Raw genomic sequence first — 72,089 nt, forward strand, 5'->3', positions numbered from 1 at the left:
CTTAGGAGTTACGATATAGACTAATTGACTTATCATATGAAATATTTTATCACTACAGGAAAATTGAGGAATAGCAACGATATTACCAACAGCCAACTTATTTCCGTCGTTGTGTAGCACTTATTTCCGTCGTTCTGTAGCACTATAGCAACCGAAAAAAAAAATGTGGGTCATTGTAGAGTTTTTAAATCTTGCATAATTACTTCACACATTTTATTTCTCTTTCTATTCTCGTGTTTTATTTTCGAAATCTCACAACTCCGTCACTCATATCCATCGAGCAAGCTCGCCCTCTCTCTCGATCTAAAATCTCACAACTCCCTCACTTAGATGCGATTGAGCAAGCTCGCCCTCTCTCTCTCTCTTTCGATCCAATTCCTCTCAACTCCTCAATTAGATTGATCGAGCCATCTCTCTCTTTCGATCCAAAACCTCACAACTCACTTACTCAGATTGATTGAGAAAGCTCGCCCTCTTTCTCTCGATCACTTCTGGTTCTTCTTAAATGAATCAAACTACTTGAAATACAAGATTTCTCTGTATCTAGGTTTTTAGTATCAAGACGAGATCCGCTTAGTTGAGCTTCTTGCACCGACACGCAAGTTTTTTAAGATCTCATTGGTTGAGATTAGGATACCATAGCTCTGATCTCAACCACGTTTTGGAAGAAATCAGATTTCAGGTGAGTTCATGATTTAATTTCAGTTTAAAAAACTTAGATTTAGGGTTTCACTTTGATTTTTTTAGAATTAAACCTTAATTTCAGTTTAATCATCTGTTTCAGTCGATCTCTCTCTCTCGATCGAGTCTTCTGTCAAGATCCCCAATTGGATTAACCAAGTAAGTAATTCGTTGTGATAATGAGGTTCAATTTATTTATTTTTTAGGATTTGGACTAGTTTTGATTTTATTTATGAACTTGTTTTACTCAGTTTGATAAGCTCTTTGTGAAATCAACAATAAACAATCTGAGTGAAGGACAAGACATCTACACCTCATCATAGATCATTGGGTTCAAAACATGAATCCTATGCCACAATCTATTTCTTCATACTTCATACCCATTTTGATTAATTCTAGTGATTGTTATTATAAAATCTATAATAAAATGTAGTTACTATTTCATGATCTCAAATTAGTTATTTACAATTCTTGCCCTTTGCTCATTTTAATTACCAAAATGTGAACAATCACGTTTTCATTAAAAAAAATTCAGAAGTGATTATTTCGCAGGTTTAAAATGAAATTGTCACTTTAAACATGCGAAATAGTCACTTTAAAAACCTGCAAATTTGTAATGGATACTTATGTTTCAATTTTCTTATTGGTGTTATGAATAAAGACATATTATTACTATAACTTGGAAGCAACTGATTGAGTTAATGGAACTTCTTATGAAAGAATTAAGTTTCCTTCTTCATACAAAATTACATTGAACACTGCATTGTACACATTGGTTATTTTTATCTTCCCTCCTATTCAGTCTATTGTGATGTCATTTTTTTATATAAGTAATTCTTATTTTTTTAATGGTGGGATATTTTTATTTGCTAATGTAATCCATAAACAACTCCAGATTGACAGACAGTAAATGAAGGAGTGACTATGGGTAGTGACACATCTTCAGATTGACAAAGAAGTGATGCACACCTAGTTACTTGAGGCTTTTTGTCTTCAGTGGGATCATGATCCAACTTCTTCAGTTTCTAAGTGGAAGGAAGTAACAGTGATATCAAGTACCGAGGTTCTACTTTAGCCCCAACATTCTGATAAAGTTCGTAAGTTCAAGCTTTCTTCTATGTTCTATGTCATTCATTTTAGTAATTCGTGTCATCATTTTTAATGTTTGGGTATTGATTTTTTGGGACTCAATATGGTAATGTGAGGTAAAGATTGTTATGTTCTTTGATTTGATCTATTAGGTTTTGTGATGTAGAGAAATAGAAGGTTGCATGTTCTTTTATTTGAAGTATTGACATAGAACATGGCCAGTTAAGTCCACCAACGATCAATGCTATAGTCAAATCAAGGTAGTTTTCTAACACAAAAATTGTATAAGGCTAGATTCTATGGGCATTTATCACAAAATCTAATCAGTGACCAATAATCTACTTCGATAGATCCTATTCAGTTTACTATGACTAGTTCTAATTATTGCTTCATTTGGTTTGATGTTGAATTGTTGATCTGACACACTTTAAGTGACACACTTCATTTGGTCTGATCTTGAGCAATAGGATCAAAATCATCCTTCAAAATCTAGTGGTATACTTGCAAAATAAATGTACTCTGATAATCAACTTAGACATCAATATAACAAATTAATGAGGCAAAGTTCATTGAATTGCCTACTACTTTTGTACTATTGGGTAATTTAATTATAACATTCTTATTGTTTTTTCATTATTCCCCTGCCCAATAAGGATTTTGGTGCGACTTACATGTCATGATTGTGCAAGTCTGCACGGTCTGTCAATTGCTTTAACAGGTCAAAAATGTGCCGCCTCTATGAATCGCCTCCTCCACTTCATGAAAACCCTTGCAGAAATGGTGGGGGGATATGGCTCAACAATAGCTTGATCCTTGAAAATAGACCATTCCTATCAACCATGTTAATGCTACTGACCAAACTGATTGACTGGAAACATTTTATATTCTTTATTTCATCTTCGGAATTAGTTCACTGGATGTGGCATTAATCCTTTATAGAACTTACCTTTCTCATAGACTTCTTTAAATTCATCAAAGCCATCCTTCTTGATTACGATGATAATTTCTTTTCATTATGTAAGATCATCAAATTATCTTCCAATTGGAAGTTGGAAAACTGACTGATATAGTTTAATGTTGCATGGCTGCAATATATATATATATATATATAGGGAAATGTTCAGCACCCTAAGTTTTACCACACACTTTAACAAACGTTTTTTGTCCTACATGGGTTAGAAGTTTTGGAATGAGCTGATTTTTGGTGAGGATGATCTCTATGATTAGATGATCATCCTCCCCAAAAATCAGCCCATTCCGAAATGTTTAGCCCCATGTTTACACGTTGAGAAATCGTGGATCGTCCATTTTTTGTAAATCAATTTTGATGGGGTAAGAAGTTTTGGAATAAGCTGATTTTTGGTGAGGATGATCTCCTCACCATAGAGATCATCCTCACCAAAAATCAGCTCATTCCAAAACTTCTAACCCATGTAAGACAAAAAGCGTTGTTAAAGTGTGTGGTAAAACTTAGGGTGCTGAACATTTCCCATATATATATATATATATATATATATATACATCATGTTTACACGTTGAAAAATTGTGGACCGTCCATTTTTTGTAAACCATTTTTGATGGGGTTATAAGTTTTGGAATGAGCTGATTTTTGGTGAGGATGATCTCCTCACCATAGAGATCATCCTCACCAAAAATCAGCCCATTCCAAAACTTCTAACCCATGTAGGACAAAAAACGTTTGTTAAAGTGTGTGGTAAAACTTAGGGTGCTGAACGGGACATATATATATATATATATATATATATATATATATATATATATAATATATATATATATATATATATATATATATATATATATATATATAGGGAAATGTTCAGCACCCTAAGTTTTACCACACACTTTAACAAACGTTTTTTGTCCTACATGGGTTAGAAGTTTTGGAATGGGCTGATTTTTGGTGAGGATGATCTCTATGATTAGAAGATCATCCTCCCCAAAAATCAGCCCATTCTGAAATGTTTAGCCCCATGTTTACACGTTGAAAAATCGTGGACCGTCCATTTTTTGTAAATCAATTTTGATGGGGTTAGAAGTTTTGGAATGAGCTGATTTTTGGTGAGGATGATCTCCTCACCATAGAGATCATCCTCACCAAAAATCAGCTCATTCCGAAACTTCTAACCCATGTAAGACAAAACGCGTTTGTTAAAGTGTGTGGTAAAACTAAGGGTGGCGAACGGGACCCATATATATATATATATATATATATATATATATATAGGGTCAGGTTCAAAGGACAACCAATTCTACACACATATAGACAACGTGTTTTGTCTTATATGGGCAAAAATATTTGGAATGGACTGATTTTTTGTGAGGATGATCTCTGTGATGAGGAGATCATCCTTGCCAAAAATCAGCTCATTATGAAACTTCTAGACCGTCCAATTTTTGTTGAAAAATTATAGACCGTCCAATTTTTGTAAATCAATTTTGATGAGGTTACAAGTTTTGGAATGGGATGATTTTTTGCCAGGATGATCCCCTCATCACAGAGATCATCCTCACAAAAAATCAGTCCATTCCAAACATTTTTGCCCATATAAGACAAAACACGTTGTCTATATGTGTGTAGAAATGGTTGTCCTTTGAACCTGACCCATATATATATATATAAGGATATGTTAATAACTGTTTATTTGTGTCCTTTTATGTTTTGCTTTTTCACGGAGAACTCTACTGATGCTTTTGTCTTTTATATTATTAGCATGTGCACTGGCACACAACTTCCTCTAAAGTAAGCATACTTTAGGAAAATGTGATCATCTTATACAAATTGCTTGTCATTAACTTCTAGATGCTTTGGAATTCTTTCTACACCTGGCAGAATATTTGTTCATTAGCTGTTGGATTTGGAAATTATCACTAATAATAACATGTTTGCTCGAAGGATATGGTAGCATAGAGTCCCTTTTTTTGGGTTGCACTTCTTTCACTTCAGTATTTTGGTTATAATTGTGATTGGTAAAACATTTGCAGCCATTGGACTAATCCTGAAACTATTAATGACCCGGTCCTACTCAAACAAATGGAAGCAACGCTTGTTAATTCTATTAGACTGCTTCAAGAGCGGAATGTAAATTGTAGTCAATACTCGTTTATATAGGATTTAGATATTACTAGAGAAAACACTGTCGAAAAATATTAGGATGACAAGTGCCCTACCAAATGAAATCATTATGTTTTATAGAGCATCGGTAATCCCAGAAGTCCTAGGATTGATGCATGAATTAGAGAAGTCCTAGGATCGATGCATGAATTAGAGAAGTGGAAATTAAGTTATTTTATGGTTAAAAGAACCTAAGAATCTCAATATGTTTTAACTTTCTCCTTAATCATGTGGTCAATATTGGAGGATTTTGATTTCAAAAAAGAAGACTATGTGGAAGATGTTCTCACTGTCAATGGAGTTGGGTATTTGTAAGGAGAGGAATGGTCATATAGTTGAAAGACAAGTGTATCGCATCATGGTAGTTTAAAAGAAACTTTCATATGCCACTGGGTTGTCTTTCTTAAGAAGTTCAATGGTGTAAGTTTTGATGACTTTATGTAGTTTTGTTTCCATTACCAAAGGAGTTATTAACTTACTTTATACATTTTTATCTATTTTGAGCTAAAGAGGTTGCTTTTCTGTAGTTTTTGTGTTCTTGGGTTTCTTTGAAAATTAGTGCTTGCCCTGTTTCTCTCTTCTTTATATATATATATATATATATATATATATATATATATATATATATATATATATATATACTCACAAATAAAAAGGAAAAGAATTAATAGTGAGTCTTGTATTTTGTTGCAGAATCTCTCAACCAAACTTTTTGCTGCTTTACGAATGCTTCGAATTGCTCTTATGAAAGAACTTGGTGGGGAAGTCGAAGCATTCAAGATATTTCGGTGTGTGCAACTTTTCTCTCGGTATCTTCCACATTTTTTATTCCTGATCCCCTCGATCAATCTAAGTCCTGACAAGTTCCTCTCTTTTATTCATGGTCGAAGTCTTAATTTGTTTTATGGGAAGATGAGATCATATCGTACTCATAATTCATCATGGCTAGCTTGCATTATAATTTTTTATATTGCACTTTTGGAAGATAAGGCTTTGCTTATGATTGTAATTTTGGAAGATAAGTTAATTTCGTGTACAATTCCATGATGCAACCGAGGCATTCTGTGTAGGAAATCATACTTGGAGCTTTGCTGAAATCAGGTTCTCATTCCATTGATGTTAAACAGAAGGTAAAGCGCTAGTCCACAGATCCCTTCTATTCTCCCTTTTGTTTGTTAATTATACTTGGTTATGTTTTTTATCTTCGACTTAAATATTGGTGCATTGATTGTGGATTTTAGTGTGGATAAAGGGGAGCAAGCTGCAAGGTATTTATATATATGTGTGTGCACGCTTGTATGTGTGTGTGTGTGTGTGTGTTTGTGCGCGCGTGTGTATGTGTGAGTTGGAGTGTATGTGCACGTGCCTGTGCGTGAGTTAGATTCCAGTGACCATTTTATTATGTATGAGTTGGATTTTGTGAGAATTTGTATCACAATCTGGTAATAGTAGTAACACAATGAACTCTAGTACAGAGGGCATTTGAATCATCAATTTCAAAACATAGGGGTATCTCTAATATTCAGTAATACATGAGGGGGCTGGTGTAAAATTAATTTTTTTTTTCAAAAGCATTTATAGCGACGGCCAATAGTGACTGTCGCTATAAGTCCCGTACCTCGTCGTTGAATGTTTTGCGACGGTATATTGTCCCTATAGCGACAGTCACGACCATCGCTATAGCCCTATTTTACTGTAGTGTATGTTCATTAATTTTTCACTAAAATATATATTGCTTCCAAGAATCAAACCAAACCAGCCTTGGTTCGATTTCGTTTGCACACTAAAAAAAATGTGACCTTTAACGATAGATATTAGAACTGTAGCTAAAAGTCCACAAAAGCGACAAAAATACTCTCCATCGTTAAAAATTAACAAATTTGACAATTGTTAGTGACGGTCTTTGTTTTTTGTCACCAAAGTTTATTTAATAGTGATGGTTTATTTATTTTTGATGATATAAAATAGTTTAACGACAATTATGTCTATCTATAAATATACCTATTAGCTATTAGTGATGATTTTGTTAACTGTCATTACAATTTTTTATTTTTTTTAATATTTGAAAAAAATCTATTAGTGACACTTATTTTTATCTGTCACTATAAATATAAATTTTTTTTTTTTATTTTTAATATTAAAATTTATTTATTAAATATTTTTAATTTAAATAATATATTTTTAATTGACTCATTTGAGTTAAGTTGAAATTTATTGACCTAACTTGAATCGATTCGGCTTGCCTCAAGACGGTTGAGATGCATGACATAATGCATCCATTCTAAATTAATTTTTTGCTTAGAATCTCAAGAAAAAACAGTTATCTCTAGGGGTGCAACTTAATTCGGTTCAAACCGAGGACCGAACCAAACCGTAGAATTTGGATTAGTTTGGTTCGGTTAAGAATTATATCGGTTCGGTTTCGGGTCTTAAAAATGAAGAATCGATGAATTCAGTTCGGTTCTCGATTCAGATAGTATAAAAAGCGAACAAACCCAAAAACAGAATAAATATTTATTTAAAAATAAATTTTATATTTGATTTTTTATTTATACAAAACCTAAACCCATTCGTTCCTTCGGTTCCCTTCCATCTATTCTCTCTATCTCGTCTCTTGCTGCGAGCGTGCGACTACGGGCTCAACTCCGATGGCCGGTGGTAGCGGCATCCCTCCCTCTCTCTCTCTCTCTCTCTCTCTCTTGCAATCGTATGCGACAACGCGACTGTGCAACTGTGTGGGCGTGCGATTGTGGGCTGCATCTCAACTTCGACGATCGGGGTCTCAACTCTCTCTCTCTTTTATTATTTGCAGAAATGATTAACTTGTATGGCGTGCGGCTGCGGCCTGCATCTCAAATCTGGTGGCCGGGGTTAGGGAGTCGTATTTTTTTATGGGTTTTTATGTTAATGTGACCTGGGTTAAGGTTTGGAAGAATGCATTTTAATTAATATATTTTTGTGAATAATTTTGCATTTTGAAATTCTTTTTTAGTCATTTTAGGGTTTCAAAGGAAAGTTAATTATTATAATTCTCTGATAATTGTTATGGTTAGATTTTGAGGTTTTTTTTTTTGTTTTCAATCCATGGAACCGAACCAAATCAACCCGAATTAAGGTCGGTTTGGGTTGGTTCGGTTCTAGATTAATTCAGTTTGGTTTTGGTTCTCATATAATAAAATCGACTTTGATCGGTTCAATTCGGATTTTGCTCTAACCCGAACCAACCCGAACCAAGTTGCACCCCTAGTTATCTCTATTTTAGATGGATTTTATTGCCACACCAACGTTTGCTAACGCCACCCCTATTCACACTAGGAATTAGTACACATCTTGGGGTAGTGTTAGCAAACGTTGATGTGGTAATAGCAGTTCTAAAAGATTTTCCCATGTTTCAGTCTCTTTATATGGTGAAGTTGTTATCACCATGGTTTTTAAACTCGGAATTTGGTCTCGTCTCGTTCACCTTGGATACCGAGTTGACTCGGACGATACGTCTCGTCTCGTTGAGTCGTCTCGTTCAACATTGAAATAATGGTTTTTAATCATTTAAAAAATCTAAAAAAATCTGAAAAAATCAGGAAAAATTCATAATTGATTCCTATTAAAAAATGAACCCCTAAAAAAAAATATAAAATTAAAATATGGGAAAAAATAACTTATCTTTTTCATATTAACACACCCATAGTTATCCCTTCTCAAGTTTTGAATGTTAAATTTGAAAAATGCTTCATCTTTTCCTATGTTGTGTTTGCATTGTGTTTGGAGTCGTGCTAGAGTGACCTCAAGATTGAATCTCATATCACAAATCTTGACATGAAAGTGGATAGGAGTCATAGATGCTTTTTTATTTATTTATCTATGACACTTTTATGACTAGATGTGTTAATGTGAGGTCCAAGCTTGAGGTCACTTCAGCATTATTATTGTTTTTAAAATCAGAAAAATGGTGGTCCAATTGGATTCTCCTACCGGATTTCAATAAAACGGATCCACAATCCACATCTATTATTGGATTTGGATATGATTTACCCATAAACCAATCCAATATGATTTTTGGTTTAGATTTCTTATTGAATCGGAAGTCATTCTGCTAAGATTGCCAATGGATTGGATCAAACCCAACCCATCAAGGGCAAAAAGATTAAGGATACTGGTCCTTTAGATATTTATCAAAAAATAGATTTGATCCAAAACTGAACCAGTTATAATTTTCCATCCGTATCCATTTGCACCTAAATATAAATTTTACATTTAGTTTTGAAAATCTAAATTCAGTTAACTCGGACGAGATTTTGAAAATCTCGTTCGAGTCAACTCGTTTTTCTCGCGAGTTAATGAAAAAACTATAATGTCTCGGATATCTTGTTCCTCTCGTACGAGTTTTGCGAAAATATCGTCTGAGATGACTCGCATAACTCACGATACGCAGTCGTCTCATGACTCATTGTGAGTTGGTCTCGTTAGACTGTGATACCAAGTTAACTCGGGCGATACGTCTCGGTCTCGGACGAGTTTAAAAACCATGGTTATCACTCACGAAGATGCACTCTCACCTCCAACTCCGTTTAAACTTAATTTATCTCTTTTTGTCTCTCTCATCGATCGAGAACCAAATTAACAAAAACCTTGGAACGATGCTTGGCGAAAACCTTGGAACGATTCTCTACTAGTCATGGTTTTTAAAGTCGTCCGAGACCGAGACGTATCGTTCGAGTTAACTCGGTATCGCAGCCTAATGATATCAACTCATAATGAGTCATGAGACAACCGCGTATCGTGAGATATGCGAGTCGTCTCGGACAATATTTTGGCAAAACTCGTCCGAGACGAACGAGATATCCGAGACATTACAAATTTTACATTAACTCGCGAGACAAACGAGTTGTATCGGACGAGATTTTCAAAATCTCGTCCGAGTTAACCGAGACAACCGAGTTTTGCGAAAAAAAAAGTTACAAATGAAAATTTCTATTTTATGTTTAAGTGATATTATTACTTTCTTGTGATAAATACTTAAATGTATTTTTGATAATTTGTTTTATTTTTTTCTTTAGAAGCTTTTTGATGAAAATTTCATTAGAAATTTATACTAATCTTTAGGAAACATGTGTTTTATTTAATGGGTAGCGTTCAATGGCTAACTTTTTTGGAATGGGCTGATTTTTTGTGAGGATGATCTCCTCACCGTAGAGATCATCCTCACCAAAAATCAGCCCATTCCAAAACTTCTAATCCATGTTTACAAGTTGAAAAATCGTGGACCGTCCATTTTTTGTAAACTATTTTTTATGGGGTTAGAAGTTTTGGAATGGGCTGATTTTTGGTGATGATGATCTCCTCACCGTAGAGATCATCCTCACCAAAAATCAGCCCATTCCAAAACTTTTAACTCATGTTTTGAAAAATGTTTTGCCAAAAAAGTTAGCCATTGAACGGACCCTTATTTAATTACCTTGAATTTGATTGATAGGTATATTATGAATTTTTTTTTAATTTTATATTTTTTGGGGGGTTCATTTTTTAATAGGAATCAATTCTGAATTTTTTCTGAATTTTTCAGATTTTTTCAGATTTTTTAAATGGTTAAAAACCATTGTTTCAATGTTGAACGAGATGACTCGACGAGACGAGACGTATCGTCCGGTATCAGAGGTGAACGAGACGAGACCAAATACCGAGTTTAAAAACCATGCTACTAGTGAGCTTTCTTCAATTCTTTCTCCATTAGGTTAGTTTTTGAGGATTAGGTTTATAATATATTATTTGTTGTTTTCTTGAAGGTTTTTTTAATCTAAATGTAGTTAATGCAAAATTGTTCCTGTTTTGGAAATGGTTTCTAAGGAAATCAATCTAAATGTACATTGTTTAAACCTTAATCAATCTAGATTGATGTTATAGTTCTCTCTCTCTTTCATTTTGATTTCTTAGCTTTTTGTTTTTTTATCATCTTCCATGGATTTCCAATTAACTATTCTGAACTTCTAACCTGGGATTTGATGTATCGGCCTCTGCATTTTGTATTGGATGAAGTTTTTTTTTAAGTAAGTCTGATTTGATCATTGTTCTTAGATGGATGAACGAGATATCCGAGACATTACAAATTTTACATTAACTCGTGAGACAAACGAGTTGTATCGGACGAGATTTTCAAAATCTCGTCCGAGTTAACCGAGACAACCGAGTTTTGCGAAAAAAAAGTTACAAATGAAAATTTCTATTTTATGTTTACAAGCAATAGTTATTGAGTGATATTATTACTTTCTTGTGATAAATACTTAAATGTATTTTTGATAATTTGTTTTATTTTTTCTTTAGAAGCTTTTTGATGAAAATTTCATTAGAAATTTATACTAATCTTTAGGAAACATGTGTTTTATTTAATGGGTAGCGTTCAATGGCTAACTTTTTGGCAAAACATGAGTTAGAAGTTTTGGAATGGGCTGATTTTTGGTGAGGATGATCTCTACGGTGAGGAGATCATCCTCACAAAAAATCAGCCCATTCCAAAACTTCTAACCCATGTTTACAAGTTGAAAAATCGTGGACCGTCCATTTTTTGTAAACTATATTTTATGGGGTTATAAGTTTTGGAATAGGCTGATTTTTGGTGATGATGATCTCCTTACCGTAGAGATCATCCTCACCAAATATCAGCCCATTCCAAAACTTCTAACTCATGTTTTGAAAAATGTTTTGCCAGAAAGTTAGCCATCGAACGGGACCCTTATTTAATTACCTTGAATTTGATTGATAGGTATATTATGAATTTTTTTTTTAATTTTATATTTTTTGGGGGGTTCATTTTTTAATAGGAATCAATTCTGAATTTTTTCTGAATTTTTCAGATTTTTTAAATGGTTAAAAACCATTGTTTCAATGTTGAACGAGATGACTCGACGAGACGAGACGTATCGTCCGAGTCAACTCGGTATCGGAGGTGAACGAGACGAGACCAAATGCCGAGTTTAAAAACCATGCTACTAGTAAGCTTTCTTCAATTCTTTCTCCATTAGGTTAGTTTTTGAGGATTAGGTTTATAATATATTATTTGTTGTTTTCTTGAAGGTTTTTTTAATCTAAATGTAGTTAATGCAAAATTGTTCCTGTTTTGGAAATGGTTTCTAAGGAAATCAATCTAAATGTACATTGTTTAAACCTTAATCAATCTAGATTGTGTTATAGTTCTCTCTCTCTTTCATTTTGATTTCTTAGCTTTTGTTTTTTTATCATCTTCCATGGATTTCCAATTCACTATTCTGAACTTCTAACCTGGGATTTGACGTATCGGCCTCTGCATTTTGTAGTGGATGAAGTTTTTTTTTAAGTAAGTCTGATTTGATCATTGTTCTTAGATGGATGAACTAGAGAGGATTTGAATTGTTATGTATGTCTGGTTTAAGAAAATTATTTTTTTTTAATGCTAAGAGTTTGTGTTTTTCTCAGTCTCTGTTTTGAAACTCAAGAAGTTATTCGACTCTAATAATAAGAAAACATGATGTATGTTCCATTGAAACCAATCCAGATTACGTGGTGAATTTTTTTCGGATTAGGAATCTGAAATTCTTTTAAGTCTAATCCATGGAGATGAGTTGTTAGTTTAGTTCATCCTCAAAACAAAAGGAAAGAAGGAAATCTGGTTATTTTGAAATTTCTATTCCTACCCACTGTTGGCTTAAAGTTTGCTCAAAATGTCTATTATAAAGGATGCCTTTCATTTCATCCTCAAGAAAAGAAAACAAAAGAAAAAAAGGAAAAAAAGAAGAGCAGATGACACCCTAAGAGGCCCCAATTGGTTCCAGTTGACATGATCTCCTATTGAATTTTTTCTTAATTTCTTTGAATTTATTCGTTTTGTTATTGTCTTTTTCTAGTCTTTATTACTCATCGATCTCAATATTATGTCTTTGTCTTTGTCCTATGAATGTGGTTGTAATGTTACTGACAAGCAAAAGTGCTTATTGTTGCCTAATCAATTTTTTATATTAACTTTAGTTGTTGTATATTCATCACATATACTAAATTTTCTATAAAAGTAGTCCAGCTTATAAATAGAATTGAGAACAAATTTTCTTTGATCACTGTTTATTGCTGCAAATAGTCATGGTGGTTTAATTTTTTATGGCTGAGTTCATTAATAAACATATAATTTCATGTTGGATCCAATTAGTTATGTTAATTTCTAATATGATTTAATCTAAAAAAGGTGGATGTTTAGCGTTTGAATTCTAGGTATGCATGTCATTTATCATTGGATTTTCACTTTGTTGTAGCATGGATCTTATTTTCTGAAAAAATCACCGTCTTATGTATGGTTAAGGATTTAGGATTTAGCTCCCTAAGCAGTGAAGCCCAATATTTTGTCAAGGAGTAAGAGTATAAACTAGCATAATATCATCATCATCAAAATCCTTATTCCCCGAAATTTGTGATCGGCTGAACATATCCTATTCCCTCATTTAATTCTTTCTAAACCCATAGGGTGCTCATATACATAGTGAAAAAGTTTTCTCATTTTTAGAAAAAGTAGATTTACTCAGATTTTTTCATCATTTGAGTAAGTATGATCTCCCAATTATGCCCTTCTATTTAAGTTCTTGTCACCTCTTATTTTCTTGAGACATTCAATCGATTTCACATGGAATCTAGACTTTCACACACCACTTTACCACAATCAAAATGTTTTACACAAAAAATTAACTGAAATTGCATGCTAACCAGCTCAACACGGGTGTCACAATGACTTAGATCACTTACCTAACCGATCATCCAAAATGAAGAACACAACGATCCACTATTTCAACTATATTCATAATAGTAACCACGGTAATGAATTAACCTATGAATCCATGAATATTTCATTAAGTATTCACAAGTGGGTTCGTGATCAAACAATGGTTAGTGCCCTACACATTGCAAAGAGTTGACTCATAGAAGAGGTGACATACCACCAACACAACCTACGGTAAAGTTGTCGTCCCTGCCTAAAAAACCTGAAAAGTTATCCCCACAATGGGTTAATTAATGAGTATTGATATAGCCCAAAAATTTTGATTCAGAGTATTAGAAAACCCCAAAACCTGGTTGATCATGAGCTTAATAATGTTTCTAAAAGACTAACAAGGGGACCTTAGCAAACAACTAAAAAAAACTCAAACCTGTTCTACCTTTTTGTGTTATTGTGAAGAATATATGTGCTGGCATATAAATCAGTAACGTGCCCATCTAATACGAAGGGCGAGGCTAGTTGAGTTTAGGGCTCAACAAGATTAAAAATACGCATATAAGTGTGCTCAACTTGCGATTTGTCTTGAACCACTCTGAGTTAAAAGTGTTCTCAGTTGTGAATTTATGCCAAAGATCATGAAATCTATATCATCAACAACCATGATTACTCCCTTTATACACATCAACTGCAAATAACTTTAGTAGGTAAGCGATCTAAGTCATTGTGACAAGCACTAAGGACTTATGGCATACTATAATGGGCTGCTACCCATGTTGCAGAAACTGTTGTTGCTACACTTAAAAGACAAAACTATATTTGTATGCTTGGGTTTATTCGGTGGGATTCTAGGGAGCCACCAAGCTGATTTAACAAGCCCAGACAAGCGTTTCCAGCATAGTGTTGGAAATTTTTACGCCTTAGGTTTCATGCACAATTATTTCCCTAACTTCAGGAGAAGAAATGAGTGATTTAGGCAAACACCATAGACCTAAAACACCTTTCATTAATTTCATTGGTTCAGTTGGATCTATAGGCTCTGTATGATACAACTTATCCAATGTGATTTTTGCGTTTTTACATTAAAAAAAAGTAATTGTGGTTGCTTGATTGGAAAATCAAGTTTGCTTTTTGCAATTTTTCATTTAAAAAAATGCGGTTTTCACAAGTTGTTTTGACCCGCTTTTACATGTGCATTTGCGGAGCTTCAACAATCACTGCGAAAATGGCTTTGTGCATTTACCATTGTGCCCCTTAACATTTGACTAATTTACATGAGTTGTCCCAATTAAAAAAAAACCTATTAGAGTCTCTTCTCTATTGTTAACCAAATCAGAAACCGCGACCTCCATTAACGTTGAACCAAGGTCTCCATTGATTCTCTGATCGACACAAGAAGGTCTGTTATTGCTTAACCAAAACAGAAGCCGCGAACTCCATTAACTCTAAACCAAGGTTAGACTCCATTGATTCTCTGATCGACACTAGAAGGTAAGTTCCGATCGTCTTCTCCATTATATATCGACCTCCATTGTTCGATTTTTCCTTTTCGCCATTTTCTCTATTTCTTCTATGTCTCCGTTTGATCAAACCAGTTCGTCGATCAACATTTTCTTCTTTGATTCTACCTCAAATCTGTCAAAAATACCCATTTCATGTAGAGATGAAACATGTAAACCCATTGCCACCATTTGTAGAGATGAAACTATGAAAACCCTTTGTAGAAATCTGATTGTACAACGAACCCATGAAAATCACGAATCTGATCATATGAAAACCTAGATTTGTTTAAGGTCATTATAGCACCTCACGAATTAATAAGGACAACCCACACATAGCCGAATTATTTTGTCATATATGGGTTAAAAGCTTCGGAAAAAGCTGATTTTTGGTGAGGATGATCTTTATGATAAGTTAATCATCATCACCAAAAGTCGGCCAACTCTGAAACTTCTAACTCCCTGAAAACTGCTTTACAAAAAATGGATGATTTACAATTCTTGAAATTGTTTTGATGGGGTTAGAAGTTTCGGAATGGGCTGATTTTTGGTGAGGATAATCTCCTCATCGTAGAGATAATCCTCACAAAAAATCAGCCCATTTTGAAAGGTTTAACCCTTATAAGACAATAATTCGGTTATGTGTGGGTTGTCTTTATTAATTCGTGAGATGCTTATATGATAACTTTTTGTGTTGATTGGAGAATCAATGGAGTCCAACCACGTTTGACATATTTTGATTGTTTAATTTATAAAATTTTATTTAACTGACAATTAAATAATTTGTAAATGAACAATTAATTTAAATTTTCAATTTATGAATAGATTTGACAATTGACAATTTGTAATTGGAAGGAACATTTTCGATTTGATTTCTCAATGTGTTATTCTATATGTTGTTCCCCATGCTATTTAGATGATTTGTCTTCTATATTGACTTATAATTGTCAGATGGAGGATACCATTGGAAAGGAAACAAATGAGAAAGGACCTAAAGCCCACTGGACACCTAACCAACATAGGGTATGGGTAGAGATTGTTGTGGATCTTGTTAATTAATTTTTGTTTCATGATTTCTTCTATATTTATATAATGTAATTTATAATTCATTAATTTTTCTTATACATAGAAACATTTAAAGGACTCGATCTTTCGTACGAATGGTCTAGAGTACTCTGACGTGTTGAACACCGTATATGGGGGCACGTATGCCACTAGGGAGGAACGTTGGGCAACAACATGTGGGACTAGTTCTAAAGTTGTTAAAGAAGAACTCGGTGAAGATGTCAATTCTACTTTTGTCTTGGAGACCCAAACTCTAGATAATCTGACACCATTGTCCTCAGATGACTTAAAGGATGTTGCACCTAGTGCTCCAACAGCATCATTACCTTCACATAGGAGAGTTGAATCTGGACTAGAGCCCCCATCTTGCAAACAGAAATAGAATAGTGCCCAAGATATAAGTGTGACTCTAAATAGGTTGGTTAATGTGTATGAGACTAAGTCGTCTACAACAAACAAGCATGTCTCATCTAGTATTCATGATTGTATCGAGCTCTTGGATCTACTCCCAAATGTGACCTCTAACAGGGAGTTATATAGGTTTGCGTTGAAGATGGTCATGAAGAAGGAGTTTAGGAAGGTATTTTGCAGTCTATGATTACAAGTTGTTCACTGTGAAACCGCGAATTCCATTAACGTTGAACCAAGGTCTCCATTGATTTTCTGATCGACACAAGAAGGTCTGTTATTGCTTAACCAAAACAGAAGCCGCGAACTCCATTAACACTAAACCAAGGTTAGACTCCATTGATTCTCTGATTGACACTAGAAGGTAAGTTCCGATCGTCTTCTCCATTATACATCGACCTCCATTGTTCGATTTTTCCTTTTCACCATTTTCTCTATTTCTTCTATGTCTCCGTTTGATCAAACCAGTTCGTCGATGAACATTTTCTTCTTTGATTCTACCTCAAATCTGTCAAAAATACCCATTGCCACAATTTGTAGAGATGAAAACTATGAAAACCCTTTGTAGAGATCTGATTGTACAACGAACCCATGAAAATCACGAATCTGATCATATGAAAACCTAGATTTGTTTAAGGTCATTATAGCACCTCACAAATTAATAAGGACAACCCACACATAGCCGAATTATTTTGTCATATATGGGTTAAAAGCTCCGGAAAAAGCTGATTTTTGGTGAGGATGATCTTTATGAGAAGTAAATCATCATCACCAAAAGTCGGCCAACTCTGAAACTTCTAACTCCCTGAAAACTGCTTTACAAAAAATGGATGATTTACAATTCTTGAAATTGTTTTGATGGGGTTAGAAGTTTCGGAATGGGCTGATTTTTGGTGAGGATAATCTCCTCATCGTAGAGATAATCCTCACAAAAAATCAGCCCATTTTGAAAGGTTTAACCCATATAAGACAATAATTCGGCTATGTGTGGGTTGTCTTTATTAATTCGTGAGATGCTTATATGATAACTTTTTGTGTTGATTGGAGAATCAATGGAGTCCATCCACGTTTGACATATTTTGATTGTTTAATTTATAAAATTTTATTTAACTGACAATAAATAATTTGTAAATGAACAATTAATTTAAATTTTCAATTTATGAATAGATTTGACAATTGACAATTTGTAATTGGAAGGAACATTTTCGATTTGATTTCTTAATATGTTATTCTATATGTACTTCCCCATGCTATTTAGATGATTTGTCTTCTATATTGACTTATAATTGTCAGATGGAGGATACCATTGGAAAGGAAACAAATGAGAAAGGACCTAAAGCCCACTGGACACCTAACCAGCATAGGGTATGGGTAGAGATTGTTGTGGATCTTGTTGATTAATTTTTAATTCATGATTTCTTCTATATTTATATAATGTAATTTATAATTCATTAATTTTCCTTATACATAGAAACATTTAAAGGACTCAATCTTTCGTACGAATGGTCTAGAGTACTCTGACGAGTTGAACACCATATATGGGGGCACGTATGCCACTAGGGAGGAACGTTGGGCAACAACATGTGGGACTAGTTCTAAAGTTGTTAAAGAAGAACTTGGTGAAGATGTCGATTCTACTTTTGTCTTGGAGACCCAAACTCTAGATAATCTGACACCATTGTCCTCAGATGACTTAAAGGATGTTGCACCTAGTGCTCCAACAACATCATTACCTTCACATAGGAGAGTTGAATCTGGACTAGAGCCCCCATCTTGCAAACAGAAATAGAATAGTGCCCAAGATATAAGTGTGACTCTAAATAGGTTGGTTAATGTGTATGAGACTAAGTCGTCTACAACAAACAAGCATGTCTCATCTAGTATTCATGATTGTATCGAGCTCTTGGATCTACTCCCAAATGTGACCCCTAACAGGGAGTTATATAGGTTTGCATTGAAGATGGTCATGAAGAAGGAGTTTAGGGAGGTATTTTGCGGTCTATGATTACAAGTTGTTCACCGTGAATGGTTGAAGGGGACGCTAGATGACTTTCGAGCTTGGATGGGATTTAGTTTTTGGATGACTATTTCTTATTTTTCTGTTACTTTTGATGGTTTTTATATTATTTCTTAATTATCTGGATGACTATTATTTTCATACTATTACTTTTAAACTGGGATAACTGTAATATTTCTCATACTTCATTTGGATGACTTTCATATTTCTCATACTTTGATGTTTTAGGCATATTTGGATTATTATAATATTTTTAATTTTGCTATTTTTGCTAGGACATGGATATTATTTGTGTGTTATATTATACATGTTTGTCATGTAGATGTTATTTACTTATTTATCTTTATTAATATAAATAATAAATTTCAAGTTAAATGAATTCAGATAATGAAAATAGTATTGAATCAAATGTGGAGACAAATTTTGTTGATTCTGATTGTGATTATTTAACTGTGATAACAGGTGCAATTGTAGGAGCACAATGGCAATCACGAAATAGTTGTCCATTCAAGTGTTCAAATTTGTGCGTAGCGTCATCCTCGGTAATCCTGTGACATTCCACAACTTATTTCGAATGGAAAGACATGTTTTCCTAAATCTATGTTCAATATTGGAAGGGCAAGGTTTGTTAAGAATGCAGAAGTATGTTTCAGTACAAGAACAAGTTGCGATATTTCTCTTAACCATAGGACATAATGAACGACAATGACCTATCGCAAATTATTTTGTGCACTCACCACTAGCAATAAGCAAGTACTTCAATTCAGTATTGAAGGCAATTGTTCATTTGTCGAGGTCATTAGTCGTCCCTCCAAACTTGAATGACATTCCCACTCATATTCGGATCAAGCATCTATTTTGGCCTTATTTTAAGGTAATTCTTTTAGCATATATTTAAAAATAATTAATCTAATTTAAAATTATAATACTTGTTTATCTCATATATTAATATTTAATTGATATTTAAGGATCATATTGGAGCAATCAACAGGACACACATTAATGCGCATGTCCCATCGGATCTACAAGTGCGATATCGTGGACATAAGGGCCTAACACGAAATGGTATGGCAACTTCTTCATTTGATATGCTCTTCATGCACGTGATTGCTGGTTGGGAGGGGCCAGCAAATGATTTACGTGTCTTAGTACCTAAAATAATGCTATTTTACAATTTCCACATTCTCCACCAGGTCACTACGACATGTGTGTTTTGATAAAATGTATAATTGAACGAGTAATACTACATAACTTTATTGTAATAGGTAAGTACTATTTGGTAGATACTGGATATCCAATAATAGATGGTTATCTCCCACCATATCGAGGAATTAAATATCATCTACTTGAATTTCAACAATCACGAGGGAGTGGTAAAGAAGAAATATTCAATCATCATCATTCTTTACTATGTAATGTCATAGAACGATGTTTTAAAAGCGAAATGACCTATTTTGAAGTTAATGTTTTGTTATTTATTGAGAAAACAATGAGAGATTACGATTGCTTGTATTACATTGCATAATTTTATTAGAAAACATGCCATTGAAGATGAAGAACTTTCCAATTTTGAGCAAGAACAATAGGATGTGGTTATCTTGTGGATATGGGATGTATCTTGTGGATATGGTTTACTTTTATGTAAATTTGTGGATTTGAATGAGATGTATATGATGTTATTTGTAGATGTTTATGGGATTTATGAGATGTTATTTGTGGATGTTTGAGTTGAGTTATACAGGTATTTTCTTTATCAGGTAAAATTTTCATAAATCAATTTTTTAGAGGAGATGCTATCAAAATTTTGGTAAATTTGTATTATTTATGTTGTATTTTATAAATTTTCATTTTTTTTTAAATTATTAAATATTTAAATTTTAATAATTATATGATGTTTCTGTTAATTAAAATACATTTTAGAACGATCTAATATCCTATTATACATTTAAGGGCATTTTAGTCAGATTTTGCAAAATACAAAACAATTCAGCAGTTGTATCAATTATAAATTATCAGATTTTGTAAAATAGCGCAACACTTCTTCGTCGTTGTATCAAACAATTTTTTCTCAATCACAACTTTTTCCAGCATTAGAATCTCGCTTTTTTAAACAACATAATCCAATCACAGAAGCTGTCAGCTGTTATCATACATGGCCTTGGGATTTTGCTAATTTGATCATTAAATTTAAGATGGCTGATCATGAGTTCACTTTGGTTGGTGATAGTTGCCCTACTGAATGCTTATGGATAATGGCTTGGTACATCGTATTGTGCGGTGTGTGCACCAAGGGGTCCTTTTATAGTTAGCTATCAATTGATCGTTATCACGGGCAGTACTTTCCACAGTACCAACTGCCACCTCTGTTATTCTTTCTCAATTTTTAGATATTTTTGGTACACCCACAACTCTTCCACCTGCTAGGTCTTATGATCAACGTATTCCTCTTGTGCTTGAGTCATCGCTGGTAAATGTGCATCCTTACCATATCCCCATTTTCAGAAGGTTGAAATAGAAAAGGTTGTTAAGTAATTACGAGAAGAGGGCTTTAACCGTCCTTACTTGAGTCCATACTCCTTTCAGGTTTTGTTGGTTTGCAAAAAGATGGTTCATGGCGTATGTGTGTTGATTATCGCATGCTCAATAAAATTACTATTAAGGATCGTTTTCCTATTCCAGTGGTGGATAAAGTTACTCGATGAGTTACATGGTGCAACTATTTTGTCTAAGTTAGATCTTCGTTCTGGCTGTCATCAAATTCGGGTGAATGAACTGGATATCCCCAAGACAGCGTTCCACACACATGACAACCATTATGAATTTTTGGTTATGCCATTCGATCTCTCTAATGCTCCTGCTACGCTCCAAAGTTTAATGAATGATATTTTTCGTCCTCATTTGCACAAGTTTGTTCTTGTTTTCTTTGGCGATATTTTGGTGTACAATGCTTCTCTCTCTGATCATATGCACCAATTTTCTATCATCTTTGGTATTTTGGATGTAAAGCACTTCGTTTGTGAAGGAATCAAAATGCTCTTTTGCTCAAAGCTCCATTGAGCATCTTGACCATATTATTTCTGCTACGGGTGCGTCGGTTGACAACAACAAAATTGTCAGTGTTATGGAGTGGCCTATTTCATCCTCTATTAAGGGCTTGCGTGGGTTTTAGGCTTGACTGGATATTACCGCAAATTCATTAAAGACTATGGAAAAATCAGCGTGCCCCTGACCCAATTGCTGAAAAAAGATTCTTTTGTTTGGAATGATGCTGCTACAAATGCTTTCTCTCCCTTGAAGTTGGCCTTAACTACGACATTGGTGTTAGTGTTTCCTGATTTTTCCAAAGAGTTTTCCATTGAGTATGCTTTGGGCAATGGTTTTGGTGCTATTCTCATTCAAGATGTTTGTCTTCTCACTTATTTTAGCATGGCTCTTTCTGGTAAAATTTGAATCTCTCAATTTATGATAAAGAGATGCTTGTTATTGTTGCTGCGATCCAGAAATGGCATCCTTATTTATTAAAATGTCACTTTAAAATTTATACGGATCATTGTAGTTTGAAATATTTGTTGGAGCAACGGCTTTCTTCTATTGAATAACAAAAGTGTCTGTCTAAATTATTGGGATTTGATTATACAATTATATAACAGCAAGGACTTGACTGCAAGGCTGCTGATGCTCTATCTCGTGTTCACGAGCCGCCAAGTCTTCTTGCTCTGACTTCCCCTATTTTTTCGGGCATTGATATTATTGTATGTAAATGTCACTCTGATGATTCAATGCATACTATCATCGATGGTTTTCAACACTCTTCTTCACCTAAAAAGCACTATTCTTATGTTGATTGCATTCTTTGTTATAAAGACTGCATTGTGATTGTACCTTCTTCTCCTTGGTGTTCTAAGTTATTGCATGAATTCCATGCGACCCCGACTGGAGTCATTCTGAGTTCTTACGCACTTACAAACCTCTGCATCACAATTTTTATTGGTTGGGTATGAAAAGAGCAACAAAATCTTTTATTGTTCAATGTGATATATGTCAATGCAATAAGGCTGAAGATATTTTGCCTCTGGGACTTCTTAACACTTTGCCAGTTCCTAATGATGTGTGGCTTGATTTATCTATAGATTTTATTGAGGGATTGCCTTCTTCCAACTGCAAAACTATAATTTTGGTGATTGTGGATCACCTTGCTAAATATGCTCACTTTAGTGCCCTCTCTCATTCTTACACCACCACTACTGTTGGGAATGTTTTTGTAAGAGAGATTGTTTGTTTACATGGCATGCCTAGTACAATTCTCAGTGATAGAGATCCCATCTTTCTCAGTAATTTTTGGGAAGCTTTTTGACTTTGCAAGGTATGCAATTATGTTGGAGTTCCGCTTATCACCCTCAAACGGATGGCCAGATAAAGGTTACCAACCACACTTTAGAGTGTTTTTTACAATGTTTCGCAGGTCATAAACCTCTCACGATTGATTGGTTGGCTGGTTGTCTTGGGCTGAATGGTGGTACAATGCCACTTATCATTCTGCTATCCAAATGACTCCTTTTCAAGTTATATATAGCCATCCTCCACCTTCAGTTTCTGCTTATCTTCCTGGTGGTACTGCTTTTCATGCTGTTGATCTTGCTCTATGGGATTGAGATCGTACTTTGCCACTTATAAGGACTCATCTGCAGTCTGCTCAAGCTCCGATGAAATTCTATGTTGATGCCCATCGCACCGAGTGAAGTTTTGAGGCAAACGATTGGGTTTTTTAGAGGTTGCAACCTTATCGTCAGTGCTCAGCTGTGTCTCAGAATTATTCCAAGCTTTCTCCACATTTTATGGGCCTTTTGGTATTATTGAGAAGATTGATGCCGTCGCTTATAAATTGGTCCTTCCAACGAGGTGTAACACACATCTAGGCCTTAAAGTTAAAGTTGGGAACCAATGTTACTCCAGACCTGCACTTACTATCTCTTGAGGATGCTTCTGAATCGGTGTCTGAGAAAATTTTAGATCACGGAATCTTCAACGTTGGCTCATTAAGTGGAAGGATCCTTCTTGATGAAGTTACTAGGGAAGAGCATACTGGTTTTTATGCTCGTTATCTTGACTTTAGATAACCTCTTGATCCTCTTGATTAGGAGCCTTCTCCCAAGATTCCAAGAGGTCTCTTTCACCCATATTTTCAGAGAAATTAACAAGGCTGCTGATATGCTAGTTTCGATGAATGATAGTCTAGACTATTTTTTAGATTGTAATTCGCTCCATAGTGCTTTATCACCTATTCTTGTTCAGGATAAGATGGGCATGTGTTATGTGAGTTTGTAGCTGGTTTGGGTTTGCCTCAACCCAGATAATCTTTCAAAAAAAAAAAAAAAAATAGTTCTAAGGGGGGGAAGGATGTTAGGAAATCGATATTATTAGAAGTCTATCTATATTAAGCAATCTTTTTTATTCTTTTTTCTTTCCATTAGTATTTACTTAATTTAGGAAGGTTTTTATTTTATTTCTCATATATAATGATGATCTCTGTAATAAAAACCAACATAAGAAATTTAAGAGAACTTTTCGGTGGCTAATCCCCAATTCAAATGATCATTAAGGATTTGTAGGTTCATAGAGAGTCTCAATGCGACTAATTTTGCTTAATTGATGTCTCCTTTTAATTTTCATTTTTTACAAGTTAAAAGGGTAGAAGATAGGATCTCATATGGCACATCTTGATGTGAAAGTGGATAAAAAATCATAAATATGATTCCTTTTTTTTAAAAAATCGTATCTCGAGGAAAAGAATCTATCAAATAAGATCCCTTTTATAATAACTTTAAGTGGAAGTGGAAGTGGAAGGATGATTGCTCCATAGGCATAGCAAATGACAGTTTTACCCCTTGGACTAAGTCTTATCAGAAGAAGGTTCTTTCTTCCGTTCTAAGAATGTCACACGGTTTAAGCGCGTGGGTCCCACGTATCTAGAAAAAAATAATAATAAGAAATTAGATATACTTTCCGATGGTTTAGAAAAGATTCTCTAGAATTTTAAAACAATAAATATAACTGATCAATCAATCATTGATACGAGGAACACGTTGAAGGCTTCTCCATTTGATGATTTTAAAATTGCTAGATATCCGAGATGATTTGTACGACTCATCTCATTATCCAAGGCAATAATATTGCCATCTGAGCATTTAATACTTTAAATAATTTAAATATGAATTTTGTTAACGTGTGCCCTAAACTGTAATAAATACACTTTCAAAATATCTAAATACCGAATTAACGATTAGATAGAAAATTTTGCAATTAATGGGACTAAAGTTAGACCATATTTCAATCTTACTGATCACCATTTATTGTTATAAAGTTTTAAGTTCACAAAAATTGATGGTTCATTAACTGAATCAAGGTTTAATCCAATTTTTAAAACAGTAATTTCAAATAGATAGCTAGCTTTATAACCTTTAGATTCATTAATGTCATTTGATGTCTGGATATGATAAAATAAGGGAAAGTATATAAATTAGATTATTTATTCTGTTTAAACATTGGAAGTTTATTTAGTTTTTGTATGTAAAAAAATGTTTGCCCTAATCCAGATCCGATCCAATTATTATTGGATCGTGTTTGGATCATAATATTGATATCCAATGAAAACTAGATTCAAAAAGAGTATGAAGTGATGTTTAACAAATCAATTTTGAACTTGATTCGGTCCTTACCAAACGGATACTAAGTCAACCCCACTCCATTGACAATCGTGGTTAGTAAGTGGTAAAGTTGTCTATGTGTTGGTTTCAGTTTGATTTCTAAAGTTTTTAGAACCGTAATGATTATATTTTTTTTAATTCCAGTTCTAGTTGGTTCTTGTTCTGATTTTAAATTAGTGGAATCAGAACCACCAAAAATCGTAGGTATCCATTTGTTTTAGTTCTTAATAAACAAATAAGAAAAAAAAAATCAAGTAATGGCAGTATTTTATTTTCTTTATATGCAAGTATTTTTTTCATCACAAAAAACAAATATATATATATATATGGGTCCCGTTCAGCAACAAACATTTTGACAAACATTTTGGCAAAACATTTTTCAAAACGAGGAGATCATCCTCACCAAAAATCAGCCTATTCCAAAACTTCTAGCCCCAGTTTACAAGTTGAAAAATCATGAACCGTCCATTTTTTCTAAATCATTTTTGATGGGGTTAGAAGTTTTGGAATGGGCTGATTTTTGGTGATGATGATCTCCTCAGCGTAGAGATCATCCTCACCAAAAATCAGCTCATTCCAAAACCTCTAACCCATGTTTTGAAAAATGTTTTGCCAAAATGTTTGTTGCTGAACATTTCCCTATATATATATATATGGGAAATGTTCAGCACCCTAAGTTTTACCACACACTTTAACAAACGTTTTTTGTCCTACATGGGTTAGAAGTTTTGGAATGGGCTGATTTTTGGTGAGGATGATCTCTATGATTAGAAGATCATCCTCCCCAAAAATCAGCCCATTCCGAAATGTTTAGCCCCATGTTTACAAGTTGAAAAATCGTGAACCGTCCATTTTTTGTAAATCATTTTTTATGGGGTTAGAAGTTTTGGAATGAGCTGATTTTTGGTGAGGATGATCTCCTCACCATAGAGATCATCTTCACCAAAAATCAGCCCATTCCGAAACTTCTAACCCATGTAGGACAAAACGCGTTTGTTAAAGTGTGTGGTAAAACTTAGGGTGCCGAACGGGACCCTATATATATATATATATATATATATAGGATTAGGATCCGTATACACATAAAGCTACTCATAAAGCTACAACGTGTTTTGTCTTATATGGGCAAAAATCAGCTCATTATGAAACTTCTAGCCCCATGTTTACAAGTTGAAAAATTTTAGACCGTCCAATTTTTGTAAATCACTTTTGATGGGGTTAGAAGTTTTGGAATAGAATGATTTTTTTCAAGGATGATCCCCTCACCACAGAGATCATCCTCACAAAAAATCAGCCCATTATGTACCTTTTTAACCATATAAGACAAAAACGTTGTAGCTTTATGAGTAGCTTTGTGTGTCTACGGAACCCAATCCATATATATATATATATATGGATGGCGTTATTACGACCCCCATTACGACCCCCTTTGCGACACACCATTTTGTCTTATACGGGCAAAAATGTTTGGAATGGGCTGATTTTTTGTGAGGATGATCTCTGTGATGAGGGGATCATCCTGGCAAAAAATCATCCCATTCCAAAACTTCTAACCCCATCAAAATTGATTTACAAAAATTGGACGGTCTAAAATTTTTTAACTAGTAAACATGGGGCTATAAGTTTCATAATAAGCTGATTTTTGGCAAGGATGATCTCCTCACCATAGAGATCATCCTCACAAAAAATCAGCCCATTCTAAACATTTTTACCCATATAAGACAAAATGGTGTGTCGCAAAGGGAGTCGTAATAACCCGACCCTCTATATATATATATATATATTATATATATATATATATATATATATTATATATATATATATATGGGTCCCGTTCAGCACCCTAAGCTTTACCACACATTTTAACAAACGTGTTTTGTCTTACATGGGTTAGAAGTTTTGGAATGGGCTGATTTTTGGTGAGGATGATTTCTATGGTGAGGAGATCATCCTCACCAAAAATCGATCATCCTCACCAAAAATCAGCTCATTCCAAAACTTCTAACCCAATCAAAAATGATTTACAAAAAATGGACGGTCCACGATTTTTCAACGTGTAAACATGGGGCTAAACATTTCAGAATGGGCTGATTTTTGGGGAGGATGATCTTCTAATCATAGAGATCATCCTCACCAAAAATCAGCCCATTCCAAAACTTCTAACCCATGTAGGACAAAAAACGTTTGTTAAAGTGTGTGGTAAAACTTAGGGTGCTGAACATTTCCCTATATATAATATATAGGGAGGCGTTCGGATGCATTAGTTTTAACAGTAGTTTTAACAAAAGTTACCTGACCGTTGGATATTATTGAATCGGACGGCCGAGATTGTCGATTTCGTTTAACTTATAAGTTATGGGCTTTTTACAGCGCCCACCCTCATGTTTGGCGTTATTAGTGCCACCTCCCCGAGTGATTTACAACGACAGATCTCTTCTCTCTCGTCTGTTCTCTCTCGTTTGTTCTCCCTCGAACACACCTCTCTCTCGCTCTCTCTCTCTCTTGTTGAAACCCTCGAGCACGAACGGCTGCTATATACTCGCTCTCTCTCTCTCTCGCTCTTGCTGCAACTCCATCGACGAAGGAAACGGAGGATATGACAACGGAATATCCGGCTGAGGTACCGGAGGATATGACAACGGTGGTGGTTGGAGTTCAGTTCATAATAGCAGCTGTGATGGAGATTTTGAAGATCGATCAAGTTTTGAAATTATTGGAATTTTCTTGAGTGGTTGGAGATCTAGGATTTCTACAGATCCATAGTTTCCTTTCAAGGTTTTAATGGAGGAAGTTGTTGGACTTAGTGCTTCTGTTGTTGGATTTGCAGCTGGACTGGTTGGGATTTCGATTTCAAATGAATTGATTAAGATGAGGAAGAAGATGGACCTATTGATCGGGTTTTAATTGAAGCAGGGAGGTAGCACTAATTTATTCTATTTCAAGGGATGGCGCTGTAAATAAGCGCATTCTTTATAACTTAAACCGTTCGGTTGAACTTTAAATCTTGTCCGTTCAATTACCTTATATCCAATGACTGAAAAGTGTTTGTTAAAATGGCTGACGAAACTGATGCCTCCGAACGGGACCCATATATATATGGGGACGGTTCAACAGCCCTAAAGTTTGCCAAGTTTGGTGCCAAGCATTTTTCAAAATATGGGTTAGAAGCTTTGGAATGAGCTGATTTTTTGTGAGGATGATCTCTATGATGAGGAGATCATCCTCACCAAAAATCAGCCCATTACAAAACTTCTAACCCCATCAAAAGTGATTTACAAAAATTGGACGGTCCACGATCCTTCAACTTGTAAACTAGGGTTAGAAGTTTCAAAATGAGCTGATGTTTTGTGAGGATGATCTCTTCACCGTAGAGATCATCCTCACAAAAAATCAGCTTATTCCAAAACTTATAACCCCATCAAAAGTGATTTACAAAAAATGTTTGGCACAAAACTTGGCAAACTTTAGGATTGCTGAGCCGCTCCCTATATATATATATATATATAGGATTAGAATCCGTATACTCATAAAGCTACAACATGTTTTATCTTATATGAGCAAAAATGTTTGGAATTAGCTGATTTTTTGTGAGGATGATCTCTATGGTGAGAAGACCATCCTTGCCAAAAATCAGCCCATCATGAAACTTCAAACCCCATGTTTACAAGTTGAAAAATTTTAGACCGTCCAATTTTTGTAAATCACTTTTGATGGGGTTAGAAGTTTTGGAATGGAATGATTTTTTGCAATGATGATCCCCTCACCATAGAGATCATCCTCACAAAAAATTCAGCCCATTCCGAACCTTTTTAATCATATAAGACAAAAACGTTGTAACTTTATGAGTAGCTTTATGTGTCTACGGAACCCCACCCATATATATATTATTTATAAGTTATTAAAAAGAAAGTCCTTTCAAGAGGACAATACATCATCTATAAAAGTATCAATAACATTTAATTACAAATTTTTCTGACAAATAAATGAGTGAACTTTTCTTCAAAAACTAAAATCCATTTTCTTACCAGTAATAAACTTATAGGAAAGATAAGACATTTTAAAATAGAATACATAATTAATTTGAAAATATGAAGAAAAAAAATATGAAAGATCTATTAATTTTAAAGGTACAAAAACCTACAATCATTTATAATATGACAAAATAGTAAAATAAATTGGTTTCAAGCACCAGTGGGTAACCGTTGGGTAGAACCAACAATTACTTTTCTTGTTCGATTTGGTTCATTTTAGATCAGACTTTAATCAGGTATTTAAATAAGGATACAGAACTGGAGTTTTTATTTTGATTTTGATTCGGATCCAATTAAATGGGGACCCATTGACTCCCATAGTGATTTATAATTGATTATTTATTAATTTCATTTATAAAATGTAATAATTACTAATATAAATTAAGGTTGGATTTCAAAAGCTGAGTTATAAATCAAAATTGGTCTGACCAATTTTTTGGCTTCTAAGTTTTATGGGAGTTTGGAAGTATAGAAAATGTCTCTAACATTTAAGTTAATGTCCGTAATTAATACCCGATAAATGTTATTACTAAGGTTTCAAGCTAATTGTACAATTTTATATTTTTGACCTTCTTTTTCTTTTAGTAATTGATTGCCGTTTATAATCTTTTAATAAGATAGTAAAATGTTCTCCTTTCACAATTTAGAAGTGACAACATCACTAATGTAGCTATTCTACTCACAACCCCAATTAGGTACAATCAAGAAATTCTTAAACAATATTATTACTTAATAATAAATATTTAATCTATTCTTAAAAATTAAAATTTCTTGTACTTGGAGGTTTCAAATGCATTTTATCAATATTTTCAATATTTCATTGCAATCATTATTAGATGGTTCCAGACCCGTAGGCCTGACTAACATGGGTGAGGCAACTAGCCTCTTAAAGCACCATCTCTCACCCAAATCCGTCGGGTACATGCAATACCCCACAAACCACACATACCAGGTGAGTAGGGATAAATCCATATGAGTAGCTAACAAAGGGGCTTGAACTCAAGGCCTCTCCCCTTTTGGAGGGATGCCTTAGCCATTATGCCAAAATGCTTGTTGGTTTATATATATAACACAGCTGTTGTTTTCCTCCAATGTTTATCCTCCATAGAGAGCAATTATGATTCAATCTTGCATACATCTTGAGGAATAATTTCCACTTTATTCTCCTTTCTCTAATCCCTTTGCAAGAGTACCCTTTCAATTTTATTGCATTTTTTCTTCTACCATTTTTTAATAATACCCCTCAAACTTTATTGTCTTACCCTTCTACCCATTTTTCAATAATACCCCTACAAATTTATTGTAATTTCACTTATACCCCTTAACCTCAAAGAGGATGACCATTCCGTAGGCACAAGAGACCCTCTAGTATATATATAGGACAAGATCACCATCCAACATATTTTGTAAACTACAATTAGAAGTTTCGAAATGGGCTGATTTTTTATGAGGATAATCTTTATAATGAGAGGATCATCCTCATCAAAATTTCTAACTCCAATTTATAAGTTGAAAAATCATCGAGCATTCATTTTTTTAAAACACTTTTGATGGGGTTTGAAGTTTTGGAATGGACTAATGAGAAGATCATCCTCACCAAAAATCGGCTTATTTCGAATCTTTTAACCCTAGTTTACAAAACATGTTGGATAAAAAATGTTGGATGGTGATATATATATATATATATATTTTGTGTGTGTGTGTGTGTGTAAGCACAAAATCCAACGGTTGAAAATTATTATTGAGATACATATCATGGGAATATATTTCATAGAGATACACAAAAATCCAAACTATTGGATGTTGTCCTTACACGGGGGATCGTCTATTATTTCTTGAGTCATATTTCATGATTCAATCCGACCCATCACTTGTCTTCAAAGTTTCAGTGTAAAGTGCAATAATTATAACATACCCTCAAGATATTTACTAATGAGATAGATTTACATGGTTGGAATATGCATGTATAAACATAGTGAAAAAAATATGCAATTTTATGAATAAAAAAATAAAAATCATGATTAAATCACAATTTTAATAGTTTCAGATTAAATCATGAAGTTTTTCAAAAATGTCTTTGATTTTTCAAAAACATAACTATTAATCATGTTTTAATTGATGATTTTTTGAAAAAAAAATCATAGATTATCTTTGTTTTTAGCATTTTTAAGTATTAATTTTTATTTAATATATAAAATACATATTATTTTACATCTTTTATACTTAACCTAATTATTTTTTACTTTTTCATTTATCAGATGTTTTCCCGACTAAATCAAATTTTACCAACTTTTTTTTAAAGCTTCTCTTACCAAATTATTCTTGAACCCTGACTTTGTCACTATGTGTATAAAGTTTGATCATTGGATTTTTCATTTACACGATTAAGACTATGTGCTTCTTCTTGAATATATTTTTCTTGATATAAGTACATATTTAGAGCTACATGTTCACATGACTTTTAAGAGATATTCATGGACAAAAGATCTTAAAATTATGGTGACAATACACATTTCAAAAATTTAGATTAATGCTGGATTGACCTTAGTAGGGGGACACACAAGGGACATCTTGACGTGGTGGTGTGTGCATGCCCGTGGATGGATTTTCTCTAAGATACAAGTAAAATGCATCTACAGACATGCGCACACCACCAGTCAAGGTGTCCCCCGTGTGTCCCCACTGAGGTCACTCCAGCATGACTCAAATATTTATTATTTTAAAGTAGTAAAATAACTAGGATGAAATGCATATTTCACAATATAAATATCATGAGTATTTACTGTATTTATTAATAACATTTAACCATTTAAGTATTAAAATATTTATTAAAAATGTCTTTTTATTTATTTTGTAAATAGTTTGTGTACTTTTCAAGTAAATAAATAAGATGATCTCTCCTCCATGTTTTGGTCACTCATCCCAAAAAAAATCTTGAAAGGGACTCCCATTCCAAATTTTGGGGGAACTGCCTCTTCCCTTGATCACGTGTTAAAATGAATATTTGACGTACTTTATATTTTTAAATTCGTGAAAGAAGGATTAATACCCCTACAAATTTATTGTATTTCCTCTTTTACCCCTTATCCCATAGAGGATGACCATTCCGTAGGCATGGGAAAACTCTAGTGCATACATGTAAGGTGATTGGTACGTGCGGCCCGTTGCTTTGTCAATGTTTGGATTTTGGAGTGACAACTTCTTAACATTTTCCCTGTCTTTTTCCCTTTTAGTCTCAGCAACTAGAAATTCTTTATCCTTCTCACATTCATCAATTCATTCTTCTCTTACAATCGAGGTGTGATGGGCCCCCATTCTGTCATCTTCATGTCCAACCCGTTGCTCTGTCAATGTTCCGTTGGCTACTTGCTATGTATTACGCTTTGTAACTGAAAACAATGCTTGGTTGCATGAATTGGAACACGACATAATTCACACCATTATGTCTCATATATCAAATTATTCAGCTTATCCCTCAAATTTGATGGTGATAGGGTGATTAGGTTGTGCTCCATTAGATGACGGAAGATGGCTTTAGTGCGCTTCGTATCAAAGTTCAATTATTCCCTTGTTTTATAGACATTTCTGCACTTTGGCATACCTTCTGCCTTGGCCTCGACCTCAATAACCTTCTCATCCTCCTCTACCTTGGTACTCAAACTGTGTCATCTCCTCAATCACATGGATACATGCCTAACTCTATCCATAACATTGTTGGTGCTCGTTTATTACCTCTTGCAAGTTTGCCATTGACCTAGCTGCATTGATGATCAAGTTCTTTCGAAACTCAGGTAGCATACCTCCAACAAATGCACCCACCAAACTCTTCTTAGACACATAGTTAACTTGTAGATCGGTATATGAAATTTGTCAAAGTAGTTTGTTAGTGACTGGCCCATCTCTTACTGACATTGCCAAAGATTATCAACCTTTACGAGCTTACGAGCTTACGAGAGGAGAATAAATGTGAATAGAACATATTGTAGAACTCGTTCCAGTTCCCCAAAAAAAATACTTATAAAGTAAGGGAAAAGAGTAAAATAAAGTTGCATCAGGTTGGTCTCATCCTTTTTGTAGTTCTCTTTCCAACAAAAACAAAGTGTCTTTCAAAAAGTAAAACACATTCCGAAATAAAAAATCTAAATGTTTTGTTTAAAAAAAATTAAAAAAAAAAAATTTTAATTTTTTTTTTTTGTTTCAATTGTATAAATGTATATATATATATATATATATTGAAAAAAAAAATTTAAATAAAAATATTTATAAATTTTTTTAATGGAAATAGTTTCATGGAAAATACTTTGTTTCCATTAAAAAAATCACGAAATTTCAAATAAAAAAAAATATGTATATAATAATATTTTCAAAAAAATATTATTATAAAAAAATTGCTTGTTTGGTTTTGGTGCAGAATTACAAGACGATGACATACCTAACCTAACTTAGGATCAAGGATGCATAGCCTTTAGTTGTGCTTCCGTCAACACATCCTTGAGAGAGCATTTGTAGGCAAAAAATTTTAAACGAGCCTCATAGGATTTGGGTTTTCTTAGATAAAGCCCATGATCTAGCAAATTCAAGTGATCCGCATTAAGTATTGGGCCCATACACCTAACAAACGGGTTAGCCCAAGGTTAAATTCAAAGCCCACTAAAATGGGTTGGATTAATAATCTAATACCATTTAAACTGATTATGTAAAAACCTGGTTAAACTGAGGGCATATTTGGAAATATCCTCTTATCCTAAGTCTATAAATACCAAAGCCTCCCTCATTTAGGGAGGATTTGGACCGCACTCTCTCAGAAGACATAAACTCTCCCTCTAGAGAAGAAAAAACTCTCAATCCCTCTTTCGAAGACAAAACAAAGGTCATCAAGAGACATAGACTCCGATTAAAGAGAATATCAAGCCTAAAGCCATTCTTCAGAAGCTAAGAAATTCTTCTCAATCGAAAAAAGTAAAGTTCAGAGAGAAGAAAATCTATAAAAGTCTCTGCAAAAGATCAAGCACAAACAAAGCCACTATCAAAACAACATTCTCAATCAATCACGTGCGAAGTCTGAAGAGAAGAAAGCTACACACATTTGAAAACATCCTCGATTTGTGAGTGCGGATCCGCTTTTATTTTTTTAGGAGTCGCCACCTAATTTTACGGTCTAGGAACCGAAACATGACTTTAAAATAATAAGGAAAATCAAACCACGAAATGATTGTGGGTACGGGGATCAAGTTACGGGACTAGAAGGTATTAGGTACCAATCCCGTCCAACGAACGTCGATATCTACTTTTCACAAAAATTTTACATTGCAAAAAACAGCCTAAAAAATAAAATAAAAGTTACTTTCCTTTACCTGAGTGATTACGACGATCGATTCCCTCAGAAACGGACGAATAACGTTCTTCGTGTGAATCTTCTCATTTTTATCTCTATTGCTAGATTTACTTCCGATCTTCGAGATGAGATTTTTTTCTCCCAGATCTGAAAATTTTACTAGCTTTCCGGAGTGTTTATAAGAGTTTCTAAGTATTTTTAGGTGAAAAATTAGAGCGGTTAGGTATGGACTAGGGGCTTCAAATTTAGGATTTTGAGGTGTATTGGGAGAGATTTTGACCTTGATTTTCTAGGATTTTTCTTGACTTACGAATTTAGGTGGTGGATGCTCATTTTTTAAAAGCTTTTTGATAAGATTAGGATTTGGATTAAGCTTCTTAGAGATAAAGTTTATCTTTAACTAATTTGTTAAGTTATTTTGATTAAAATAATATTTTAGATAAGTTTTATTTGAATTTTAAATTTTAAAATTTTTTGACTTATATAGAATGAATTTTTTTTTTATTTTTAAAGAACCCCACAATAAAGGGTTCTTTATTAAATTATATTTTTAATTCTTTGGAACCCCCGGTGAAGGATTCTTTATTAAATATCATGTGAGCCCATGAAAGCGCCCTCGATCCGCGGGTTACTAATCTGTTTTTTGGTGTTTGGGAGTCGCCACCTAGTTTTACAATCTAGGAACCAGATCATGACTTAAAATCGAAAAAAAAAATACTAATCTACGAAAATAAAGGGTCTAGGGATCATGTTATGGGATCGAAACGTGTTAGGCACCAATCTCGCCCGGCAAATGTCGATCTCTACTTTTTTCAAAAATTACATTGCTAAAAATGACCTAAATAATAAAATAAACAAAAAAACTAGTTTACTTGGGTGATTGTGATGGTTGCTTTCCTCAAAACTGGCGGAGAGCGTTCCTACTTTTATCTTCGTTACTAGATTCGTTTCTGATCTTCGAGATGAAGTATTCTTCTCATAAATCAAAATATTTTTTGGATGTTTTAGGTGTTTTTTGAGGATTTCTGAGTGTTTTTTGAGTACAAAATAAGGTTTGGGTGTTAAGTACGGAGTTGAAGTTTTAAATTTAGGATTTTGAAAAAATTGGGGAGAGTTTTTGGCCTCTCTTTCCTAGGATTGTTCTTGACCTGCAAGTTTAGATTGTGGAGACTCCTATTTATAGAGTTTTTTGAGAGTTTTTCAGTTTGACTAGGTTTTTTCAAGATAAGATTAAGTTGTTTAATTAAAGTTTAGTTAGGGTTTTGAATCTTATGTACAATGAAAGAGTATTTTTTAGTTTTTGAAAAATCCCTTAATTATATTTTTAATTCTTTGGGACCCTAGATGGAGGGGTCTTTTATAAATATCATTTAAGCCCCACTTAAAAGTTGGCCCGTGGCTTAATTAATTGATTTTATTTTTTTATTTTTTTATTTGATTTATTAATATTTCACTTTACGTTAATTAATATTTTAATTATTAATTTCAAATTTTTAAATTTTTAGGGTTGGAAAATTATCGTGTAACACCCCGTATTTTTAACTCGTATCTCGAGGAAATCAAATAGTATTTATTTGAAGAATATTTTAGAAAGGAAACTTAGAGTCAAGTACCCGGATTATGCTATGTTCGTTTTTATTGAAGATCGACTTCGCCATTAGTTTTCAAAACGATCGAAATATATACCTTAGCCTATAAGCAAGTTTGAAATCAAGTTCGGGTGAAAAAGTTAACAAATCCTCGAATTTCGCATCGAGTGGGACCCATACAGAAAAATTTTCGTTAGAGGGAAAATCAGGAAAATTCAACATTTCCATTAGATTCGTAGCGAAAAATTATTCAAAATGGAATACTCGTTTGTCATTTTTCGAGTCCGGATAGTTAAGTTACGGTCGAAACTAGAAATAATAAGGAAATTACAAGTATGCCCTCGCCCTTGTTATAAAAGAAAATTTATTTTATTTTAAATCACTTTCTTTCTTCTCCAAAGCATCCAAAGCATCCAAAGCTCAGATTTTCCCAAAAACCTAGGGTTCTCCTCTCTTCTCCTCAAGATCCGTTAAGAATGAATGACCGTTGAACTTCGACGAAGAAGACAAAGTTGTCGGCTACAACGATAGCTACAACCTCACCCTCCTTGTTAACCCATTCTCATTTGTTTTTCCCATCCTCCATCAAAACCTAGCCGTGTGATTCGAGTGAATCCTAACACATCCTCATCGAGGGTTCCATCGAGTAAGAGTTAGGCCCCCATTCATTATAGAAGCAAAGGAGTGCCGTCGTCAAAGGGGATTGCAAACCCTAGCTCACTTTGCATCAAACTCAACTCAACACCAACTCCTTCACCACCAACTTTGATCCTTATACGAGTTCATTGCTTTCGGCGTCCACAAACAAGTAGGGGACTTTCAATTCCTATTGGTAACTTTAGATTTCTCAATGTGCATTTAGGGTTTTGAAACAAAACTTATTGTTTGCATTTAAATCGTAGAAATTGGTGTTTGATTTCAAATTCATGGTAGAAGTAGGTGTTTTGTTTATATTTTATCGAATTTTGATAACAAAATCGTGGGTGGGTTGAATGATTCGAATAACGGAAGAAGAATCCGAAACATGGATCAAAAACTCGAAGGTTCGAGTAAGGTTCAGGCTGTAGGTGGGAAAGGTCGGTGCCACCGGCACCTACCGAAGGCATTCTGTCGGTTCCACCGACAGAATGTTGCTTCTGCCACCGACGAAATTAAGAAACCGTCGAAAACTTTGTTCTGTCGGCAGGACCGTCGGTCCCACCGACACCTGCCGATGTGTATTTTGTCGGTTCCACCGACAGAATATTGATTCTGCCACCGACAGCCACCGATAGACACAGTTTTGATCAGAACAGTGTTCTGACTCTTGGCTTGACCTCCTCACACCTTATACACTATTTGTCACCCTTTATTTCATTAAAAACATTTAAGTAAATGTCACCCTTTATTCCATTTACTTTAAGTTCTTTAATGAAATTAAGGTTTTACCCCCCATTTCGGAACAATGGGAATGGTTTTAAGATCCAAATCTCAAAGGATCAAAATCCGAATTTTGGTTTAAAGAACAAAACGTAATTTTCGACGTTTTCGGCAAGTTTTCAAAATGAAATAACTTTCGCGTTTCTTTGAATTAGATTACAAAAACTATATAGTGTCGAATCTCATGATCGAGACTTTCATTTCGAAAAACCCGTTTTCAATTTCGAAAACTTTGAAAAATTGAGTTTCTGACACTTAGCCAAATTTTCACCAGTTTTCTTTATTTTTTTAACAGCCTTGGTCCCGAGCATCACTGGGACTTTATTTTTATAAACTTTGATGGTTTTTAATGGAAAGACCAAAAGAATGACTTTGAAATATTGAAAATGGATGGTCGATGTGAAAAGATGAAAAGTGAGAATGTCGAGAGAATGGGAAAAGAGAATGAACGGTAAAATGTCAGAATCACACCCGAGGGGTGATGTCTACATTTTACATTGTATGTTGTGTGTAGGTTGGTGAAAGGATATCCAGGTTATTAATGAAAGGGTTGCATGTTTATTTCTGATTATGTTAGCGCGTGCGCTGAGTACTGTTGTTTATTTTAGGCCGGGTGGCCACAGTTGCATGGTAGGAACTGGATATCCATTCTCAATCCTGTTCTGTTAATTTCTCTTTTGTTTTAAATGAAAAACTATATATATGCGTAACTATTTTGTGAGTTGTTAAAGGGTTTGTGAATGCCTGAAGGGATAGTGTATCACATCATCCGGAGGGGTGCACTATCCTGGGATGTACGGTAGGGACCACCAAACTCATACGTGGTATGGGACGCGTATGAGAGTGGAGTCACAACTGGAATCCGGGTTCATTCCTTACTTATCTTTACCAGTGAACGTGTATTGTAAATGTGGTCGTATACGAGTGGAGTGTCATTTGGGAATCACATGCACGCCTGATAGGCATAGACGAAGATGATTGGTCAGTGATCACTAACAATCTAGTAGTAGTCGAACGTTCTGACACATCGAAAAGAGACCCATTGCTTACGGTCACGTCAAACGACCAGCCTGAGCCGGATAAATGGTCACCCATGTGGTAAGTGCAGCGACCGGCCACAAAAATCAGGAATTAAAAATCAGATTTATGTTGTAACATCATGTCCCGACTGGGAGCGATCCAGTCGTGAATCCCAACGCTCAAATTCCATTACTCCACCACTTGTATTATGTATCTGCTATTATACTTCGAACTATAAACTGAAAAGCATGTTTATCATGTTAATGTTGTTAACTGTATTTGCATAAAATGGAATTTGTATAATGAGTATGGATGATTGATGCTATGTGTTACTCTTAAATTGTTTAGTTGCTCATCCCTGGCTATATGTACCAGTTAAATCGTAGTTTCCATTATAAAACTTGCATGTTTTGAAATAACGCAGTATGATTATTCGATCACGTTAGGTGAGGTTATTAGTAGGAATTGTTTGTAGACCTACTGGGTAACCATTGTTACTCACCCTTTCCTTCCATTTTTTTTTAGTTGTAGAGCCTTCAGTTGGCGCAGCGGGTGCTGAGCTATTAGCCGAGGAACACCTGGTCGGTCAGATCGACGACCAGAGTCCGTTGCCCGGTGAGCAACACGACTACTTCTACTAGGAGTCTGTTCATCCTAGGGGGTGTACATGGTATTTTAGGACCGAGTGCTAGGTCTATGTTAGAGTGAGGATAGACTTTGTAATCCTGTATAACTTTATACCTTTTTGCGCAACTCTGGTCTTGCTTATTTTGTTGTTCATAAAATCTATTGTCTTTCGTTCATTAGTCATTGTGGATTCGTTGCTTTATACAGGATTGTTTGGTATTGTTTATCAGGTTTGAGTTCCGTGAAACGCTAACATAAACAGAGGAGACCATGCCGAAATTTCGAGGCGCCACCTAGTGCCTCAAGGCAGTATTGGGATTTGTGTTAGCGTTTGGCGGGGCGCTACATATCCTTTTTCCTTCAAAGAGGACTTTTGCATTGAAAGATTAATTTTCGATGTTTTGGGATGTTGTGAAATCAATTTTTTTGTAAAGAATTTAATGGGAGTATCAGTTTGTATCACTTATGGATTTTTGGTATAAAATGGTCGTGGATCCTATGAGGGCATTTTTATAATTTTGTTGAATTTTGTGAGAATTGGTGAAACGGTTTGTTTGGTTTTAATTTGTAGTTTTATGTGTTTGAAAGAGTTTTCCTAAACATAATGTAGGCTCTAAGGATGTTTTGATATCTAGGGTATTTTGATAATTTGATCATTTTTTAGTGATTTTTCTCGTAAAACTTCTTTTAGTCTGAAGAATGATGATTTCTACGTTTTGAGTCATATTTTTCTAGCGTAGCGTGGTTTCTAAAGTTTTACTTGCTTGAAATACCTCATTCAAAGTTTTGAAACATATTTAGTAACAAATAAAAAACATTGGAATATTCATCCATCATTGAGACCCGTCACAATCGAGTTGACGAGTTTATTAATCAGGCAAGTGTGAAAATGGGGTGTCTACAGTCCCACTTAAGTAAATGGGCCACCTCTTAAAATTTGGCCCGTGGGCTTAATTAATTTATTTGTTTAAAAAAATTTAATTTGATTTATTAAGATTTTATTTTACGTTAATTAATGTTTTAATTATTAATTTCAAAATTTTAAATTTTAAAGTTGAAAAATTATTGTTTTGCCCTCAAAAAGGCTTTTGAGTTGAGATGTTGTTTTTCGACGTTTTAGAATCAAATTTTTGTAAGAAATTTAATGAGATTATTGGTTTGTGTCACTTCTGTGTTTTTGACGTAAAATGATTGTGGACTCTATGAGGGGCATTTTAGTAATTTTGTGAAAATTAGTGAAACAATTTATCTGATTTTAATTTGTTATTTTATATGTTCGAAAGAATTTTTCTAAGCATAATGTAGGCTTTAGGGATGTTTTAATGTCAGGGGTATTTTGATAATTTAATCACTTTTTTAGTGATTTTTACTCGTAAAGCTTCTTCTTGTCTCAACATGATGATTTCTATGTTTTTTATTCATATTTCCTAGCGTAGCATGATTTTTAATTTTATTTGCATGAAATATCTCATCCGAGCTTGGAAAACACATTTAGTAACAAATAAAAGCTTTAGAATATTCATCCATCATCGGGAATCATTGCAATCGAGTTGATGAATTGGTTAATCAGACGAATGCAAAAATGAGGTGTCCACAACATTATTCTTATTTTTATACTTGACTGTTAATCAAAGGAAAATACTTAAATTTGTACTCTCATTTTTATCAAATCAATAAAATCATTTGTAATTCACGAATCTCGATGTAGATTTATGAAATTTATGGTCGAAAATATATCTTCACCAAAATGTGAATTCCAATTAACAAGAAACACAAAATGTCTTATCAAGAATGTGATTGCAAAAACCTTCAATAGAACTCCCCTTTTGGGTTGCCAGTAGCAATCTTGAAATTGTGAATAAGACTTCACAAATCCGGTAACACTCTTTCAAAGTTGCAATTGAATCGCCAAGAAATCGAGCTTTAAATAACTTTAAAAGTGGGATTGGTTTTCCCACTTTTCATTTTGTCTTTGTTGCTATATAGAGGGTAGATCAGGGGCGAATTTACAGTAGGGGCACTTGTCCCCACAAAATTTTTGAAAATTGTATTGTCCCATTGATATTTAGGTATATTTTGAGTTTGCCCTCTATGTTTGTCCCCTGCGTAAGAAAATTTATGGCAATTGCCCCCCACCCTTTTCAATTATTTTAGTTTATTATTAACCTAGGTGTGTTGAAGGGTCAACCCAAATTGTAAAACCATTTAACATGAGCTCAACTCAACCCAACCATCGGGTTAGAGCTAATTAACCCAAGCTCAACCCAAGACTGAGCTTCTAAAATTGGGCTGAGCTTAGGTTAGCTTAAATTAAGTTATTTTGATGGTTTGGGCTCATTGAGAAAGTCTAATTTCATTTTGATCAACACATAAATTTTATTTTATATCTTAAAAAATAAAATCACTAATAAATAAATTTTCACACAATCTCCAAATCCATTAATTTTTATATTATAAATTTTTTTTCTTAGTTTTACAGATATATTTAGGAAGAGAAAACTAATATTTAAGAAATATATATATATATATATATATATATATATATATATATATATATGTGGGTCACGTTCAATGGTTAACTTTTTGGCAAAACATTTTTCAAAACATGAGTTAGAAGTTTTGGAATGGGCTGATTTTTGGTGAGGATGATCTCTACGGTGAGGAGATCATCATCATCAAAAATCAGCCCATTCCAAAACTTCTAACCCCATCAAAAATAGTATACAAAAAATGGACGGTCCACGATTTTTCAACTTGTAAACATGAGTTAGAAGTTTTGGAATAGGCTGATTTTTGGTGAGGATGATCTCCTCACCGTAGAGATCATCCTCACCAAAAATCAGCCCATTCCAAAACTTTTAACTCATGTTTTGAAAAATGTTTTGCCATTGAACGCTACCCATATATATATGTAAATATATAGCATTGGGTTCGGTTACCCGGAGCTTCAACCTTGAGCTCAACTCGAATTCAATTAGAGTAAAAATTTCCTAGCATAAGCTCAACTCATTTTCCATATAACCCAACTCAGGCTCGCCCGTCAATCAGTTTGAGTTCAGGTTAGCAAGCTCAAGTTACAGCCTAGATAGAACCGTGATAATATGATGCTCTCCTCTAACAAACGCCCTCTTACACCCCCATCACAGAATCGTAGATCATTTGCCTTGGGATACATAGGAAAAAAGATTTATGATTCTATGTATCCCAAGGCAAATGATCTACAGTTTTGTGATAGGGGTGTAGGGGCATCATATTATCACGACTCAGTTAGATAATGTGTGAGCCACTGGTGTTTTCCAACATTGATTATGCTATTTTGATGTTAGCCCCCCTCAATTTTTTAATGGAGACGTTTTCCAACATTGAATATTTGAGACCCCCCTATGCACTCAAAGTGATAACATGCCGTCTCAATTTTTAGTAGATACTTGAGATACCCCTATGTTTAGAAACTAGAGACATGCAGCCCCCTCCCATAGCTTAGGTGTTCTCTCATTACCAACCGACCCAAGTGCCATCCGCCTCTATGAAAAACCCTTGAAGTTTCTCTTTAAAACCACTAATCTTCCAACTTACCTTAGAGAGCAAATATAATTTGGCCTCTCTTAAAAACAAAAAATCAAAAAAACAAAAAAAAACAAAAGTAGAGCCTAGATAATGACTCATTAGGTGGCACATTCAAATGACTCCATGACGTGGATAAATTCGAGAATTGTAGATCTGTACATCTCTGGATACACAATTCTCTCGAGATGCATTTTTTATGAAAAGTGTAATTATGTATCCCGAGGCATTCAGATTTACGATATCCAAACTTGTCATACCGTGAAGTCATTTGATTTTGAATATGCCATTTGGCGAGTCATATTATCACGACCCATAAGAAAATCCTGGCTCCGTCCCGGTAGAGCAAGAGTAGTCCAAGAAAAACCCTCTTGTAGGACCCACCTCATAATGAGGAAATAGAATTTGAAGGTCTGGGTCAGGGATAAAAAATGTTATTAGATCATCCATCGAGTAATTCGTCCATTATTGGATTTAATTGGCTTGTCCCGATTTGGAGCATAGTTTTGAAACTCGTATGAGTCGATTCAAAATTCAGTCGAGTCAACCAACTCATTTGAGGTTTACAACTAATTTGAACAGACTCATTGTGTCAACTCGTTCAAATCATTACTAGGAAACCGCCGAGTTAATTTAGAAAGTCAAAATTCGGTAATCATTCTTGCACTGGAGTACAAGGTTGATAATCAATTATCAACCCCTTAAATGATTACGAGGGATGTTAATGGTATTTAGTATTATTTATTAATTAATTATTTTGAAAATAAAAATAAAAGAAATAAATTTATTTTTAAATCACATTAACAAGAATTTCGGGCTAATCATCTATACAAACCCATCTTACAATAATAAAAAACTTGTAATTATTTAAAGGAAAATGTTCAGCACCAAACATTTTGGCAAAACATTTTTCAAAACATGGGTTAGAAGTTTTAGAATGAGTTGATTTTTGGTGAGGATGATCTCTACGGTGAGGAGATCATCATCACCAAAAATCAGCCCATTCCAAAACTTCTAACCCCATAAAAAATGGTTTACAAAAAATGGACGGTCCATGATTTTTCAACTTGTAAACATGGGGCTAGAAGTTTTGGAATGGGCTGATTTTTGATGAGGATGATCTTCTCACCGTAGAGATCATCCTCACCAAAAATCAACCCATTCCAAAACTTCTAACCCATGCAGGACAAAAATGATTAACTAAAATGTTGGTCAAAATGTTTGGTGCTGAACGGGACCCTTATTTAAAAGGTTGATATCTATGGGTCATATAAAAACATGCAATCCTAATTGTTAAAACTGAATTCCAATGGTTGATATATATCCTTGGGATATGTGTTTTTATCTTGGGAGTCAAAATTTTTTTATATGACTTAAAAGTTTCGGATTGGAGTGATCACTATGATGAGAAAATAATTCTCACAAAAAATCAATTTAATCTAAAACTTTAATTCCATCAAAAGCGATTTACAAATTAATGATAAAAATCGATGGTCCATAATTTTAAACCACTTTTGATAGGGTTAGAAATTTCATATTAGACTGATATTTTGTAAGGATGATCTCCTCATCATATAGATCATTCTCACAGACAATAAACCCAATTAGAAACTTCTAAATCATAATATAGGACAAAAGTGTTTAACCGAGATGACTCATATAAGCCAACAGGATGAGTCAATGCAAAATACCAGATTTTAGACATGGTTTTAAAATCGAGTATCACATCTCATTTCGCGGCCAACCAAAACAAAGTTGATTCATCCAAGCAACTCTTCGAAGATGAGTTAAACTATTTAAATTATTTATATTTAAATATCTGTACTTATTTTTTAAATATAAAGTAGAATTAGGGAAAAAAGAGTTTAATTAGTTGATAGTCAAAAAAAAATCTTATATTTTCTCAGATAACAAACAGTTCAAGGGCCATATGAAAAAACATTGGTTTTTCAAAATATGGGTTAGAGGTTTTGGATTGAGCTGATTTTTTGCGAGGATGGTCACTATGATGAGAAGATCATCCTCACAAAAAATTAGCTCAATCAGAAATTTCTAAATCCATCAAAAGTGATTTACAAATTATTGACAAAAATTGACAAAAAATCGACGATCCACATTCTAAATCACTTTTAATGGGGTTAGAAGTTTCAGATTGGACTAATTTTTTTTCAGAATGATCTTCCCATTATAGAGATCATCCTCACAAAAAATCAGCTCAATCTGAAACTTCTAACCCATATTTTGAAAATTTATTAATGTTACATTATTTTTACATATGTTTTCTCATATGTCCCTTGAACCTGACCCTACCCTATATATATATATATGGGTCCCGTTCGCCACCCTTAGTTTTACCACACACTTTAACAAACGCGTTTTGTCTTACATGGGTTAGAAGTTTCGGAATGAGCTGATTTTTGGTGAGGATGATCTCTATGGTGAGGAGATCATCCTCACCAAAAATCAGCTCATTCCAAAACTTCTAACCCCATCAAAATTGATTTACAAAAAATGGACGGTCCACAATTTTTCAACGTGTAAACATGGGGCTAAACATTTCGGAATGGGCTGATTTTTGGGGAGGATGATCTTCTAATCATAGAGATCATCCTCACCAAAAATCAGCTCATTCCAAAACTTCTAACCCATGTAGGACAAAAAACGTTTGTTAAAGTGTGTGGTAAAACTTAGGGTGCTGAACATTTCCCTATATATATATATATATATAGGGTAGCGGAGAATTCACATTGAACACCTCACCTAATATTCTCCAAAGACTGGAATGAGTTGCCGAGTGGCCGAGTTTTAGAACTCTTGTTTGGAGAATTTGACGAGTCAGCAAGTTTGAAGGGTCAGCACTTGGAAGTTGGACCTCTCAATATCACACTCAATCTAGTACTCTATGACCAAAGACTGGTCTCTGTGGAAAAAAAAAAAATAACTCGCTTTCTTCAGTCAAACTTTCTTCCATTCAAAAGGTTTTCCCTTAAATAAAGAACCCTCACCCTTTCTCCTCCTCAAGCTCTCTGACCTACTTTCTCTGTTTAAACTTCTCCCTCTCTTTCTCTCTGTTTTCAGCTTCAATCATTCAAAAACACAAGTACCCAATTCAAATTTTCATTACCTCTACCTTCAAATTTTCTCGACTTATTTCCTGATTTGGAATTTTGGAACTAATTTGCAGCCGAAACCGCGATTCTTATCTGTTCCAAGTTACAATTTTTGTGGAACTTTATAAATGGAGGTGAACGAGAATTGGGAGCGAAAGCCATTGATAAATGAGCTAATTCAAGGGAGACAGCTAGTGCAACAACTTCGGATCCATCTCAACCCTTCTTCTCCGATTGGAGAATTACTAATCGAAAAGATATTATCTTCATTCGATAACACCCTTTCGATGATTCATAAGAACGGACTCGATGAATTGTTCAAGCCAACAGGACCCACAATTGGCATGTTGGAGTCCCCACTTTCAAGTCCCCAAAGTGATGATACCGATCGCGGTGACACATCCAAGAAAAGGTATGGAATTCATGTTATCGGAAATACAAGTTGAGAAACATTTTACTTCGTTTTCTATGGAACTAAATTTTTATTGAAATTTCAAAACCACATTGTTTTTAACTTGTTTGCTGCATCTTGTAGGAAGACGCCATCGCAATGGACTGAACAAATACAAGTTTGCTCGGGGCCAGGGCTTGAAGGACCTCTTGAAGATGGATTTAGTTGGAGGAAATATGGGCAGAAAGACATTCTTGGAGCCAAGTATCCTAGGTGAGAGAACTAGAAAAGAAAAAGAGATACACAAATACGGTTCGAAATTCGTTGACTTAGTCTAAAATACACAAAATTCCATCTATTATTAATAAACATTAAATGCCTCTGACATGCTATCTTTTGGATTTCATGTTTTAATAAGTCAAGATTTTGTGTTTTTCACGAGTCAACGGATCTCAACCCTCTAAATAAATTAATTGTGTTTGCCATATATCTCATGCTCCTCTTTTGATCTAATATGAAGCACTACTTTGAATTTATATACATACATACATACATCTTGGTATTTGTATTGGACTACTATCTCCATGTGTGTTGGATTACTATCTCGATGGGAGAATACTTTTAGGGATTCTCAATAATATGATTCACTAGAAAATTTTGCACAATCCATATAAGACCAATACCCATGTCTAGTAAATTTGTGTTTAGGTAATTATAAAAGAACTCCACGCATTAATAAGGGAAACCCACATCATAGTCGAATTATTTTGTCTTATCTGAATTAGAAGTTTCGGAATGAGTTGACTTTTGATGAGGATTTTAGAACTTTTAAACTCCTATAAGATAAAATAATTCAGTTATAGTGTGAGTTGTCCTTATTAATTCGTGGAGTGTTTTCATAATTATTCTTTTGTGTTTTATTTTATTTCATCTCAATAGTATTGTTTTAGCTTTAGAAAAGTCCATCTCTTTATGAGTGTCTATTCAATGGGATGACTCAAAGAAAAGATACTTTTATAGAGACCAATAAAAATGCCACAAACAATTTCAATACGGTTTCGAGGAGGATAAGTTTTCTTAGTGTGATTATTAGATATAAATAAAAATGGAAGTTAAAAAGTGATTATGTGTCAGCATTTGATTGGTCTTTGTTCAAGTAACATTAAGGGAATCACTCAATTAAATATTTTTTTCTTTTGGAGCAAAAATTGAGAGAAATGTGTCTTTGTAGTCCCTTTAATTGAGAGCGATTGTTACTAAACAACATCTATATATCAGTTAAGTTTTACCTATCAAGCCATGACTCTGAAGTCCCTTCCTTTGATGACCATAAGATCATCTGCACACACATATAATAAATATATTGTATGAGTTTAGGTACAATTTGATGAACTTACATTTATGCCCATGAATTGATTGTTGGTTCAGAAAAGGATAAATAAGTAAATAGCAATTGTGATTATATAATATATAACCATTATTTAAAATCCCCAACGTGACTGTGTGGTTGATACCCATTTTGGTTAAAAAATATAGGTATATGACTCTTTTGGTAAATATTTTAAACATGTGGGCTGGGTCAGTAATCTTGGCTTCATACATATATATATATATATACATGTAACATTTCAAAAGTTTTGGTGAGATTAGCTTATTCTCTTCTCTAATTAGATGTGTTTTATACTTGCAGAGGCTATTATCGATGCACATATCGTAATGTTCAAGGGTGTTTGGCTACAAAGCAAGTACAAAGATCCGAGAACAACCCATCGATGTTCGATGTGACTTATCGAGGAAGACACACCTGCATCCAAACATTCCCCCAAACTCGGCCAACCCAAAACCCAAATCAAGAAGATCAAAAACAAAAACAAAAACAAAAACAAGAACAAGAACAACAAAAGCAAAAACAAACACAAGAAACACTCTTGAATTTTAAAACTGGCCTCGAATTCAGAAAATTCGAAAACTTTGACACCCTAGAGCCAAATTCCTTCACTTTTCCTTCTTCATCAATTGAAGGTGTGAAGATTGATAAAAATCACGTATTTTCATCATCGATGCTTGATAACAATTTTATGGGTAGTTTTTCTCCACCATTTATATCTCCAGCTACATCGGAATCACAATGCAAGATGAATGGTTTTGGAGGTAGATTGAATTTGCAAACTTCAGAGTCTGATCATACTGAGATAATATCAGCCACTACTTCGTCCTCGAATTCTCCCATTGTGGACTTGGGTTTCACGCTTGATTCATTCGCATTTGACCCGAATTTCCAATTTTGCAATTCAGACTTCTTCAATTAACTTCAAAATAATGGAAAATTGTTGAAATGCAAGTTCAACTCTCCTAATTAGGCTGCTCTAGAGACTTCGGGTTGGTTAACAATAGAGTAATAAACTAGGTTGGAAGAAATTAAGATGTAACAATTTTTGTTTTATTTGCAATTGTATTTAGCTCTTGGTCGTCTGTAACGTATCGGGTGATCTTAATTTTATTTTGCTTTCGTTGATTAACGTTTATAATGTAAAAGGCAAGTAAGGTACTTTGCATGAACTTCTATCTAGCATTTTATTAAAAACGACATCAATGATCATAACTACCTTAACACTCAAAAAAAAAGTTGTACTAGGGGTGGATAAAGCCCGTGAGCCCAAATCAAGGCACATATTCCTCTTTGCTCCGGGCCTAGACCATTTGCAAGCCTAGCGTGAATCCAACCATATCAATAAGCCCAGCCCAATAACCCCTTCCCTTTCGTAATTAATTTTGATTTTATTTTTTAGAAATGGACCCCCTCCTACATTGATTTATAAGTTTTGTAATTCAATTGTAAACAATGTTAATGTTTGTTTTTTTTTTTTTTTTTTTAAAGTTTTTTTAAATTTAATAAAGATGGCCCTAAGTGGGTCTGACCTGAAGCTTTACTCAAAGCCAACTTTGGATTAGCTCCAGAAGTCTGGCCCAATATTGGAACTTGAATAGAGATCAAGCCTTAAATTCAGTCCGATTTTGTTTAGGCCCAAGTAAGCCCGGACTGATTTACACCCCTAAGCTCTATTGTCTGTATTAATGTCACCCCTCCTCCTTGCCATGAGGCAATTTCAATTTTATTTTAAACCAAGAATGAGAACCTATAATATGCAACACTTTGTGGGAGACAAGTCAAATAACACAGTTATATTTAATATGTTTTGTATAGTAAAAAAGTAAATATCATTATTTATTTTAAAATTTTAAAATTATTTTTAGATAATTATAGATTTATTATATTTTTATTTGACTCATCCAAATCGACATCGACTTGGTGAACATTCTGGTCGAGCATAATATAGCAAAATTACTTACTGGACTTTTTGAGAGGGACTTTTCTTTCCAAATAACAACCAATTTTTTGTCCCAACTTTGATAATCTACTTAGTAAAACTTTTCTTTCTAAATGCCCACTCACTTTAAAATAAAATTTCAAATACGTATATACCCTTTTCTCGTCTCATCTTTTAGCTTATCTTAAGTTTTTCAATGTCAATTATAATCCTCGTGACAATTTGTGAAGATAAACGATGAATGGATAACGTTATAATCAAGTGGGGCCCACCTCTAAGTGGCCTGACTCTTAAGACTAATTTTTGTGACCAAAATTCAAGTTTGGCTGTGGGTTACCCATGGTTTAGGCTATTTTTACTCAAGGTAGTCACCCAAGGCCTAGGCAAAGTTTAATTTGGACCTTGGGTAACCCATAGACTTTTGTCATTCTGGCTTGGCCCTTGCCTTAGGCATGGTTTAGATGGTTGGTTTGTTATCATTGATAGTTGTGCACTAGAGTGCTCCAGATTTGCTTAAGGGGAATTGACATTTAAACCCTCCTAATCTTTTCTTTTTTAAGAAAACTCAAGGTAAATTCTCTCTTAACTCTTGCATTAATACTTGCTTAATTTCATAAATGTGATTTTTGTGTAAATTGCACATTTCTCCTAACCTTAACCCTGAATTCGCACAGAGTGACAACCACATTCTTATTCTTAGTTTATTGAGACTCAATCTAAGGTAATTGACTTTTAACCCCTCTCTTGTTCTTAATTCAAGGTCATTCTTCAATAATTCTTTTCAATTTGACCAAGTTAAAGGAATCAAAATGATTTTATCCATCAAGAACAATTCTCTAAAACATAAAATTATATGTCATTGTTCTTGTTTTCATTGAGATTTAACTATTTTCAAAGGGTGTGGACACATTTTATTGAAGTATGGCTCAAAATCAATTAAGCCCGATCCAAATGTCTGTATTTTTTATCGGTCCAAGGTAATTTGGGTTGGACTTGTAACTTATAAGTAGTCCAGTTTGTGGTGCTTCTAAAAGGATGAAGTTTTGTTTTATTTTGTAAGAAGTCTAAGTCTTTTCTAGAGAAAAGAGTAGAGAAATGAAGAAATTCAAGAAATGATAGTTGATAGGTTTGGGAAGATTGAGATGTAGAAGAAGGTGAAGCTAAGTGATAGAGGTGACTCCTTGTATCAATTTGCCCCATTTTCTTCATAGTGAAATCGAGTTCTAATGCACATACCTTCATGTGTAGACATGAGAAGATTATCGTGGAATTTCAATGTTACATTGTTTGGAGTCACTACCATTATTTTTTGGAAATGGGTGTGAATGAACACCCGAAATGATTTTTGAAATTGATTTTTACCATTGTAACGACTCTTATTTGTTGGAAGGAACAAGGTCTACATAAGATCTAAGTAAGGAGGTTTTGTTAGAAGATGGGAAAGGTGTTAGGCACTCCATCCTCTCCACCAAAAGTGGTTGGTTACCTTGAAACTTGACCATTATTTTTAAAAACTTAAGAAAATAAGAAAAATGTATGAGAATGCATGTTATAAGTGGTATATGCATTGAGTGAAATATTTTCTTAAAAAAGGGTTTTGATTTCAATATGACATTAAGGGGCATCCTATGAAAAAGGATGGCTCCTGTAACCACATTGTTTTTATGAATGTGAATGTAGGTTTGAGCTTTTAGAGAAACTCCATGATGGAATTCCCTTGATGCCACAACCTTAATGCATGTATATAAGACTAGAAACTTAGTGTTTCACTCAAACAAGAGGGTGTCACATTTCTTCATCATTGCCAAGCATAGTAAGTATGTGCATTGTATGTAATATGATGCATGAAACATATAAATAAAGAAAATAATGCTTCAACCCCCACCCTTTAGATAGAACCTTAGGCCAACTTACCGGAGGTGAGAGAGTGTACATTACATCTTAAGATTTCTAGAAATAAAAGAAAATAGAGGGATAAAAGAAGAAAATGCAAGCTTTAAAAGTAAACTACATCCTAATCCACCTTGTCTCTTGATAGTCTTGAATGAACTTGATCGTTAAGAAGTGAACTTGAGAGTTGAGTAATATGATTTAGGGTTGAGTGAATTGAAGGTTAGAAAATGAGAGGATGAGTATGGCTTTTGGTAGAGTTTTAGGTTGAGATTTAGGGACTTGATTTATAAAAATAATGGTATTTATAGAGTTTTTGAAGGACTTTTAAGGATAAAGTGGTCCAACCCTAAAAATAAAGAGAATGAACATTTGATATTTGATTTTTTGGTAAATAGAGATGAAATAACAAAAAATATTTTTAGGAGGGTGAATAAGGGAGTAACATATGTAAATGTGAAATAATAGGTAAAGAGTAGACCTTGGTTCATTTGTAAATAACTCATAATGTAAAGGTGTATGTATATTTTTAAAATGGATTAACGGGAGAACAAAAATATTTTTGGGAGTATGGGAGTGACATGTGTAAATGTGAAGTGGTAGATAAAAAGTAGACCTTAATTCATTTGTAAATAACTCATAAAGCAATGGTGGATGTATATTTTTGAAATGGACTAATAAAAGAATTTCATGTATATATTTGAAGAGTCTCACCTTTTGAGGGCATGATTGGAAGTTCTCTCATCTTTATGGATTATTATCAAAAATCAAAGTACATTTTTTATTTGACCACACTTTTTGAGAAAAGGTATTCTTGGGTTTTCACAGTGGGGAGCTGACTTTCCAAAAGCATTGGGTATTGAGGGCTTATAGGAGATCAATGAAAGCGCCCTCGATCTGCGGGGTGCGAGGATCCACTTTTGACCATTGAAGTTTGTGAGTCGCCACCTAGTTATTACGGTATAGGAACCGAATACTAACTCTAAATGGATAAAGAAATTAATCTACTAAAAAAAAACTAAATCCGGGGATCACATTAGGGGGTTGGAAGGTGTTAGGCACTAACCCCGTCCGGCCAATGCCGGTCTCTACTTATCCCAAATAAGATTACATTGCTAACAAAAACCTAGATAGAAAAAATTAAAGAGATTTTACCTTCGAGCGCAACGGTTCTATTCCCTCAGATTTGATAAAACTGCTCCTTGTACCGTACTCACTTTGTTCTATCTCCGGATCTGATTTCGGATCTCCGAGGCAAGGTATCTCTTCCTTAGATCTGGATTCTTCGAATTTTTTTTATCGATTTTGGGGTATTTTTGAAGCCATTCTAGGTGTTTTTCAGGCTAAAATTGAAGTATGGGTGTTAGGTAAAGAGTTGGGGCTTCAAAATTAGGGTTTGTGGGAGGCTAGGGAAGCTTTTTGACCTACTTCTCTTAGGGTTTTGATTTGATACGAAAATAGGGTGTGGAGGCTCCTATTTATAAAGTTTTTTAGAAGAATTAGGATTCGATTAGGGTTTCTTTTAGGATTTTAATTAGGGTTTTGACTTTAGTCTTATGAGATTGACTTGATTAGTTTAAATTAGGGTTTTGACTTTAGTCTTATGAGATTGACTTTAATACTTTGACTTTAGTCTTTCTTGGTTGACTTTTAATATCTTGACTTTAGCCTTACTTGATTGACTTTAAGATTGAATTTAGTATTACTTGATTGACTTTAATTTTTGAAGAACCCCCTTTTATTATATCTTTAATTCTTTGGGCTCCCAGATGGAGGGATCCTTGAATAAATATCTTGGCAACCATCAATAATTTTGCTTGAAAGCCTGATTGATCGATTTTTTTGTTCAAAATTTTAAAATAATTTTATTAATGTTTCACTTTACATTATTTAATGGTTTATTTATTAATTTCAAAATTTTTAATTATTAAAATTGTAAAATTACTGTTTTACCATCGGAGAGGATTTTTTGCGTTTTAAGTCGTTTTTCAATGTTTTAGGATGTTTTGGAATCAATTTTTCATAAGGAATTCAATGGGAATGTTGGTTTTTGTCATTTATGAAATTTTTTGTATGAAATGGTCGTGAACTTTATGAGGGGCATTTTCATAATTTTGTCGAATTCTGTGAAAATTGGCAAAATGATTTATTTGGTTTCGATTTGTTATTTTATGCGTTTGAATGAGTTTTCCTAAGCGTAACGTAGGCTCTAGGTTGTTTTGATGTTAGGGGTATTTTGGTAATTTGATCATTTTTAGTGATTTTATCGTGAAGCTTCTTTTTGGTCTGCAAGATGATGATTTCTATGTTTATGGGGTCGTATTTTCCTAGCGTAACGTGATTTCTAAGGTTTTGTCAGTTCGAGATACCTCATCCGGATTTCTGAAACATATCTGGTAACAAAATAAAGTGTTGGAATAATCATCCATCATTGGAAATCGTTGCGATCGGGTTGACGAGTTGATTAATCAGGCGAGTGCAAAAATGGGGTGTCTACAGATACCCCTCTTTGGCAGAGGGTTGAAGTAAACTAGATAGCAAATCTATTTTTGTAGATAGTGCGATATCCGAATGCCAAAGCTAGTGACCGTTCATTTTGCAACCTGATTTAGCAATTCGTCAAGATGTTCGGATCTTTTTAGGGTAAAACTCTTCCCGAACAAGTTTGTCAGGTCCTCGAGTTTGAACTCTCACTAACGATGTCAGATCCTCGAATTTTAGAAAATTCTTCTTGACTTATGCAAAAGTGCACGTGTGTGCAATGGTATGATGCTTACTGAGTAAAAATGTGTTAGGTCCTAGAGATCTTCTCTCATTGACAATAATGATTCAAAATTGAAATGTGATTATGCAATAAAAGCAATCATGGCAAGGTTGAACAATGAGGTAATTGGAGTCATAACATTGTAGGAACTTCGTTAAATCCTATTTGAAATTCTGTTTTAGAGTTCGAAAAAGTTTGGGTCTCGCTTATCGGACTCGAGCCTATTGTTGCCATGCTTCTCGGGCTACGAAACTTAAACAATCCTATTAAAATTGAAGTCTCGTTTCTCAGACTCAAACTAAGGTTTATAGGCACTTCAAAAAACCTATTCATTCTATGATTCAAAAAGTTGGAGTCTCGCTTCTCGGACTCGAACCTAGGTTTGTAGGCACTTGAAAAAACCTACTCCTTCTATGATTCAAAAAGTTGGAGTCTTGTTTCTCGGACTCGAACTTAGGTTTGTAGGCACTTCAAAAAGCCTACTCATTCTATGATTCAAAAAGTTGGAGTCTCGTTTCTCGGACTCGAACTTAGGTTTATAGGCACTTCAAAAAGTCCACTCATTCTATGATTCAAAAAGTTGGAGTCTCGTTTCTCGGACTCGAACTTAGGTTTGTAGGCACTTCAAAAAGCCTACTCATTCTATGATTCAAAAAGTTGGAGTTTCCTTTCTCAGACTCGAACTTAGGTTTGTAGGCACTTCAAAAAGCCTATTCATTCTATGATTCAAAAAGTTTGGGTCTCATTTCTCGGACTTGAACTTAGGTTTGTAGGCACTTCAAAAAACCTACTCATTCTATGATTCAAAAAATTGGAGTCTCGTTTCTCGGAATCGTACTTACTTAGCCACGTTTCTCGGACTTAGATTTATAGGAACTTAAACATTCCTATTAATTTATTCTATGATTCAAAATCGAGCTCAAAGTTTGAAAGATTGAGCCTTTACTGGCTTATCATGCATCCGAATTCATAATTATCATTGGACTTCATCGGACTTTTAAATAAGATTTTTCTTTTTATCATGTGATTAAGAACAAAACTTTAGAATTAAATGACTTTCAAAAATGCCCCTAGTTTCAAGGTTGGCTTTAACTGAAACTTGACTATGAGACTGATGGAATGGATTACGCTTAAAAAATATGGACTTTGATTTATGACAGATAGAAGAATTGACATTCCTTTAAATTTAAGACTCTTAAGGTTATCATATGTGCAATAAGGGATTGATCATTTTCTTTCGAATTTCTTTTGAAAAATGCTTGAGTTGGACTTAAAAAATCTTGATAAATATTAGAATAGAAGATCTTTCTCTTCAAAGTGGTTGATGATTCTACATCTTCCATTAGCGAACACTTAAATAAGTAAACATATTTTTGAAGATCCTACAATGTTCAAGATGACTTCTGATGTTTTAGACTTCAACATTGTCTTCGTCAGATGTGAGCTTTTGGCTGAAAAACGAATATTGTGGCTTGAATGGTTCTGCATTTTCTAGTTTCTGTACAAGATTCCTTCTGAATTTTTCTTCTTGATGAGACCTTTCCTCCCATTTGATGATGCCCTAATTTTTGCCTAGATCGCCTCTTCAGGTTTTCAATCTAGCGGACTTTATTTTTCTTTTTCTGATGATGTCTTGATTTTTTCCTAGGTCGTCTTTTCAGGTTTTCAACCTAGCAGGCTTTCTTTTTTATGGTTATGCCCTAAATTTTGCCTAAGTCGCCTTTTCGGGTTTTCGACTTAGCGGGCTTCTTTTTTTTTTCTTCATGATCTTGAATAACCAACTCGAAATCTTCTTGGTTCCCTGCACCTTAACCGAGTCAATTAGCATTAAGGAGGACTTAATAGGTGGGCTTAGGATATAGTTTAGAAAGAAAAGATATAAGGCTCAACTTTCCAAAATGCCCCTAGTTTGATATTCTTTCTTTTCTGTCAATTATTTTAATTTTTTCTAAATGCCCCTAGTTTGGCATTCTTTTCTTTTTATCAATTCTTTTGATTCTTTTTTCTAATGCCCTTAGTTTGGCATTCTTTTCTTTTGAACCTTTCAATAGGGGATTTTCCTTTTAGATGACACTTTTTTTTAAGAGAATACACTTATTCTTTGCGTGATCGGGCCTGAAGTAACTTCTCAGGTTGCCTACGTACCCCAAATATTTCTTTTTCTTTTGGGATCAGGTCAAAACGTAGTTCATACTAAGATTCCCTCCCAAGGTTGGTCGGTGTGATTTAGAAAGAAGAGGCTATCTATTTTTTATTTTTTAAAAAGGCTGCGAGAGGCTAAATAAAGTTTTTTTTTTGTAACATAGGAAAATGATTCGATCAAAGGAGGCCTCCTTTGATGAATACTGCTCAACTTGGTCTAAGTTTCATGAATTCGATATCTGGATTGCTCTATCGAGTAAGGTCTTCTTTTGAGAATGAATATTCTTCAGTCTTCTTTTGTGAAATCGAGTATGATTGAGTTTTCTGACTATTCAACTCTTCTAAAACTTCGAGAAAATCTTTTATTCTCATATGAATGAAACTCTCCTCTTTTGAGTTAGAAACATGGTAGATCCACTTGTAACTTAGCGTCTTTGTCGATGCTTTCAGCTATATCACTTTTAACCAATAATCTTTGATTTTGAAAGCACTCTTGACTTTATGTCTTGATCTATATTTTTATATGATCCATCCATATATCCTTATGAAATCATGCAAGAAACATTGTTGAATTTCTCAAGTAAGTTTACTATTCTCTCATGTTCTCCTGAGGATAATGTATCACCAATTTGTACTTCTTGAGTGTACTCTTTAATTCCAATATTTATCAAATTTGATTAGTGAGCTTTAAGTCATTTCTCATGTTAGATTTTATATTCACATCATTATTGCACACAGGATAATCAAAAGCTTCTTTATTTTATTGGAATTGAAAAGAACATAGACTGACAAACCTTACTAAAACCCAAAAATAAAGATGACTAACTGAATTCAAAGACTGACGCAACTGAAGCTAAACAAAAACTAAGAAGACTTAAAAAACGACATCATTCTGAATGGAGGGACACAATTCTAGAGTCTATGCCACTTCAATTATCTTCGATGGATGACTTGAACTTGCCTGCTTTTACTATCTCTTCATATTCCGATTCAAGCCTGTCATATACGGGACAACCCGTTACTTCAATGATTTCTCTGTTCTTCAGTTCTGTCACTGCCTTAGGGTAGTTGAGCTCATTCTGGCATGGAGCGAATGCACTGTTAAGACCAATTGGGTGAATGAAGGAAATTGGGTCAATTGATTCGGGTTTGGATATGGATATTAGGTTCAGAGTAGGAGGGGGCTGATTTTGAAAAGTAGGCAAAGGGTTAGTCTTAACATTGGGAGTAGTATGAGTGGGTATGGTGACTTTTCCTTGCTCAATAAGGTCTTGGATAGCATGTCGGAGAGTAATACACCTGTCAAGAACATGACCAGGCATTTGATGGAATTCACAAAATTACCCATTATCCATGTTTGGGGGAAGAAGATTAGGTAAAGGCTTAGGTTGAAAAGGTGTCAGCAATCCCCTTTTCATCAATTTTTGATAAGCAATACTAAGAGACATTCCAAGATTGGCAAACTGTCTCCTAGGCTTAGTTTGTGAAGGCTGAGTAGCTTGAGGAGATAGTGCGAATGTGGTGTTGGCCACTTGTAAGGAATTGACATTAGGTTTGAAATGTTTGGATTTTGACTCAGACGAATTATCAAAAAGTCCCGAAGAGTAGGCATCCTCAACTTGATTTCCAGCCTCAAAGAGGGACTGAAAAGTGGGAAGGTACTGCGGCATCAAGTACTTGGCATAATTTGGAGTGAGATTCCTACGGATAATCTTGACATGTTCGTTTTCTTGAGGTCAGTCCCATAATTGAGCAGCTTTAGCTCTTCATCGAGCAATGAACTCAGTGAAAGTTTCCCCGGGTTTCTGTTTAGCAGTTTCTAGGTCTCTTCTTGTGAGTTCAATATCCGTATTAAATGAATATCGACTAATAAATTCTTTCATCAATTCATGCCATGTTCTTACCCGAGATGAGTCCAATGACATTAACCAGCGTAGGGGAGGACCTATAAGAGTTCCTTGAAAAAGTTGAGCCATCTATTCTTCACTCAGACCCTGAGATTGCATTATGTTGACATATACTTTTAAGTGAGTCGTAGGGCATCCAATACCGTCAAACTTCTCCATATCTGGCATTGTGAACTTCTCTGGCAGACGGACCGTGGGAAATAAGGTCATTGCCCCTAATCCAAGAGTAAGATTATTGGGGTCTTTAATATTCTTCAAAGCAGTTTCAACCTGAGTTATTCGATGAGCTAGGACAGGGCCGACGTGTAACTGATCATCTTCTTGGTTTTCAACGAGGTCAAACACATCTTGAGGTTCTATAGCTCTATCTTTTTCCTTTTCAATTTTCAGGGATTCCATTTGTGTTTGGACAGAAGCAATAATCTGTGCTTAAAAAGATTCTAAAATCTGACGAAGCGCAGCTTCATCCATGGTACTCGTTTTTTCTCGTGGCAAAGACTGACTACTTGGCAAAGGTACTCTAGAAAGACAGCTTTTTTTACGGACCCAAAGTGGTATAGATGGAGGTTTAGAATGTTTGGGACCAATTATCACCTGATTAGAAGTAAACTAAGGTTAACCATTGACTCTAAAGGTTTGACTCTTAACCACATGATTAAAGTTTCGATATAAAATAGCCCAAGTCCGGTGGAAAATATCGAATCCAAATGCACTATAAGTCTATAGTGACCAAGAAAGTGAGAAAAATTAGACGCGGGTCTATCCTTGATTGAGATTGAACCTTTGATTAGACAAATTAATTTGATCCTAAGATCGAATCTTTCTATACAAAGTGGTATGGATCTTTAAAAGTGAAACCAATTAGTATAACTGATTTGGTATTGATCAGTTTGATCCATTTATTAATTAGGCCAACTGGTTTAATTGGTTCAAATTGATCGGTACACTTCATCGATTGTGTCGGATCGATATAATGGGCTTAGTTTTAATAGTCTGGTTCAGTCCACCCACTTACCTATTGGTTAGATTAAACAGAGCAACCCAGGAACACCCACGATAAGTTTGAGTCGTGACCTATAGGAAGGCTTCTAGACTCTAGGTTTACTACGTGCAATGCAATTTATCTGGCCACTCTTGCCCAAGTGCACCTATATACCTTTTGAGCATACTCAATCAGACGGTACGTGGTGACTTGGTTTGATATATCATATAGGTGATAATCTAAAACCTCAACTCACTTCTCTGAAGCATAAAACAACCAGTTTGATCTCCAGTTGAGAGGTGGCGCACGATGCTGAGCAAAGGCCCACTTAAACACTTCTCATATAGAATAGACGTAGTTTATCCCCCTCATACAATAGGGTACAACGGGGCAAGATCTCGTTTAGGTACCGGTTTTGACCAAGAAGTGCAATTGATGTACTTGGATTATCTTTTATATACCTGCGGGTATGAGTCAAGAGTTGTAGCTTTCATAAATGGTTTGACATCCCACGAGGGGACCAACCACGTAATAGTACTACGTTGGCAATCGGGACATGTGACTGTGTGGCTCACAATAGGTCAAAGGCTCAGGTCGCACCAGCCTGAGTGCATCAATATACCTCTTAGAATCACCTGATCAGACAGTATTGATGCCCCAGTTTGATATACCCTAAGTTACGTGACTGGAGTTGTGGTTTTCATGAATGACGTCGCATCTCTTAAGAGACCCGGCCACGCACTAGTGCCACATTGGCTATATAGGATGTGTAAGTGTGCAAAACAGTAAACGTGCATGTGGTGTGTGCAAAACAGGGTGGGGTGTGCCCGGGGCCTTTTCCAAACACTAGGCCCATGGGCCTGATCATACCATCACAACATAGAAATATTAATCCCAATAATACACAAACCAATCACATCCCATCACATCAATACTAGGATCAAAATAAGCACAATTATATCAATTTATGACCTATTTAGATAGGCAATCACAATAGGACTAATAATTAAAATCAATCGAAACAAGCACATAGTTTTTTTTTTTTTTTAATCCAAGATTTTTTATTAATTCAAATGAAAATCGCTTTGGTGACCCTAAACGCATCGAGATTCTTAAGGAATATTGAATTGAAGAGATAATGATAATTGTTGAGATAGAGACTTCTTTTTAAAATCAAATAACCTATTTTTTTTTTTTTTAAATAAATAAAATTTTCAAAATCTAGAAGGCCAATGCATCAGAATTTTTTATTTGATAATCAAAATGGGCCCAATGACATTGAGTAAGATTTAATATCTTGATAAGTGAATTATGATAGCATGGCTCACTAAAGAAGTTTCAACTCAAAGTTTTTCCTCACTGTTTGTCAAGAGCACACACCCATTTTTTATTATTATTAATATCATGCTGCCCCCAACATGCTGCCAACATCAACACCTCAATTGTTTTTTTATTTATTTATGTAGATGTTGCTGCTACAACGTATAACTCAAAACTCAAATTACAACCCACAACACACAACTTTACAACTCATGACTCACATTTTTTTTTATATGTGCTTGCCACCAACACAAATAATCACCTTTTATATATAGTGCTGGCAGCAACACCATTCACCGTTCAAACTTCAACGCACTCTCTCCTTTCTCTCTGTATCTATAAAACCAAACCAAGTTTTTTTTTTTTTTTTTTTTAAAGATTTAATTAACTAAATAAATAAATCATCTACCAAAAACAGAAGCGAAAAAAAAAAATTAAAAAAAAACTCTTCATGCCACGGTCTCCACGAATTCCATAAACCAAGATTTCCATTTTCCTCCATTACCGATTCAATAATTCCGATATTTTCTCGCGTTGCAAGTTTGATTAAATACATGAGACAGTGGAATTCTTGATTCAAATCGAAAACCAACTCAGATTTTCCGAAAGAAAACAACACAAATTAAAAAAAAATCGATTAAGATCTACTAACTATCAAAAATCAGCAACTTCTGAAATTATCTTCGTTTTGGTCATTGTGGGCCATATTGAGAATCGGTGTTTCGATCATGGAGAAACAATGTTTTTTTTTCTTGAACAGAAGTTTGGATTTCGGTTTGAACCATGTGAGACAAGGAGAGATGAAGGTGAGAGAGAGAGAGAGAGAGAAAGAGAAAGAAGGAAACATTTTTCCTTCTTGCTGTCATATGTTTGGAGAAGAAGATAGAAAAAGAGGAAAAAAAAAACATTAACAGCACACCACCCACATAATAAACACATTGAGTGTTTGACTATTAAAAACCAACTTTTTATTGGGGCACACCACCTTTAAAATCGAATTTTAACGAAGTGTAGGTGCTGTTGGCTAACAGTACCCTTGAAAAAAAAAAAAAAAAACTCTTTGTTTTATTTTTATTTGCTGCCCAATAAGTGCTGTTTGCTAGCAGCATTAAAAAAACTCCTTTTTTTTTTTTTTTTTTTTTGCTTTTATGCTTGCTGTCAATGGACAGCACAACTTATTTATTTAAAAAAAAAAAAAAAACTGCACACATATAAGAAAAAAAGCTGACAATCAATGAATCAAACACAGTTAAAAAAAAAAATCTCTTGTTATCCAAAAATGGATGGACATACACCTAAAAAAGATGGATAATAAAGTAAAATATTTCTTTTGTTTCTTTTTTTTTTTACAATCTCCATGATCCAATAATAAATATTCCATCCTCAATAAATTTATCCTTTTGAAATCTCATGTTATTTGGGGTCATTCCAAATGATCTTTGATTAAATCATAAGCAAATAATGACATGCAAAAATATATGTTCACAATTTAAACACACGATCCATAATTGAACAAAAAGAATGATAAAAATAACTAACAAATAAATAAATAAATAAACAAATAAACTAACAATTAAATATAAAAATAAAAAATCATTTTAGCAATGCTCCCATACTTGGGGTTTTTCAAGTTTGATCTTCAACCATCCCGAGCGGAGTCTCCACTAAAAGTGCCCTCGATCCGCGAGGTGCACGGATCAACTTTTGACCCTTGAGGTTTAGGAGTCGCCACCTAGTTATTACGGTCTAAGAATCGAATACTGACTTTAAATGGATAAAGAAACTAATCTACTAAAGAAAAACTGAATCTGGGGATCACATTACGAGGTTGGAAGGTGTTAGGCACCAACCCCGCCCAACCAATGCCGGTCTCTACTTATCCCAAATAAGACTACATTGTTAACAAAAACCTAGATAGAAAAAATAAAAGAGATTTTACCTTCGAACGCAACGGTTCTATTCCCTCAGATTTGATAAAACTGCTCCTTGTACCGTACTCCTTACTTCGTTTTGACTCCGGATCTGATTTCGGATCTCCGAGGCAAGGTATCTCTTCCTTAGATCTGGATTCTTCGAATTTTTTTATCGATTTTGGGGTGTTTTTGAAGGGCTTTTAGGTGTTTTTCAGGCTAAAATTGAAGTATGGGTGTTAGGTAAAGAGTTGGGACTTCAAAATTAGGGTTTGTGGGAGGTTAGGGAAGCTTTTTAACCTACTTCTCTTAGGGTTTTTTATTTGATACGAAAAAGGGTATGGAGGCTCCTATTTATAAAGTTTTTTAGAAGAATTAGGATTTGATTAGGATTTCTTTTAGGGTTTTAATTAGGGTTTTGATTTTAGTCTTATGAGATTGATTTGATTAGTTTAGATTAGCGTTTTGATTTAGGGTTTTGACTTTAGTCATATGAGATTGACTTGATTAGTTTAGATTAAGATTTTGATTTAGGATTTTGACTTTAGTCTTATGAGATTGACTTGATTAGTTTAGATTAGGGTTTTGACTTTAGTCTTATGAGATTGACTTTAATACTTTGAATTTAGTCTTTCTTGGTTGACTTTTAATATATTGACTTTAGCCTTACTTGATTGACTTTAGTCTTATTTGATTGACTTTAATTTTTGGAGAACCCCCTTTTATTATATCTCTAATATCCTGGCAACCATCAATAATTTTGCCTGAAAGTCTGATTGATCGATTTTTTGGTTCAAATTTTTAAAATAATTTTATTAATGTTTCAATTTACATTATTTAATAGTTTATTTATTACTTTTGAAATTCTTAATTATTAAAATTATAAAATTACTGTTTTATCCTCGGAGAGGATTTTTTGCGTTTTAAGTCGTTTTTCAATGTTTTAGGATGTTTTGGAATCAGTTTTTCATAAGGAATTCAATGGGAATGTTGGTTTTTTTCATTTATGAAATTTTTGTATGAAATGGTCGTGAACTTTATGAGGGGCATTTTCGTAATTTTGTCAAATTCTGTGGAAATTGGCGAAATGATTTATTTGATTTTGATTTGTTATTTTATGCGTTTGAATGAGTTTTGCTAAGCGTAACGTAGGCTCTAGGGTTGTTTTAATGTTAAGGGTATTTTGGTAATTTGATCATTTTTAGTGATTTTTATCGTGAAACTTCTTTTTGGTTTGCAAGATGATGATCTCTATGTTTCTAGGGTCGTATGTTCCTAGTGTAGCATGGTTTCTAAGGTTTTGTCAGTTCGAGATATCTCATTCGAATTTCTGAAATATATTTGGTAACAAAATAAAGTGTTGGAATAATCATCCATCATTGGGAATCGTTACAATCGGGTTGACGAGTTGATTAATCAGGCGAGTGCAAAAATGGGGTGTTTACAATCAACATGTGTCATTGGTGTGCTGTCGCATGCAATCAAAAATAAAATCTATACTCCTAAAATATAAATGTATTAGTGCGAGTAAGGATCGTTCCCACGGAGAGTATCTAGCCTAGTTTTTATGCTATGTGAATAAAAAGGGGGGTTTCAAGTATAATGAAAATAATTTTAAGAAAAATAACTAAGGATCAATTCAAATAGAAGAATTAAAATCAATCAAAAGAACAAACATTGGTCTAAGTCAACTTCCACCATAGGAATTTTACAACTGATCATCGATGCAAGTATATATCAATTCACAGTTTGAATATTCACCGTTGGAACTATTTTCCTATCTCTCCTTAGTCATAGTTAAATAGAAAACAAGCGATTTAATTAACCCTAACTACTAAACAATCCAAAACAAGCGTTAAAGGTTTAATATAATAGTAGCCTTAAGAATTAGAGAGATCGATGAAGCTAAACAATACAAACACAAGCAGTTGTATTTAATTTAGTCAAGTGTTCTTCCTAAGATCTAATAATTTCTGACGCAGCAAATCATTAAATCTTAGTTGATTCATAAATTAGAGGGATCAAACAATTACGGATTTGATATCTAACCTAACAGTAGATTGCAACGAATAATAAGCTAGTAGGCCTCCTAGTAATTAAACGAGACAATAATGAAAATAGGCATAGAAGAACATCCAATACTCAAAGCATAATTGAACCATAAAAATCAATTAGATCTCACAGTTTTTATTGATTCCCAGGCTTCCGTTTCCTTCGACCAATTAGAAAAGTTTAGCCAAACAAAGCCATAATCAAAACTCCCAAAAAAAATTAGAGAAGAAGGGAGGAGAGAGATATCTTCTTCAAGTCTCTTTTCTTCTACTCGTTATTTTTCCTCCTTAGAAGCCTACAAAATCTCCTAAAAATATTCTTCAATAACAATATCCTAATCTAACTTATTAAGGAAAAATATTAAAAATAAAATAAAGTCCTAATATAACTAAGAAAGTTGTGTTTTAAATTGGAATTTTCGTACACCAGATTTGGAGACTTTCTCAAATAAATCGTATCAAATCCGCGTCAACAGTGCAAGTGTAGCAACTTCAAGTCCGCTTTCGACCTTGATACGGTCAATATATTTTCAAAACTCAAAACATGAAAGTTGTAGATATTTTTCTTAGCGTTCCATAGCATTTTGAATCATCTCAATTGGAGTTCGGATGAGAGAGTTATGCTCAGATTACGAAGTGATGTCGAAACTGTTCAAAATCGCCAAATTAATTTCATTTTGCACTTAACACCTCCATTTGCATCCTAAGTCAAAATAAAAGAATAATGAGTACATTTAGGCATCAAATATGTATAAAGGACTAAACATTAAAGGAGAAAAATATGGTATTTTTCATTCTCATCAGTCATCCTTTGAGTGGGTGTGAGAAAATGAACTTGGTATTGGGCTTAGGGGATGGACTTGGGCTATGGCCTTTGAGTTAGGAGATGGACTAGGTTTATGGATAATGGTATTATGAACTTTGGGTTAAGGTCTTAGGGTGACTTGACTTGATTAGGATATGAACTTTGTTTATGGACTTGGGTTAGAGTGTGGGTGATGGGTCAGTTAATAGAGAATGGATATATATTCGAATTGAATCATAGAAATGGTATGAAATTAGATTAGATTAGGGACAAGGTTGAACATGTAAAACTATATGACATGATGCATGAGGATGATGCCAAGTGGTAATGCAGGCTCATTGAAAGGCTTAAGTTCTTAATTGAAATTAATTTGAGAAAATTTAGATTTTCTTAATCGGTTCATGCAAATTGGGGTATCTACACCGTGAACGTAACCTTTGGATGAACCACGTAAAATCTTATGATATGGGTATTATGATCTTACTCTTTTTTTGTGTGGTTATTTATCTTCTTTGCATTTGCTAAAATCGAAGTATGGGTGTTAGGTAAGGAGTTGGGGCTTCAAAATCAGGGTTTGTGGGAGGCTAGGGAAGCTTTTTGACCTACTTCTCTTAGGATTTTTGATTTGATACGAAAATAGGGTGTGGAGGCTCCTATTTATAAAGTTTTTTAGAAGAATTAGGATTTGATTAGGGTTTTGACTTTAGTCTTATGAGATTGACTTGATTAGTTTAGATTAGGGTTTTGATTTAGGGTTTTGACTTTAGTCTTATGAGATTGACTTGATTAGTTTAGATTAGGATTTTGATTTAGGATTTTGACTTTAGTCTTATGAGATTGACTTTAATACTTTGACTTTAGTCTTTCTTGGTTGACTTTTAATATCTTGACTTTAGCCTTATTTGATTGACTTTAGTCTTACTTGATTGACTTTAATTTTTGGAGAACCCCCTTTTATTATACCTTTAATTCTTTGGGCCCCCAGATGAAGGGGTCCTTGAATAAATATCCTGGCAACCATCAATAATTTTGCCTGAAAGCCTGATTGATCGATTTTTTGATTCAAAATTTTAAAATAATTTTATTAATGTTTCAATTTACATTATTTAATGGTTTATTTATTAATTTTGAAATTCTTAATTATTAAAATTGTAAAATTACTGTTTTATCCTCGGAGATGATTTTTTACGTTTTAAGTCATTTTTTAATGTTCCAGGATGTTTTGGAATCAGTTTTTCATAAGGTATTCAATGAGAATGTTGGTTTTTGTCATTTATGAAATTTTTGTATGAAATGGTCGTGAACTTTATGAGGGGTATTTTTGTAGTTTTGTTGAATTCTGTAAAAATTGGCGAAATAATTTATTTGGTTTCGATTTGTTATTTTATGCGTTTGAATGAGTTTTCCTAAGCGTAACGTAGGCTCTAGGGTTGTTTTGATGTTAGGGGTATTTTGATAATTTGATCATTTTTAATGATTTTTATCGTGAAGTTTCTTTTTGGTCTGCAAGATGATGATTTCTATGTTTTTGGGATCGTATTTTCCTAGTATAGCATGGTTTCTAAGGTTTTGTCCGTTCGAGATACCTCATCCGGATTTCTAAAATATATCTGGTAACAAAATAAAGTGTTGGAATAATCATCCATCATTGGGAATCGTTGCGATCGGATTGACGAGTTGATTAATCAGGCGAGTGCAAAAATGAGGTGTCTACAATCAACATGTGTCATCCTTTGAGTGGGTGTGAGAAAATGAACTTGGTATTCGGCTTAGGGGATGGACTTGGGCTATGGCCTTTGAGTTAGGAGATGGACTAGGTTTATGGATAATGGTATTATGAACTTTGGGTTAAGGTCTTAGGGTGACTTGACTTGATTAGGATATGAACTTTGTTTATGGACTTGGGTTAGAGTGTGGGTGATAGGTCAGTTAATAGAGAATGGATATAGATTCGAATTGAATCATAGAAATGGTATGAAATTAGATTAGATTAGGGACAAGGTTGAACATGTAAAACTCTATGACATGATGCATGAGGATGATGCCAAGTGGTAATGCAGGCTTATTAAAAGGCTTAAATTTTTAATTGAAATTAATTTGAGAAAATTTGGATTTTCTTAATCGGTTCATGCAAATTGGGGTATCTACACCGTGAACGTAACCTTTGGATGAACCACGTAAAATCTTATGTTATGGGTATTATGATCTTACTCTTTTTTTGTGTGGTTATTTATCTTCTTTGCATTTGCTAATATTAGTTGGGTTATCATTTATTGTCATTATAAAACAAGGTATTGGAAGATGTGGCATATAAGGTGTTTGATGAAATACCCAATAGGTGTTTGATCAAATTATTAAACGAGCTTCATAAAGGTGTTCACATACACAACAAGTGGTGTCGGAGCCTAGGGTGTTTGCAATGGCAAAAAATGATACAACGATGACCGAAAGTTCTGATGGAATAAAGTTTGAGGCGAAACTATTTAATGGAAAATCAAACTTTACATTTTGCCAAAGGAAGATGAAGAATATTCTTATCCAACAAGAGCTTCATAATTGTATTTGAGATATTAAACCGAAGTTGGAGAACATGCTCAATGAAATATGGGAGGAATTGGATTTGAAGGTGATTAGTTCCATTAAGTTGTATATTTCCAATTAAGTCATGTACAACGTCATGGAAGCAAAAATCACAAAAGGAAAATGAGATAAGCTTGAAAAATTTTACATGAGAAAGATTTTATCCAACAAATTATCCCTTAAGGGCCAACTCTATGGCCTAAGTGTAACACCCCGAATTTTTAATTCGTATCTCGAGGAAAAATATATAGTGGAATTTTAAGAAAATCTTGAAAGTGGGATTTAGAGGTAAAACTTTAGGATGTTTTTGATCATTTTTAATGGAATCTGACCTCACCATTAGATTCAAAATGATCGAAAAACATAGTTTAGCCTGTAAGCACGCTCAAATGCGAGTCCGAATATAAAAGTTGCAAAATCCTCGATTATCGGGTCGGACCAGACTAAAACAGTGACTTTTTGTTAGAGGAATAATTTTTAAAATTTGATCATACCATTGGGTTCATAACGAAAAATTATTCAACATGAACTATTTATTTGTCATTTTTGGAGATCAGGAAGTTGAATTATCGCCAAAAAACGAAAACGACATCAAGTTTAGGGGTCACGTCAGGCCAAAAATGTAAATTTTTGATAGAGACATAATTTATAAAAATTGACTATACCATTAGATCCGGAACGAAAAATTAGGCAAAATAGAGTATTCGTTTGTCAGATTTGGAGTCCGAATGATCAAGTTATCGACGATCCAAACAATTGACAAAATACCAATTTCGTCCCAACTTTTATATTAAAAATAAAAAAAAAAAAAATTTTTTTAATTTTTTTTTAAACCCATCTTCCCCAACGCGTCATATGACCGAGACATATAAAACGAAAATTTGTTTTTTTTTCTCCGATTTTTCCACTTCAGATCTCTCGCAAACGGTCCATTTTTGACGATCGCCGCAGAAGGGAGAAATGTCCGCAGCTTCGTTCTCTACAAAACCCACCCAACCTATCTTCATTTCACTTTCTATTTCACCCGATATCGTCAAAAATCAGCCGTATTTGGATACGGAAATTTCGAAACTTTGACCTCGGATTTCGTCAGTTTCGGGGTCAAATCGCTTTCCGACGCAGAAGGGAGAAACGTCCGCCGCCTCATTCTCTACATAACCCAACCAAGTTCCTTCCGTTTTCTCGTCTTTTTCACCCCGTATAGTCAAAAATCAGCCGTATTTTTATACGGAGATTTTCGTCACTTCGACCTCGGTTTTCATCGATTTCGGGGTCAAACCACCTTTCGCCGTAGAAGGGAGAAGAGACGAGCACGTCGAGATCTTCGAAACCACCAGGCCGGTTTCGAAAATCAGCCGCTTCGAAGTTCGGTCCGTCTCAATTTCCGTGCCGATCGCCTCGATTTCCGCGCACAAGCTTTGATCCTTTCGCCTAGACATTGTAAGGAACTCTCAATTTCTATTATAATCGTAGATTGTGAAAATTGCACTTAGGATTTTATTGGAAAAATTTGGATGTATTTCCGAAATGTAGAATCTTTTGTTATTTCAAAAATTCACGCCAGAAATTGCATGATTGATATGTTTAATTGTATTTTTAACAAATTATACGTGGGTAGGATATTTTAACGGGTTATTTCCATAAATTGGGTCTTGTGCACTGTTCGGACCCCGTTTGGATATAAAATTTGCATTCTTTTTCAATATTATTGATAAAAATAAATGCTTTAGTTGGAAAATGTGATTTAATATTCAATGAACTCGTACTGAATTGATGAATATCAGAAAATGGATGTTTTATTGAAGAGATTGAAAAGTGTAAAAATCGGAAAGAGGGAAAAAGGGTATGAAACGGTAAAATGTCAGAGTCACACCCGAGGGGTGATGTCTGCATTTTACGTTGTTGTGTTGTGTGCAGGTTGGTGAACAGATATCCAGGGATAATATTATTGGTTGCATGTTTATTTCCTTTCTGTTAGCGCGAGGCGCTCCGTTATGTTATTTATTTTAGGCCGGGTGGCCACACTTGCATGGTAGGAAACTGGATATCTATTCTCAACCTTGTATTGTTAATTTCTCTTTTGTTTTCAAATGAAAATAATATATATATATGTAACTATTTTGTGAGCTGTTAAAGAGTTTGTGAATGCCTGAAGGGATAGTGCATCATATCATCCGGAGTGGTGTACTATCCTGGGATGTACGGTAGGGACCACCAAACTCATACGTGGTATGGGACGCGTATGAGAGTGGAGTCACAACTGGAATCCGGGTTATTCCTCTCTATCTTTACCAGTGAACTTGTAATGTAAAGGTGGTCGTATACGAATGGTTTGCATATTTGGGAATCACATGTACGCCTGATAGGCATAGACGAAGATGATTGGTCAGTGATCACTAACAATCTATAGTAGTCGAACGTTCTGACACATCGAAAAGAGACCCATTGCTTACGGTCACGTCAAACGGCCAGCCTGAGCCGGATAAATGGTCAACCAAACGTGGTAAGGGCAGCGACCGGCCACAAAATCAGGAACTAAAAACCAGAGAAGAATTGTAACATTATGTCCCGACTGGGAGCGATCCAGTCGTGAATCCCAACTCTCTAATTCCAATACTCCACCATCGTGTATTATGTATCTGTTGCTTATTTTGATATATAAAATGAAATGCATGTTTATTGTTTCCATTTGATCAATTAGATTTGTATGAAAAGAGAATGTTATAGTGAGTACTGCTGATCGATGTAATGTGAGTTTTAAAATGTTTAGTTGCTCATCCCTGGTTATATGTACCAGTTAATCGTAGTTTTCTTCTGTGAAATTTTGTTTATTTTAAAATGATTCAGTATGTTTATTCGTTCATGTTAGGAGAGGTTATTGGCAGAAATTGTTGCTTCCTTACTGGGTAACCATTGTTACTCACCCATTCATCCTCCATTTTTTAGTTTCAGATCCGAAGCTTAGCGAGGCAGGAGTAGAACATGAGTGAGAATCATCTGGTGGGTCAGATAGACAGCCAGAGTCCGTCACCTGGTAAGTATTGGAGTTATACTCCATTTGTCTAGGAGTATTATAGATTTGTATTGAGCGTTAGGACTCTTGTTAGAGTGAGAAAATTTTGTATAATCCCGTAAATTTTCTTCTTCCGCACTCTGATAATTCGTACGTTATTAGACGTGTATAAGCTTCCGCTAGTATTATATTTTGCATATGTATGCAGGATTGTATGTCGTTTATCAGGTGAAGGTTGAACGCCTTGGAATGCTAACATAAACAGAGGAGACCATGCCGAAATTTCGAGGTGCCATTTAGTACCTCGAGATCTGACATGGGGATTTGTGTTAGCGTTCGGCGAGGCGCCACACTAAGTTAGATGGGGGAGGGACTTGATTAGGAAGCACTTTAATACATTCAATCGGTATCTTAGTGTTTTGTTGAAGGTAGAAGTGAAGTTTGAAAAAGACAAAGCATTGTTTTTGTTGAGATCACTTCCTAATTCCTGCAAACACTTTTGGACTATACTTTTGTTTGGTAAGGAGACTTGCAAGTTAGAGTAGGTGGTTCAAGACCTTATCTTTCACATGACCATGAATAAGTCAAGTGAGAATGATATTCAAGGTAAATGACTCATTGCAAAAGGTTCAAGTGAGTGAGGCCAAACAATGAGAAAAGAAAATCCGAAGGAAAAAATTATAGATCCAAATCTAGAAGTAAAAAAGAAGTGGAGTGATATTATTATGAGAAGAATGGACATTAAAAAAGATATTGTAGAAAGTACAAAATGGAGATAAAAAAAGGAACGAAGCCAAGTCAAGCTCCATGGTAAGCATAGCATTAGAAAGCAATGGAAAACTCTTAGCGACATCTTCGAGTAATCTCACTTCCAATTCTCGGATTTTAGATTCTGAGTGTACTTTTCATATTTGTTCCAATCATGATTGGTTTGATTCGTATGAACCTCATGACAGTGAAGATGTTCTAATGGGTAACGATGCAACATGCAA

At 34.3% G+C, this 72,089-nt stretch overlaps 1 protein-coding gene and 2 long non-coding RNA genes across 15 annotated transcripts; all 3 read left to right on the plus strand.

The window, feature by feature from the left end:
• The first annotated feature begins 371 nt into the window (after window positions 1-371).
• On the plus strand, window positions 372-20,129 carry LOC147391001 (uncharacterized). 13 transcript variants are annotated; one of them, XR_015182772.1, is made up of 6 exons: window positions 372-682; window positions 785-840; window positions 1,577-1,778; window positions 5,974-6,033; window positions 19,077-19,488; window positions 19,583-20,129. It is a non-coding gene; the product is annotated as an uncharacterized LOC147391001 (long non-coding RNA). The 13 variants fall into 13 exon arrangements; XR_015182777.1 differs by lacking the exons at window positions 372-682; window positions 785-840; window positions 1,577-1,778; window positions 5,974-6,033 and adding exons at window positions 14,793-15,116; window positions 16,076-16,147; window positions 16,730-16,925; window positions 17,891-17,962; XR_015182780.1 differs by lacking the exons at window positions 372-682; window positions 785-840; window positions 1,577-1,778; window positions 5,974-6,033 and adding exons at window positions 14,799-15,116; window positions 16,076-16,147; window positions 16,730-16,869; window positions 17,891-17,962.
• Window positions 20,130-45,897: 25,768 nt separating this feature from the next.
• Window positions 45,898-48,959, plus strand: LOC147391002 (putative WRKY transcription factor 41). Its single transcript, XM_086460178.1, has 3 exons — window positions 45,898-46,425; window positions 46,549-46,677; window positions 48,095-48,959. Exons 1-3 carry the CDS (start codon window positions 46,142-46,144, stop codon window positions 48,711-48,713), a joined length of 1,032 nt encoding a protein of 343 aa, XP_086316304.1. The 5' UTR covers window positions 45,898-46,141; the 3' UTR covers window positions 48,714-48,959.
• Window positions 48,960-68,949: 19,990 nt separating this feature from the next.
• LOC147391003 (uncharacterized) lies at window positions 68,950-71,269 on the plus strand. The gene is made up of 2 exons (XR_015183220.1): window positions 68,950-69,524; window positions 71,031-71,269. It is a non-coding gene; the product is annotated as an uncharacterized LOC147391003 (long non-coding RNA).
• Window positions 71,270-72,089: the final 820 nt, after the last annotated feature.

This window comes from Akebia trifoliata, chromosome 11, assembly GCF_017979445.1.
Source record: "Akebia trifoliata isolate Shusen 1 chromosome 11, ASM1797944v1, whole genome shotgun sequence".
Lineage (NCBI taxonomy): Eukaryota > Viridiplantae > Streptophyta > Magnoliopsida > Ranunculales > Lardizabalaceae > Akebia > Akebia trifoliata.

Excerpts from the sequence above, each read along its gene's own strand:
- LOC147391002 (XM_086460178.1), top strand. The coding sequence starts at position 46,142 with ATGGAGGTGAACGAGAATTGGGAGCGAAAGCCATTGATAAATGAGCTA. Across the intron at positions 46,426-46,548 it reads GGTGACACATCCAAGAAAAG|GAAGACGCCATCGCAATGGA; the intron begins GTATGGAATTCA and ends TGCATCTTGTAG. Across the intron at positions 46,678-48,094 it reads CTTGGAGCCAAGTATCCTAG|AGGCTATTATCGATGCACAT; the intron begins GTGAGAGAACTA and ends TTATACTTGCAG.